The sequence below is a fragment of the Crotalus tigris genome, unplaced genomic scaffold (genome assembly GCF_016545835.1).
Source record: "Crotalus tigris isolate CLP2741 ecotype Arizona unplaced genomic scaffold, ASM1654583v1 scf7180000018200.93956, whole genome shotgun sequence".
Classification (NCBI taxonomy): domain Eukaryota; kingdom Metazoa; phylum Chordata; class Lepidosauria; order Squamata; family Viperidae; genus Crotalus; species Crotalus tigris.
The window spans coordinates 1-70,658 of NW_024096879.1; the positions used below are offsets into that span (position 1 = coordinate 1).

The 70,658-nt window shown below is 46.1% G+C and overlaps 2 protein-coding genes across 4 annotated transcripts; both read right to left on the reverse strand.

The window, feature by feature from the left end:
- Window positions 1-3,758: 3,758 nt before the first annotated feature.
- Window positions 3,759-38,533, reverse strand: LOC120310474 (rano class II histocompatibility antigen, A beta chain-like). Of its 3 annotated transcripts, XM_039348902.1 has the most exons (7): window positions 38,348-38,533; window positions 33,891-34,163; window positions 25,403-25,684; window positions 25,141-25,254; window positions 24,878-24,901; window positions 24,253-24,266; window positions 3,759-4,104 (listed from the first exon to the last, which is right to left on the reverse strand). In XM_039348902.1, the coding sequence occupies exons 1-6, from the start codon at window positions 38,436-38,438 to the stop codon at window positions 24,253-24,255; spliced, it is 798 nt and encodes a 265-aa protein (XP_039204836.1). In that variant the 5' UTR covers window positions 38,439-38,533; the 3' UTR covers window positions 3,759-4,104. The 3 variants fall into 3 exon arrangements, with proteins under 3 accessions (XP_039204836.1, XP_039204835.1, XP_039204837.1); XM_039348901.1 differs by lacking the exon at window positions 3,759-4,104 and having other exon boundaries at window positions 23,886-24,266; XM_039348903.1 differs by lacking the exons at window positions 3,759-4,104; window positions 38,348-38,533 and adding an exon at window positions 36,547-36,734 and having other exon boundaries at window positions 23,886-24,266.
- LOC120310472 (rano class II histocompatibility antigen, A beta chain-like) lies at window positions 4,002-14,417 on the reverse strand. The gene is made up of 6 exons (XM_039348900.1): window positions 14,252-14,417; window positions 11,049-11,321; window positions 5,261-5,542; window positions 4,997-5,110; window positions 4,733-4,756; window positions 4,002-4,126 (listed from the first exon to the last, which is right to left on the reverse strand). Exons 1-6 carry the CDS (start codon window positions 14,343-14,345, stop codon window positions 4,113-4,115), a joined length of 801 nt encoding a protein of 266 aa, XP_039204834.1. The 5' UTR covers window positions 14,346-14,417; the 3' UTR covers window positions 4,002-4,112.
- Window positions 38,534-70,658: the final 32,125 nt, after the last annotated feature.

Sequence of the window (70,658 nt, forward strand, 5' to 3'; positions counted from 1 at the left end):
TCTCAGTAGCTGTGTCATCTGTGTTGGCCAAAACGATCACAGTTGTGCTGGCATTCCTAGCCTCAAAACCAGGCAACAAAGTGAAAAGATGGTTGGGGAAGAGCTTGGCCAACTCCATCATCCTTTCTTGTTCTGCTGTCCAGATTTTCATCTGTGCCATGTGGTTAGGAGCTTCTCCCCCATTTCCTGACTCTGATCTGCACTCCCAGCCTGGAGAGATTATCCTTCAATGCAACGAAGGCTCTGTCATCATGTTTTATGTTGTCCTTGGCTACATGGGCTTCCTTGCTGCAATTTGCTTCACTGTGGCTTTCCTGGCCAGGAACCTTCCTGGAGCTTTCAATGAAGCCAAGCTGATCACCTTCAGCATGCTGGTCTTCTGCAGTGCCTGGGTTTCCTTCCTCCCCACTTACCTGAGCACTAAAGGAAAATACATGGTGGGTGTGCAGGTCTTCTCCATCTTGTCCTCCAGTGCTGGACTGTTGGGCTGCATCTTTTTCCCCAAGTGCTACATTATCATCCTGAGACCAAATCTAAACACTAAGGAACATCTAATGACAAAAGCAGGAGAATGATGGTGAAATTATTTCTTAGGTTTATAACTTTTCATTATGCATTATTATTGGTTTATATGCTTTGGAATTGCTTGTCAAACTTACGTTTATTATAATTGAAGGAAATAAATATGTGTAGTTTGATAGTTAAATACAAATTCAAGATAATCATCAAATACATTAAAGATAGATAGATAGATAGATAGATAGATAGATAGATAGATAGATAGATAGATAGATAGCAGACATTTATTTATATACTGTAACTTCCTGACAGGTTTGGCATATCGGTATTAAAGTGAATTGGACTGAAGAGGATTGAAAATAAAACTCATCCTGATCTGGTTTGGGGATTCAGTAGCTCAACCAAGCTGAGGCAGGTACAAGAAGGCCATGGGTCAACTCCCAGACTGAAATGAAAATCAACTTTACTAAAGGTGTTGAAAGAAAATGCTGTAAGGTTGGAATAGAACAGAACAGAATAGAAAGGGATCTTGTAGGTCTTCTAGTCCAGCCCCCTGCTGGAACAGGAGAACATATACCAGTGATGGCGAACCTTTTAGAGACCAAGTGCCCAAAAACTGGCCCCGCCTCAGCTCCACCTCTGCCCTGCCCTCAACCCGTCCCCCACCTTGCCTGCCCGCAGGGCCACTCACCACCTCCAGGGTCCGCTGCAGCTTGCCCAGGCAGCCCAGCAGCGCTATGGTGGTCATGCCCTTTGCCTGCACCCTGCAGCATCAACTGTGCACGATGGGTGTGAGGGAAGAGTTTTGTCTATGCTGCTTGGCTTCTATATCATTGGCTGTGCTGCTCCATGTGGGCCACACTCAGGGGCGACTCTCCTTCAGGGTGGCTTCTGGAGAGGAAGAGGTCGCAGGGGAGGTGAGGCTGGGGCAATGGCATGTGTGCCCACAGAGAGGCTCTGAGTGCCACTTCTGCCACCCATGCCATAGATTCACCAACACTGACCTATACTTTTTCAGACAAGCAACTGTCCAGTCTCCTCTGAAAAACCTCCAGTGATGGAGTGCCCACAACTTTTGGGAGTAAGCTGTTCCCGTTTATTTGTCCTCAGCGTCAGGAAGTTTCTCTTTAGTTCCAGGTTGCTTCTCTCTTTGGTCAGTTTCTATCCGTTGTTTCTCGCCTGCCCTCTGGTGCTTGGGAGAATAATTTGACCTCACCCCCTCTTCGTTGTGGCAGCCCCCCCAAATACTGGAATGCTGCTATCATGTCACCCCTATTTCTTTAGACTTGCCAGACTCAAGAAAGGAAGAGTGGTTGAGAATCATGCGGGGGGGGGGCAGGGTCCCAAAAGAAGTGCACCTCCCAGAAAAACACCCCCTCCCCCCATCCAGACCCACTGATTCCACCTCTGGGACTGGGAGACTCCACGTCTTTCTCCCCTCTCTTTGGGGGCGCTTGTGGGGCAGCATCCAGGGGCTCTGTTGGGCTCCCCCTGAAGTTGCTGCTGGTTGGAACACTGGCCTGGATCCTTGGAAGCCAAGGGGGGAAGGAGACCCCCGGTAAGGAGGGGGCCGAGAGGGAGAGGAGAGGGGCTGGGGGGAGGATATGGTTGGGAGGAACCCCTGATACTTGTTGGGGGGGAAGAAAGCTGCTGGGTCTCCAGCCGTACTTTGGGAAACTGGTCGAGGGTAAGAGTGGTGGAAGTCTGCAAAAGCCTCCATCTCTGCGTGGTCTCCTCCCCCTTTCTCCCCACATCCCCCCCAGGGGGACGCAGAGGGACCCGCTCTTTCCCAATTTTAGCCAAGGTGGGGAGTCGCAGCTGGGCCCGTCTCTCGCTCCTCTCCCCCCAATATCTGGGTCAGAGTCGGCTGCATCGAAAGAGGAAGGAGGCGGAAAGCGAAAGCGAAAGAGGGAAATTTTCCGACCTGAATCCACACAAAGAAAAAGATGCATTTTAGAAAATGTATTTTTGCTTCTTCGGAAACCACTTTTTCTTCTGAATCTCCAATTTGAGGCTTTGAAGGTCCCGCAAGAGTGGAGCTTCGGTCCCTTCTGGGGGAGACTCTAGATTTGGGGAGGAGACCAAGAACCCCCCCACCTCCATAATCCCCCATTGCTCAGTTGGGACCTGGAGGGGAGGGGGGAACTGAGGGAGGAGGACTTGGGGGCGGGTCTGAATTGGGGGATGCTTTCAGTCTTGGGGGGCTGCAGCTCAAGGGGGTGTTTCAGAGCAGCCCTGCAGGGGAGTTTGGATTTCATTTTGCTCTCCCCCCCCTTGATCCTGCCTAAGTGGCTGCAGGGAGGGAGGCACGCAGCCAGGGGGGACTTGGGGGTCTCTGAAGCGGCTGACTGAGGAGTCCAGCCCCTCCTCACCGAGGTTTCCATTCCCTGCTTTGCTTCCAGAGAAGTGGCCCAGTGCCCCCCTCCAGCAGCAGGGAGAGCCCAGGGACGCCCCCAGCCCCAAAGGTGGAATCAGGGGGGGTCCTCCGAGAAGGGGCGGAGGAGGCGTTTTCCTCGGAATTCAGAACTGGAAATGCCCTGACGGAGAGGAACCAATGGGAAATCTCCCTCCTGCAGCATCATCTGTCTCCGGGCGGAGTCCCCTGTGACTTCACCCACCGGCAGACACAGCGAAGGTGATCCAGGGAGGGACGTCTCCCCCCCCTCCATCCCCAGGGAGGCCGCCCTGTTCTCCGCCCTCCCTCCCCGGCCCTGGCATCTTTTGGGGGGCGAGATGGACGTGGGGGAAAATTGTCTGGAGGGGAGCAACCGAGGGGATCAGGGTCCCGAAGAGGGAGGGAGGCGGGGGGGGGGGCGCTGGGTGCGAATGGGGCAGGAGCCTCCGTGGCTTGTGAGGGGCTCAAACGGGCTCCGATCCTGGAGAAAGAGGCCCGGATGAAGCCAGGAGAACCTCCAGCTCCAGAAGCTTCCCAGCCACGGAAGAGGCTCTCGGGGGAAGCAGGAATAGGGGGTCTCCCAGGGGTCCCCTCCTTCTGGCAGGGCTTGGAGAGATTGAGGAGGGGGTCCTGCCCCTTCCCCTCCCTGGGATCTGCCCACCCTCCTCCCGAACCGGTTCTGGATTTAGGCCTAAACTAGCCTGGATAGTCAATCCAGAGACAGGGGAGGCCTCAATTTGGGGAGGGGGAGGGGAGAAGGGAGGACTCTCTGAGGGGGGTCAGGAAAGAAGAGGAGGAAGAGGAAGGAAGGAGGGAGGAATTCCAGTATTTTTCCTACAATATAAATTTTATTCTTTTATAGCAAAGGGAAGGGAAGGGATTCGTAGGAAGAGTAATGGGGATGAAGCTGCTGTGGGTTCAAAGGGGGGAGAGATTTGGGCTTCTGGACTGGCAGGCAGGCCCAGAGTCCCTGGGGTCAGTCTAGATGGTCTCCACCCCTCCCTCCCAAGAAAAGGAGGCCCTGAAAGAAAGATGAGGGGCCTCTCAGCAGGAAAAGCTCCAGGCTGCCATTCCCTCCTCCCCCCAATCTAAAATCTTGAGCCTCCATTTTTCAGAGGTTGCAAAAGAGACAGAAATTCATCAGCTACTGAAAAAAAAAAACTTCCTTTCCCATCAGGAATCAGGAAGGACGGCAGAATTAATTCACAAGTGCTGAAGAAAAAGAGACGAGGAAGAAAATTAGAATATAAACCATCAGTGTTAATAACGTATTATTCATACAGCCTCTCCCCCCCAGGAAAACCCACACTGCAGGGAGGTGGTTGATAGGCAGGGGCAGAATGAGGGAGAATCCCCCCCCTTTCAGGGATGAAAAGGATGCAAATAACCAGCAATTCATCTTCTGGGGCTGATGGAATTTTCCCCAATTGAATTAATTGGGGGGGGATTAATCAAGAGAGGAGGCCTCCCCCCCAGATGTTTCATATTAACAAAGAAGATGGGGTCAGGATGGGGCCTGGTAGCAAATCCGGGTGTCACTTTGCCAGGAATTGTGTGAAATGTCACAACGAGACTTCCTTTCCCAATGCAATTTCCCAAAACCTGGAAACCTCCTGGGCCAGATTTTAGTGTTTGTGTGTGTGTGTTTGTTTTTCATTGCACTATTTTCAGGTCTCTGAAAGGAAAAGCTGCTCAAAATTTCAAAAATTTGTGTTATCCACAGCTAGGAGGTTTTGTTCAGGCACATTTTTTTTTTTTTAAAAAAAGGAACAATTAATGAATGTTCAAGAAACATCCATAACTTGGGGAGAAACTCACCTGCAGGAGGCTGGATGGGAGTTGCTGGAAGGAGAAAAAGAGCCAATCAGGACCCTTCATGGCCTGGAGGACTCAGGGGGTCCCCCTCCCCATCAATAGCCCATAATAGGTTGCACAATGCTCACTTATACAGTAGACTCTCAGAGAACAGACTTTCCCAAGCAAATTTCCAAGGGGGCCTCCTTGCCATCTGCTAAGCTTGCTGAGAGGCCTCCCCTGGATGGTCCCCTCCCCACAATCTCTCATCCAGCCCCCCAGACTCACCTTTCTTGCTCTTCAGGTGGAGGGAGAGCCCCATGGCAAAGAAGATCACCCCGATCACGGCCGCCACGATCCCTGTCCAGAGTTTGCTCCTGGCAGAATTGGAGGATCTGGGCTCTGGGGAAGGAGAAGGAGCCTCACTGAGTAGGAAGATCAGGGCCAGCTCCCCCCCCCAGGAGGGTCCATCCCAGCTCCCCCCACAGGGAGGGTCTCTCCCCCCTTCTCAGGGCAGGAAAGGGTCTCCAGAGGGGGAGGGGAGGGGCTCACCCCACTGGACGGTGATCGGGGCCTCCAGGCTGGCATGCTCCACCTGGCAGATGTAGACGTCCCCCCGCTGGGGCTGGGTCTCCAGCATCACCTGGAGCTGGTAGGTCCAGTCTCCGTTCTGCAGCTCCTCCCCGAAGGCCACACCCTCCTCCTCCGGCCGCCCGTTCTTCAGCCACCGGACCTTAATCTCCACGGGGTAGAAGCCCCTCACGATGCAGAGGAGGATGGTGTTAGGGGAAGTGGGATCCAGCTTGGTGGGGGAGATGGAGACGGTGGGCTTGGCTGGAGGGGAGGAGGGGGAGGGGGAGGAGAAGGGACATGGGGGGGAGACACAGGAGGGGCCAGAACAGGAGACCAAGTTGGTTAGTTCAGGCCAAGAGCCCTTTTCAGTCCTGAAAATATTATTTGTTTTAAGTCGTTTCCAAAGCAATTTCCAGCAAGAAATTAAATGGGATCCTGAAAGATGGAAAAACATAAATCGTTCCTGGTTGGGATCAGTTTCCATCATATTGCACAAGTCCAACAGAAATAAATACTGGAAACGCCCCAGGATGGAAGGAATTTCCTGCCAGATTTGGGGGAGATGTAAAGAGACCCAGAAGACAGGGAAGATACACAGCATGTTTTGGAGAATTGCAGGGATCCCACTCAAAAGAAAACCACATTTTTTAAAAAATAGGTAGAATACCAGAACATTTATTTATTTATTAAATTTGTTTGCCACCATTTCATGATAAAATGACTCTAGGCAGCTGACAGCAGGGCTTTTCAACTGGTGGTAAGTGTACCACCTGTGGTACATGAACACATGACAGATGGTATGCTGCCCTGCCCAGCCAAGTGTAGTGGGGGAGCGAACGAGCCAGCAAAGGAAGGACTTACTGTGAGTGGAGCTGCAGAGTGGCTGGGGTGAGGCAAAGGCCCCAGGCTCATTTCCGGTTCACCCCCCTCCCCCATGAGAAAGGAGGAAGAGGGCGCAGAGACAGCTGGTGGCTGAGGAGATCAGGCAGATCCCAGGACCACAGAAGAGATCCCTCTTGATCTCCTCCTTCAGCAAATGGCTCAACCCTTGGGTGGATTAATGGGGGGGTGAGTGAGCTCCCCCCCAAGAGGGTCCTTCATAGATCCACTCCAGATCAGAGAACTTTTGCTAACAACGTTTCTCTCCATTGAGGGATTCTCTTATGAACACCTCATTATATAAAGTTTAAGAACATGCAATTTTTAAAGGTTTGGTTATTTGTAATTTAGTCCTGGGATCTGGTCGGGATTTTTTTATGAACAGTTAATTATCCTCCCAGGTTTGCAGGGAAGAATTTAGGAGTAAAAATGAATTCTAGACTGAATATGCGGAGAACAAAATCTGTGTTGGTTCCCATTAAATATTCCATAATTTTTGGAAGGAGAAAATGCCCAGCATCTCCCCATAAAATGCCTTTTTCTCTTGGGATCTGGTGGTTTTTCTCTCATGGAAGAAAGATCTTCTTTAATTCTTTGGTAGCGTATTATTTTGGGAGACCCTGGCAACAACAAATGGCAACAACTGCAGATGAAACTCTGGTTTTGCACTATGAAACCTTATCAGTTGATAGAAATAAATAATAAAAATACAAACAAATAAAATTAGACCAACAAACGTAGGCAATTTGCCAGGAATCTGGAACAGGGAACTAAACAACCTGAGGCTTCAGGGCTGAACGATGCCCAAAATTCAGTTTTAATGTTTGTGGGGGTTTTTTGAATCTTTGCCCCCAAATGAGGAACCTTCCCAGATACGAAGAGAGAAGCGATTCGGCTGCAGGTGAAGCTGAGTCTCTGACCAAAAAGGGGGTTTCAGGGGGGGCTTTTCTCCCAGACCCCCAACATTGGATGAACAAATGACTCTGAATAAAGGATAAAAAGAACTGAAAGAGGGTCAGGGCACAGCAGACGAAAGAGCCTTCCCTGATTCCCTTTTCCTTTGGAAGTTCACTTTTTATCCTAAAATCCCAAAGGCCCCAGAGGTGAAGGGAGCCCCTCCCCCACTCCTGGCCTTCCAGAAAGGGGGGGAAAGGGGGCTCTGGGGCTTTGCTTGGGGAGCAGAGAGGGGGAGGAGACAGCCGTGGGGCCGGTCAGCCTCCTGAAGCCCCCGCAACCTTTTCATAAACTTTTATCACTGGATTTTAATCATTCCTGCCTTTTAAATCTTAAATTATATAGATTATTTTGGTGGTTTTATATTTTATGTGTACACCATGCAAAGTCCCTCTGTGGGAGAGAGACAGATGGTTTTAAAAGTTGATAAGTAAATCAATAAATATTATTTAATAAAAATATTATATTGAAATATTATATAGCATATAGTATAGATTATTGAAAAATTATACTGGGCAAAAGAGAGACCTTGCCGGATTCCTCCCCCCCCCAAAAAAAATATAATATTTGGTATAATTTTCTGGAAAGACGTTTTCTTAGGCACGGGAAACTTTAGACCTTGGGAAGAGAAGGAAGATGATGGGAAGGAGAGGAATCTATTTCTTCCCTTTGGCATGTTTGATTGTCATCGTTGTAGAATTTCAAACTTTTTAAAGGTAATTTAATTTTAACCTTATTTTATATACATTTTCATTTAGGGGTGATGTTAGACCCTACGCCATCCAGATCCCCGCTTTGAGGGAGGGGAAGGGATTAGGAGTATCAATATATAGCAATAAATACCAAAGAATAAATTGCGTAGGTCGGAGGGCACAGAATACGTAAGGGGCAAATCTTTCTCCGGGAGAGTCCTAAGAAATGAAGTGAAAAGGGGGGGCTGCATTCCCCCCCAATGGAACTCCCCCTCCCCCACTCACCTCTCCGGCCAACCACGGGGCTGCCCTGGAGACCCTCGTAGTTGTGCCGGCAGAAGGGATCCACTGAGGCATTCATTTACTGCAGGTGCTGCTTTGCTTGGGGGGCAGCCGTGGGGCTGGTTAGCATCCCGAAGCCCCCCCACCTTTTCATGAATGTTTATCACTGGATTTTAATCATTCCTGCCTCTTAAATCTTAAATTGTATAGACTATTTTGGTGGTTTGATATTTTATGTGTACACCATGCAAAGTCCCTCTGTGGGGGGGATGGAGAGAGAAGGTTTTAAAAGTTGATAAGTAAATCAATAAAGAAATGTTGATTTATTAATATAAAATATTATATTGAAATATTATATAGCATATAGATTATCTTGAAATATCTCTATATACTGTACAAGAGAGAGATCTTGCTGGATTCCAGCCCCCCAAAGAAAAATATAATATTTGGTATAATATTCTGGAAAGAAGTTTTTCTGGGGAGGGGAAACTTTGGACCTTGGGAAAAGAAGGAAGATGATGGGAGGGATGGGAAGGAGAGGAATCTATTTCTTCTCTTGTGTGTGTTTCATGGTCATCGTTGTAGAATTTTAAACTTTTTAAGTGTAATTTAATTTTAAAGCTTATTTGTTATACATTTTTATTTAGGGGTGATGTTATATTGTAGGCCATCCAGATCCCCGCTTTGAGGGGGGTCGGTTTAGGAGTATCAATAAATATCAATAAATACCAATGAGTAAATTTCATAAATCTGAGAGCAGAGAATACATAAGATAAGATGATAAGATAACCTTTATTGTCATTTTTTTTACTGTGGGCACAATGGCTCACATCCAAAATGAAATTTAGTTGCCTGCTCTCAAAGTGAAAGACATACATGACACACCCTAAAAACATACTGTTGCGTCCTTCGCGAAATGGCAATGACACGAGAAGCAGTTGTAGTTCTCAGGAACTTCTTTATTTCTGTTCAGCAGACTGGTTACAAGACACCGACGACGCCCAAATCTCCCAGCCTCTTTTATAGGCCATTACCGGGCCAATCTGCAACATTTGGCACGCCAGCACCCACGCATGCGCGCACGTGCTGGCGACAGCCAGTCTGGTCCCGGGCAGCTTGCACCTGCCCAGGACCGTTGCAATGCCCCGAGCCTGCTTCCACAGGCTCAGGACATAACACCCCTTCCCCCCCGGCTAAGACTATGATCATACAATAATAACATACAACCTAATGCGAGCGTGGTGCCCATACTACCTAGTGTCAGTTATTTCCTCTGTACAGGAATGTTTTCTGTTAACTCTGTTTTGCCAGTAGAGTTACAAAATCTTCCTAAACGTGTGCGTGGAAATGATCGAGAGTGCAGACCCCGTATCCAGTTCCATAGCCAATGGAACCCCTTGTAGCTTCACTTTAAGTGACAGCTTTTTCTTGATGGGCTTGTGTGTGCCTGTCTTGTAAATGCTTCTTTGCGAAGCGCAGAACCCCACCCTGTTTTGGCTGGGAACCCTGGTACCTTTCAGGCGCAATTCTTCCTGAGGTTGTACCTTTGGATGGCCCAGACACACAGCTGCAATATGTCCCTGCTTTCCGCATGCTCTACAGATAGCGGAGCGGAATCTACAGTCGGTCCTCTTGTGGCGACCTCCACAACCGAGGCACCTGGGGAGAGCTGAAGAGCTTCCTTTCTGTTTCCTTTCTTTCGTGGGGTAGAGATGGTCTACTTCATCGTCAGGATCCTTCTCTGGGTTCCTTTGGGCTCCTTCCTGGTGCACGGACGCAGCCTCTGGAGTGCTTCTGATCGGCCTCATGTTCTTGATGGCGCCGCCCGCTGCCTCTTCTGCAGTAACCTCTCTCAAGGCATCTTGGAATGATAAGTCTTCTTTGGCAAAAAGTCTCTGCTGTAATTCTCTATGCCTCAGTCCACATACAAATCTGTCTCTCAGCCGTTCTTCTAGATCCTTGAACTCACAGTGTTTAGCGGCTTTCCTCAGCGCAGCAATGTATTCTTTGGCTGATTCTCTGGGTCGCTGATCCCTCTGTTTGAAGGTGTGGTGCCAAGCGATGACGGACAGCTTGGGCTGGAAGTGTTCCTTGAGTAGTTTTTTGAGATCTGTGTAGTTAACAGATTCTAGAGGTACAGGTGCTGCTATGTTTTCAGCGATTTCGAATGCGTCTTGACCGCAAACGCACAGGAGGGTGGCGGCCTTCAAACTATCTTCTCTCACTTGGTTGACTTTAGGATAGTTTTCCACCCTGGCTACGTAAGACTCCCATCTCTCCGGATGCGAGATGTCGAATTCTGAAAGTCTTCCTACTTTTGCCATTTTTGTAGAAAAGGAAGGGTCTATCAGCCAGCCTACCCCCGATACTCGCTGGATTGGCGGGTAGCTGCCGAGTCAACGCCGTTCCTACCGCTCAGGATTCTCTCGGGTAAGCTTACACCTGTCTTCGGTCGATGTAAGGCAATCCCACCTTCGTCGCCAGTGTTGCATCCTTTGCGAAATGGCAATGACACGAGAAGCAGTTGTAGTTCTCAGGAACTTCTTTATTTCTGTTCAGCATACTGGTTACAAGACGCCGAAGATGCCCAAATCTCCCGGCCTCTTTTATAGGCCATTCCCGGGCCAATCTGCAACATTTGGCGCGCCAGCACCCGCGCATGCGCGCACGTACTGGCAACAGCCAGTCTGGTCCCGGGCAGCTTGCACCTGCCCAGGACCATTGCAATGCCCCAAGCCTGTCTCCACAGGCTCAGGACATAACACATACTATGTGCAAGATATGTGCAGACCCTCAACCCTCCATATACATGACAAATGAATATTAAACACTGTCCCTCTTGAGTATGTAAGGGAAGGAGGAAGCTGGAGAGGGGCAGATCTTTCTCTGGGAGAGTCCTAAGAAATGAAATGAAAAGGGGGTGTCCCTGCATTCCCCCCCCCGGAACTCCCCCCCCTCACCTCTCCGGCCAATCACGGGGCTGCCCTGGAGAGCCTCGTAGTTGTATCGGCAGAAGTAATCCACTTCGGCCTTCCGGTCCTGCAGGAGACGCTTATCCCTGTTGAAAGCCTCCGCATCCCCCTTCCCGAACGCCGTGACGGCCTCGAACTCCCCGCGGGCGCTGTCGAAGCGGACGAACTCCTGCTGGTCGTAGAACAGCCGCTCCAGTAGTCGCACCCGCCGTGTCCCGTTGAAGAAATGGCACTCGGCCTTCCCCTGGTACAGGAAATGGGCTGCGTGGGGGGGTGGAGCAGAAAGAAGAAAGCCCTCAGGAGAGAGTCCAGGGCCCATGGTTCCCAGCAGGGGCAGAGCGACGGGAAGGCGGAGCGACAGGAGACCTGCCGCGAGGGACTGACAGAAGGCGCCCCCTGGAGGAGGGATGGGGAACCGTCGGTCCCAGCGGGATTCCCCCTTGGTGGGGGTCTGGAGGGGGAGGAAAATGAGGGAGGGGGAAAGAGGGACCCCCCTCCATCTCCCCAGGGTGGAAAAAGGCAGGCAGAAGTTCAGCCAGTCCAGTCTCCGTCCGTCTGCAGGGAACGCTGGATTCCCCCCCCCAAAGCGGCAGGAAATATGGGGGAGGGAAGAGACCCCCCCTCTGGGTTGGAGGGGAAATAGTATCCAAGCTTCTCTCTCCCTCTCCCTTTTGGGAGGAGAAGGGAAGGGGGGGTCACAATAAGGATACCCACACCCATGCTCCTGGGCTCTCCCCGCCCTTCAAGCCCCCCCTCCCTTTTCCCCCCTCTGCCCGATCTTCAGCCCCACAAGCTGCTTTTGGGTGCTTTTTAAGGCCTCTTTTCTGGCCCCCTCCCCCCTGCAGCCCCCCAAGACCACCTCAAAGGGAGGGACTCCAGCCCCCTTCACTAAAGGGGGGGTTTGGAGGAGCAACTCAGACCCCCCCCCCAATATCCCTCCCAATAGAAGCGGAGAAGGTGAGGGAGGGGAAGATTTTCAGTCTTGGGGGCTGCAGCTTTAAAGGGGTGTCCAGGGGGGGTTGTGGACTTCCTTTTTTGCCCCCTCCCATGAATCTGAACCACAGTCTCCCTTTCTCTTTCTGCCTGGAGGGGTGGACTAGATGACCCTTTAAGCTCCCTTAAGACCCCCCATGGGGAGTCCAGGCTGGGTCAGTGGAGATTTCAGAAGGGCCGAGGGGAGCTGGGGGGGTCTCTCCAGAGACCCTCCCTCCCACTGGTCTCACTTGGCCCAAAGGGGCTTTTCCGAAAGGCAGCTGGACTTTCCTGGGTTTTCCCTTGAAGACTTTTCGCTTCTCCTCCCAGAAGCTTCTTCAGTTCTGACCGAAGGGTGGAGGGTGGAAGGACGGATATTCCTTGTGGTCATTTGGTCATTTTGAAAGCCGGTCCCTGGTTCTCTGAGGGGCCTTGAGGACCCCCAGGGGTTTATCTCGGCCCTCAGGGTCCCCTGAATTGGGGGGCAAAGGGGTGGGGAGCCTTCCTGGGGCTGCTGAAAGGACCCGTTGCAGGCAGGAGATGGGGGGTCCTTTCCCTCCCCCTACTCTGTTGAGGGGGGGCTGCTCAAATTTGATCTAGATGGCTTGGGGGTCTGGGGATCTTGGGGAGAAGAGAACCCCCAAATTCCCTAGTTAACCCCAAATTTTCTTTCCCATCAACTTCACTCCTACTGGCTGTCTTTGCATGATTTGTGGATTCAGCCCTCTTTTCTGTCACCCTGAAGCCCCCCAAGACCACCTCAAAGAGTCTCTAGCCCCCCTCACCTAAAAAATCGTTTTGAGTAGCCAATTTAGGGGAGCAATTCAGACTCCCCAATATCCTTCTCCCTCAGTTCCCCCCTCCCCTCCAGGTCCTGATTCAGCAATGGGGAATATGGGGTGGGGGATTCTGGGTCTCCTCCCCAAATTGAGAGTCTCCCCCAAAAAGGAATCCAGCTCATCTCTCCCCTCCCCTTAAAAAAATGGAGGTTCAGAAGAAAAACTGAGGTTGCAAAAACACTTTTGCCAAAAAAATCTCTTTTTCTTATACTCTTACAATCCTTTGTGGATTCAGGTCTGAAAATGCCTCAGTTTCCCTCTTTCGCTTTCGCTTTCTGTCTTCTTCCTCTTTCAGTGCAAGAAACTTTGGGGCTCAGGCGCTAATTTGGGGTGCACAAGGTCCCCCTCCCACCCAGCCACGGGGGGGGCGGCCCAGCTGCCTCTTAACCCACCTTGGTTCCCTTCCCGAGACCCCTCTCCGTCCTCCTGAGCGAAGGGGCGGAGACCACGCAGAGATCGAGGTTCCTGCAGGCTCCCGTCTCTCTTGCCCTCCATCCCCTTTCTCCCTACTGGGGTCCCGGCCCCTCTCCTCCCCCCTCTGAGCCCCCTCCTTACCGGGGGTCTCCTTCCCCCCTTCGCTTCCGGGGATCCGGTCCAGCACCCCCACCAGCAGCAGCAGCGTCAGGGGGAGCCCAGCGGAGCCCATGGACGCCGCCCCACAAGCGCCCCCCAAAAGAGGGGAGAGAGACACGGAGGCTCCCCGCCCCAGAGGTGGAATAGATGGGTCTGGAGTGGGGGGAGGGGGCGTTAACCTCGAACCTCGGACCTGGGAGGGCCCAGGAAAGCGGAGGGACCAATGGGAGCCTCAGCGTCTCCCCAAGAAGGAATCCAGCTCAATTCTCCCCTCCCCTTAAAAAAATGGAGATTCAGAAGAAAAACTGAGGGTGCAAAAACACTTTTGCCAAAAAAAATCTCTTTTTCTTATACTTTTGGTGGCCTTTGTGGATTCAGCTCTGAAAATGCCTCAGTTTCCCTCTTTCGCTTTCCCTTTCCGTCTCCTTCCTCTTTCGGTGCAAGAAACTTTGGGGCTCAGGCGCTAATTCGGGGTGCGCAAGGTCCCCCTCCCACCCAGCCACGGGGGGAGGGGCGATAGAGGGGCCCGACTGCCTCTTATCCCACCTCGGCTGCCTTCCCGCGACCCCCACCCCACCTCGGCCACAACAAGGGCAGAGGGGAGGGGGCTCCCTCTCCGTCCTGCGGGGGAAAATGAGGCGAGGGAGGGGCGGAGACCACGCGGAGATCGAGGCTCCCGCAGCCTACTGCCTCTCTTGACCCCTTTCCCCACTTCTGGGGTCCCAGCCCCTTTCTTCCCCCCACCCTCAGGGGCTCTGACGGCCCCTCCCAACCCCTCTCCTCCCCCCCTCTGAGCCCCCTCCTTACCGGGGGTCTCCTTCCCCCCTTCGCTTCCGGCGATCCGGGCCAGCGCCCCCGCCAACAGCAGCAGCAGCATCAGGGGGAGCCCAGCGGAGCCCATGGACGCCGCCCCACAAGCGCCCCCAGAGAGACGAGAGACGGAGACGCGGAGGCTCCCAGCCCCAGAGACGGAATCGGGGGTCTGGACTGGGGGGGGGGGGGAAGGAGGCGTTTCCCTCGAACTTCGTAATTGGGAAGGCCCAGGAAAGCGGAGGGACCAATGGGATTTCTCCCTTGTGCAGCGTCATCGGTCTCCGGGCAGAGCCTCCCTTGACTTCGCCCGATGGAGGAGATAGTTGGGCGCAGAGAGAGAAGCGGAGAAAGTGGGAGGGGGAACAATCCCTTCAGTAGGGGTGGGGGGGCTGCATTTTAGGGGGGCGTTTCATGCCAGCTCCGGAGGGGAGGGCGGACTTCCTTTTGCGCCCCCCCTCGTGATTCTCAACCAGAGCCTCTTTTTCTCTGGGTGTCTGGAGGGGTGGACTAGATGCCCTTTCAGTTCCCAGAGGGAGCCTAGAGCAAAGTGGAGGCAGAGCTTGAACGCTCCTCCTGGGCTCGCCCGCTCAGTTTGGGGGCAGGAAGCCCCCCACAGCATTGGACCATGTGTGTGGAGGGGACTGCGGACACACGTACACACACACGCACACACACACCCTAACTCCGCAGACAATCGATACCCACGTTTAAGGGCCCTGAGACGAAACCTCCAGTGCTGAGTGGGGAGTCCTAGGGCCCCCCCCATCTGGGGTCGCTATGTTGCAGCCGGGAAGATTTCTGTAAGTTGTGAAGTTGTGTCCTTTCCCTGGAGGGAGGGAGGGAGGGGGCTCCGCTGGGGGTCATTCCCGATCCGCAGGGGGTCCTCCTCCTCCTGGGGGTCCAGGCCCCACAGAGAGTTTCCCCCTTGGCCTGTCCCAATTCTGCCCCCTGAAGGGCGGCAGGAGCGGAGCCGTGTCGGGGTTCAGCCCGGAGCCAGGAGCGTCCGGGGCAGCTTCCCCTCCCCTCCCCCCGTCAGATGCAGGAGGGGCTGGGCTGGCGGAAGGCTTGGGGGGGGAAGAAGTGGGGAGAAGGGATGGGGAGACCTCATAGCCTGGAGGGGACCTTGGAGATCTTCTAGTCCATCTCCCTGCTCGAGGCGGGAGTCCTTACACCACAACCTTCTCCTTGAAGACCTCCAGGGATGGAGCCCCCCCCCCCAATTCCAGGTTCCACTGATTGATTGGGTCTCACGGGCAGAAGATCCCTCTCGATCCCTTCCAGGTCAGATCCCCCTCGGAGGCTCCGGACGGTCCCATCTTCCCTCCCAGGCTGAGCGACCTTCTCCGGGCTTCGGCTTCGGTCAGCCGCCGGGCGATCCCTGGCGAGGTTGCCCCCCCTCCGGGACCTGCCCGGGAGATCCCAAAGGGAGCGAGGGGGATCCCGAGGGCGGGAGTGGGTCTCCACCCGGTCTCCTCCTCCGGGAAGGGCCGCGAGTGGATCTCCCCTCCCACCCACGGAAAGCCCGGCCGAGACCCCCGTTCCCCCCTCCCCTCCTCCCCCGGCAGAAGCCCCTGATCCGGGAATCTCCCCCGAGGGATCCGCGGCTCTTCCTCGCTCCGCCCGGCCCGATTCTCCGCCAGGGGAGCTTCAGGCGCGGCTTTTCCTCCCGCGTGGAGATTCCGGGCGGGTTTTTCTCCACGACCCTCTCCGGCTTTTCTACGGGGGTTCCTCGAAACCCTCTTTTGAAGGGAAAGACCGTTTCCAAACACGGGCAGCCTTTCCCGCCCTTCCAAATCTCCGCCTTAATTCGAAGTAAAGACTAACAAAGTCCTGACAGCCCCGAAGACGCGGAGGAAGGAAAAGAGGATTCCGAGATTCAGGTCTGGCCAAAGGATTTCAGCTCCCTCAATCGGAGAAAGAATTCCCAGGATGAGCAGGACAGAATTCCCCATTCCCGCCTTTCGCCCTTTGCCAGGGAATTCAGCATTTTGACTGCCGGGAGGGGGGCAGGAAGGGAACGTTGTGGGGAGAGGAATCCGCCCTGGGACTCGGTCCTCGGGATCCAGACTCTGGGATGGACGCCGCTCTTCTGGATGGGAGGTGAAGGGAACCTTTAAAAAAGAAGAAAAAATATCCATATCCAGGGACACGGACAGGATGGATAAGGAGATCTGAGCAGAATTTCTTCCTTGTAAAAGTTCTCCGTATTTAAGAAGGATGCATGGAGGGACAGTATATTACAACAATCAATGAATGTATAATTTATAACAGGGTGGAATATTAATAGACATTCTGTGGACTCCAGTAACCCTTTGCCTTCAGATATAGAATTCCAGCCTTACCCATTAAAGTCTGAAAACCTTCTCCCCCCCCCCCAAACTCTCCCCAAAAACCAGACATTCTGTTTCTGATGTTTCCTTCCATCCAGAGAAAACCTTTTTTCTCGCCTTCTCCGGAGATTCGTGTTCGGGGGAGTTCCGCAAAGGCGGGTCGGGCAGAGCCTCCATTCCCGGCTCTGCTCCGAAGGGCTTTGGGGGTCCAGAGGGGGCCCGGATCTTCCCGGGGACGGGGGGGCTGGAGGGCTCAGACTCCCCCCTGGCCCAGCACCAGCCCCGCCAGGCCAGAGCCGGGTCCCCCCCCGCAGCCCAAGGAGGGCAGAGTCCGAATCTGCCCCCCAGTTGCGGGTCTGGACACAGCCGGTCGCCCAAAGTCTGTCCCGGATCCAGGCAGCCTCTGGGGGGGTGGGTGGGGCCCCCCTCGCTCGCCTGACCCGGGCAGAACCTCTGGGCGCCTTTCCTGCTTCCCCCCCCCCAAAATATTGTGGTTTTCTCCGAGTTCTCCCTCACACACACACACACACACACACACACACACACAGCAACTCCTTTCCACAACCCCCGAAGAGGCGCCTGAGTCCCGCTTCCTTCCCCCCCGCCCCCGGCCTGAAGCGCTGGGCTCCCCCGAAGCGGAACCGGGGAACTGGCCCTGATCCAGCAGGCAACAAGCCCGGATTCTTCCCCAAACCAAAGTCATATCAGGTCTGTTTCTTTGGAAGACTTTCAATGTGAAAATATTCAATTGAATCGCTGGATCAGGAAAGGGTAGAATGGCCCAGAACACGGCCTGTCAGTTGAGCGAGGGCGGGCTCCCGCGTGAGGCGATCTGTGCTCTGATTGGTGGCTGCGGGTGTAAAGGGGGAGTTTCTCTTTTCCCCGCCTTTTTCTTCTATGGGCTCTGTCGGCCGTTTTGTGATTTACCTCGCGATTTACCTCAGGCTTATAGTGATATGCCTGACTATCTTATCTGCTGCAAATATAGAGGTTAAATATATTTATTGATGTAAAGCTACAAGTTTGAGTCAGTGTCTCCCACTTCATTTGGACAGCTGCCGCTCAATTCCTCAACTTTAAATCTTTTTAGTTGTGTCTTCCAGTCCTGGGTTTCATTCCACTAAGTTTCAGGAATTGCAACAATGACACACCCGCCTTTGGGTTTCAACTTCACCCTGTTTATTCCTTGGTGTAGCCTTGGTGTAGAAGCATCTGAGTCCCTTTTGACAGACCCTGTGTTTGGTTTCCACATCCCCTCTTTTGTGTCCAGGTTCTTTTTTGCCCAAAGTTTCAAAAATCTGCTGTATCCACAGCAAGGAAATCTTTTCTTTTTAAAGGAACAATTAACGAATGTTAAAGGAACATCTATCAGTTGAGGAGAAACTCTCAGGGCAGGAGGGGAGGGAGGGTAGGGGCTCACCCCACTGCACAACAGTTGTGTATACACAGCCAGTCGCACAAAGAGGGTCCCAGATCCAGGCATTCTCTGATCAGAGCTGAACTCCTGTCCTCTTTTCATGTTTCCCCACCAAGATTTTGATTTTCTCTTGAATTCCTCCTGCCGCCCCAGCCCTCCACACCCCCACACACAAACACACAGAGGAACTTTGTTTACTTCTGCAACCCACAACAGCTGAAGGAGTGCTGGAGTTTCGCTTTCCCCCCCCCCCGCCCCCGGCCTGAAGCGCTGGGCTCCCCCGAAGCGGAACCGAGGAACTGGCCCTGATCCATCAGGCAACAAGCCCGGATTCTTCCCCAGGGCAGCTCCGGGACTCTCCCGCTTCTCCCTGTGGCTGAGTCTCCCCCTCGGTCCTTTGTCCTCCCCCCCGGAAGAGATTTAGGGGTCCCTCCCGACCCCCGAGGAGACCCCGGACAGCCCAGGGAACAAAACGAGGGAGGGTTGGAGAAACGTCACCTGGGAGACTCGGCTCTCTGCGGGGGACAAAGGGGGGCTCTGATGCCGGGAAAGGTGGAAGGAGAGAGAGGAAAAGGATGAGAGTCATGGAGGGGAAAGGGCTCAGCTGCCGTGGGGGGAGGGGGATGCTGAGGGAGGACCTGGAGGAGTGGGGGGAGGGGTCTCCCCAGAAAAAATCTGTCCATGGGGGGATTAAACGTTGACACCAACTTGATGGCACAAACGATCTTTAGCCCATCTGCTTAAAGGAGATCTCCCGCCTTTTCCCCACCAATTAAAGCGCTGGGGATGGAGACGACTTCACAGCAGTTCATTTCATGGCTGTTCAAAGTTACAGTGGCACTGAAAAAACTTCACCTCATATTTCTTTTTTTTAATTTTTTTTATTGTTTTTAATGGTTTTTTTTAATAATTTCATGTACTGTATATACCTGTGTTTAGCTTTGTGTATCCAACCCAGTCACTTGTTCTGAGATGGGTGGTTATATAAATTTGATAGCTAGATGATATAGCTAGTAAGGGGAGGGGTAGAGATAAATAGAAAGATGTGTGTGAGAGAGAGAGAGAGAGAGAGAGAAAAGAAAGAGAGAGAGATGATAGACAGACAGATAGATAGAGATGGCTAGATAGATAAGATAGATGAGATAGATATGATATGATATGATACGATACGATATGATATGATAGAGAAATGATAGATAGAGAAGATACAGATAGGGAGACAGATAGATAGATAGATAGATAGATAGATAGATAGATAGATAGATAGATAGATAGATGAGAGAGAGATGAGAGAGAAAGAGAGATAAATAGATATATAGACAGACAGAGATAGATATATAGACAGACAGACAGATAAGATAGAGAGGGAGAGATGTAGATAGACACAAAGAGATGGAGACAGTGGGAGGGAGGGAGGGAGGGAGGGAGGGAGGGAGAGAGAGAGAGAGAAAGAGGGAAAGAGGGAGGAAGAGAAAGAGAGAGAGAGAGAGAGAGAGAGATTCTGGGATTTCCAGACCGTTTCATCCCAGGACTAGCCTGGACTGGCCTTGCAGAGTTTCTGGGATCAGCCCTGCTGAGGGAGGGATTTTCACCTGCTGACAGGGAGCTTTTCCTCTCTAGATCATCCAAAAAGCCCTTGTGGAAGAGAGAAAATAGCGCAGTGATGGCGAACACTCTGTGGGCACACGTGCCTTGCCTCCCCCCACGACCCCCTCCTCTCCAGCAGCCCCCCTGAAGGAGAGTCGCCCCTGAGTGTGGCCCACATGGAGCAGCGCAGACAAGGACATGGCAGCCAGGCAGTGTAGACAAGACTCTGCCCTCACACCCCATCATGCAGTTGATGCTGCAGGGTGCAGGCAGAGGGTGTGGCTGCCATAGTGCTGCTGAGCTGCCTGCGGCGGGGCCCTGGAGGTGGTGATTGGTCCTGTGGGCAGACGGGCAGGGGATGGGGGGCAGAGTGGGGGCGGGGTAAGGGGTGGAGCGGGGGCGGGGCAAGTTTTGGGGCACTCGTCTCTAAAAGGTTTGCCATCACTGAAATAGCCTATCCATAACATGACTCAAAAGGAGCTTCTTCTTCTTTACCCTTCATATAAAGTGTTTGATTTCATCTTCCAAAATATGTTCTCCTTCTGGCACACCGATCAAAACGGGTGAAATAATCAAATTAGTTAATTCCCATTTTAAAAAGCATGCTTTCAAACCAATGCAAACAATGGCAAGAACACTGGATTAAAAAAAAAAAAAACCAATGTAAGGCAGAGTTAGGGGGGTCTTATGGGAAACAGAAGGTGACAATTGTTCCTAGGCAGCAAAAGGAGGGAAAGAAAGGGAGCAAATGGATCAGTCTCTAAGGAAGGATTTGGCCCAAAGGCTTTGAATTAAAGTGGTTGGGAGTCTCCTGGCCTTTCTCCACCTTTGATTTCAGTGCCCAGGGGAGACGCCCAAATGGGAAGCATCCAGAATCTGCTGTGCAAAAATGTAACAGAACAACAGAATAATACAGCTGGAAGGGACCTTGGGGGTCCTCTAGTCCAGCCCCCTGCCCATGCAGGAGAGAAATCCTATACCACCTCAGACAAATGGCTGTCCAGTCTCTTCTTAAAAGCCTCCAGTGATGAAGCACTCAGAACTTCTGGAGGCAAGCAGTTCCACTGATTAATTGTTCTCACTGTTAGGAAATTACTCCTTAAATCCAGATCTTCCATCCATTGTTTCTCGTCCTGCCTTCAGGGGCTTTGGAGAATAGCTTGACTCCCTCTTCTTTGGGGCAGCCCCTCAAATATTGGAAGACTGCTATCCTGTCCCCCCTCGTCCTTCTCTTCATTAAACTAGACTTACCCAATTCCAGCAACCGTTCTTCATATATTTTAGCCGCCAGTCCCCTGATCATCTTTGTTGCTCTTCTCTGCTAACTTTCCAGAGTCTCAACTTGTTTTTTACATCATGGCGACCAAAACTGGTTGTGATATTCCAAGTGTGGCCTTACCGAGGCCTTGTAAAGTGCTATTAAAACTTCAGGTGATCTTGATTCTGTCCCTCTGTTAAGGCAGCCTAGGACTCTTAGGGACATTTGAGTCCAGTGGGGCTGACCCCCTAGTTCCCTTCTCTACTTTATGGGGGAGAAAGTTGTCTGCTAGCTTCATCAGGAGCCTGCTGGATCTCCCACTAGGTGCAAAAAAATGTGTCCCAGTTGATGTCAGGGTGGTCAAAGTCCCCCATTGCTATTTTGCTGTGCTTTCTCCATGCCTTAGCTAATTGATTAAGAAAAAGGTCATCTATTTCCTCTGTTGGGTTGGGGGGCTTTATAGTACACACGAATGGTGATGTCGTTCTGTTTCCCCTTTTTTAACCCAAATGCTTTCGAGGAGACCTTTGTCTTTGTTCTGTAGCATTTCTGTAGTTATTTCTTATATATAGTGCAACTCCACCTTTTATTAAGTCTGTTTCTTTTCAACACTTTAAATGTTAAGATACTAAATTTAGTAGATAGAATAGTAAAGTGGACAATGGGCCAGGACACAGAGCTGTAGTTGATTGGTTGGAGAGTGCTGGCTCCTATATGAGGTTATCTACCCTATGATTGGTTGCTGTGGGTGTAAAGGGGGCGTTTCCCCCCTTTCCCCCACCCTTTTGTTCTTTGTGCTCCGACTGCTGATTGGTTTATCTCATGATGTTCCTTTGTTCCTGATTATCTTTTCTGCTGTGAATATAGATGCTAAATAGATTTATATAACACTACAGGTTTGTGTCATTTGGACAGCTGCTGTGCAATATAGATGTTACACTTATGGATGTAAAACTACAAGTTTGTGTCAGTGTCTCTCTCTTCATTTGAACAGCTCCTGCGCAATTCCTCGACATTAAATATCTTGTGCCTTCCAGTCATGGGTTTCATCTCACTAAGTTTTGGTGATTGCAACGTCATACCTGCCTTTGGGTTTCAAGTTCTTCCTGGTTTATTCCTCGTACTTTGAGCATTGTTGTAGAAGCATCTGAGTCCCTTTTGACTGACCCTGTATTTGGTTTCCACATCCCCTCTTTTGTGTCTGAGTTCTCCTTTTTCCTTTCCATTTGATTGATTGCCCACAGATTTGTGCTTGGAATTAGCTTCTAAAAAATCCATCTCCCTCCTCCTTTGGTTTCAGTTTAAGACCCTTCAGCTAGGACAAGCCAGTTGGCTTCTGAAGACGACATTCTCAGTTCTTGTAAAGTGTAGCTCATCCCCTGCCAGAAGCCCCTCATGTGGGTATTGTAGACCATAGTCCAAGAATAAAAAGTTCTCTCGACAGAACCATCCTCTAAGCCAGGAGTTGACTTCAAAGGCTGTGCATATCCTCATTGGATGCTGATCTTTACTGGGAGTACAGAAGGGGACACCACCTGTGCTCCCATATCTTTGGCTTTAAATCTCTACCTGCTCATAATCTCTTGATATTGTTTCCAGGGACTTTGTGTATCATTCATCCCCACATGAAAGAGGAGAAAGGAATAATAAAATAATCTGTGGATTATTTTTAGTAAGCCTCTCACTCACATCTTCCTGGGAAACAGCTAACCGCTAGTTTGACTGTCCATTCTGCAAACTGCTGGTTCAGTTCCTCTGAGCAATAAATCCTCAATCACCAACACATGACTTTGTTTATTTTAAGGAAGTCTGGTCTCATTATTTTTTCTGCAATTGATACATTTGGTGTTGTCCCTTTTCCAGGTACCCACAGGTCCTCTTCCAAGGGAGGGGGTGTTATTGACAGAAGCCCAAGTCTTCTCTGTGTTTGAGACAGTTCCTCCACCGACCTATTCTTTATGTGCCCCAGATGAGGAATGGAAGGGAAAAAATCAGCCCTTGGAGATCGATGCCAGGGGAATCCTGCAGAACCAGTCTGGATGGCTTCAGGAGGGGGCAAGGCTCAGTGGGAGAGCTATCTAGGGGCATCTAGGGGTGCTGGGGAGAAGGTAGGGGTCTTCGAATCACAGTTAACCCCTTGATCTTTCCTCTCTCCCGCAGAGCTGCTCTCCCTCCCTCCCCCCTGATGGCAAATGTCTCCTACACCAGGAATGGCTTCGGCTGGACTTTCTGCTCTGGCCCCAAGAGGCCCTGGGGAAGACACCCTTCCCAACACCCCCTGCCCAGGAGCCCTCAGACCAGGGAGATGGACATCAGGGCGACCTTCCCAGAGATCAAGGCCATTGGCCACAGGACCACTCAGGGCCTTTTCTGAGGGGGGGTCTCATATGAGCTCCAGTTGGGGGCCAAACGTGAGACTCTCACAGGACTCTCTCTGTTGGGGACCATCGGGTCAGGATGGGGTCCTCCACCCAGGACATGAAGCAAGAGGACCCTCAAACTGTGCAGGAGACACTGCTCTAGGGGTCTCCTCTGCCCAGAGGGAGGGGGCTTCAGACCCAAAGGAAGCAGGGGCTTTGGAGCGGCAGTGGTGATAGGTGGGCAGTCCTGGAAACGGCCTCAGGTGGGGGGAGGGAGGTGTTGGGTGCTAAAATGGGGTAGGACCCTCCAGTTGTGAAGGAGAGAAATGGCACAAATGGCTGGGTGAGTGTAGGGGGAGTCTCGGGTGTCCCCCAATGGCTCCCCACAAGTGCTTGAAGGGGACCATGCCTCCTGGCATCTTGGTCCTCAAAAGTAGGCTTGAGGGGAAGCAGAGAAAGGGGGCCTCCGAGCAGGAGGAGAGTCCTGCCCCTTCCCCTCCCTGGATCTGTCAACCCTCCTCCCAAACCAGTTTTGACTTTGGGCCTGAAGTAGCTGGGATGGTTGATCCAGAGGCAGGGGAGGTATCAATCTGGGGAAGGGGAGGAGGACCCTCCTGCGGGGAAGAGGGAGGAAAGAGGAGGAGGAAGAGAAAGAAAGGAAGAAGGAGTTCCAGGATTTTTCCTACAAAGTTTATTCTTTTACAGCAAAGCAAAGGGAAGGGATTCAGATGAAGAGTAATGAAGATGAAGCTGCTGTGGATTTAAAGCCAAGAGAGATTTGGGTGTCTGGACTGACAAGCAAGTCCAGAGTCCCAGGGGTCAGTCTAGATGCTCTCCACCGCTCCCTCACAAGAAAGAGAGGCCTTCAAAGGAAAGCCAGAGAGGTCTCAGCAGGAAAAGCTCCAGGCTGCCATTCTCCTCCTCCCCCCAATCTAAAATCTTGACCCTCCATTTTTCAGAGGTTGCAAAAAGAGACAGAAATTCATCAGCTAATGGAAAAAATCCCCTTCCTTTCCCACCAGGAAGCAGGAAGAACGGCAGAATTAATTCATGAGTGCTGTAAAAAAAGAGAGATGGGGAGAAAATTAGAAAATAAAGTGAAGCCTGTGTAAATAGCTTATTATTCCTCTCTTTCAGCCACCACCCCCAGAAAGGCCCACATTGCAGGGGGGTGGTTGATAGATAGGAACAAAATGAAAGAGTGCTCCCCCTTTTTTTTTCAAAGTGGAAAAGGATGCAAAGGACCAGCAATTCATCTCCAGAGGCTTATTAATTTTTTCACAATTGACTTAACTGGGGAGTTAATCAAGAAAGGAGGTCTCCCCCCCCCAGACATTTCATATTAGCAAAAAAGATGGGGCCTGGATGGGGAGTGGTAGCAAAGCTGGGTATCGCTTTGCCAGAAATTGTATGAAATGTCACAAGGAGACTTCCCTTCTCTTTTGCAATTTCCCAAAACCTAGAAATCTCCTGGGACAGATTTTAGTGTTTATGTGTGTGTGTTTGTTTTTCATTGCACTGTTTTCAGGTCTCTGTAATGAAATGCTGCCCAAAATTTCAAAAATTTGTGTTATCCACAGCTAGGAGGTTTTGTTCGGGCACATTTTTCTTTTAAAGGATCAATTAATGAATATTAAAGAAACATCTATAACTTGACGAGAAACTCACCTGCAGGAGGCTGGATGGGAATTGCTGGAATGAGAAAAAGACCCAATCAGGACCCTTCGTGGGATGGAGGACTCAGGGGGGGGGCTCCCTATCGATAGCCCATAATAGGTTGCAGGATGCTCACTTATACAGTAGACCCTCAAAGAACAGAATTTCCCAAGCAAATCTCCAAGGGGGCCTCCTTGCCATCTGCTAAGCTTGCTGAGAGGCCTCCCCTGGATGGTCCCCTCCCCCAAAATCTCTTATCCAGCCCCCAGACTCACCTTTCTTGCTCTTCAGGTAGAGGGAGAGCCCCATGGCAAAGAAGATCACCCCGATCACGGCTGCCACAATCCCCGTCCATAATTTGCTCTTGGCCGAGTTGGAGGAACGGGGCTCTGGGGAAGGAGAAGGAGCTTCACTGAGTAGGAACATCAGGGCCAGCTTCCCCCCCAGGAGGGTCCATCCCAGCTCCCCCCACAGGGAGGGTCTCTGCCCCTTCTCAGGATAGGAGGGGGTCCCCACAGGGGGAGGGGAGGGGCTCACCCCACTGGATGGTGATGGGGGCCTCCAGGCTGGCATGTTCCACCTGGCAGGTGTAGACATCCCCCCGCTGGGGCTGGGTCTCCAGCATCACGTGGAGCTGGTAGGTCCAGTCTCCGTTCTGGAGCTCCTCCCCGAAGGCCACGCCCTCCTTCTCTGGCTGCCCATTCTTCAGCCACCGAACCTCAATCTCCACAGGGTAGAAGCCCCTCACGATGCAGAGGAGGATGGTGTTAGGGGAAGTGGGGTCCAGCTTGGTGGGGGAGATGGAGACAGTGGGCTTGGCTGGAGGGGAGGAGGGGGAGAAGGGATATGGGGGGGGGAGACAGAGGAGGGGCCAGAACAGGAGACCAAGTTGGTTAGTTCAGGCCAAGAGCCCTTTTCAGTTTTGAAAATAGTATTTGTTTTAAGTCATTTCCAAAGCAAATTGCAGCAAGAAATTAAATGGGATCCTGAAAGATGGAAAAACATAAATCGTTCCTGGTTGGGATCAGTCTCCATCATCAAATTGCACAAGTCCAACACAAATAAATACTGGAAATGCCCCAAAACGGAAGGAATTTCCTGCCAGATGTGTGGGAGACGGAAAGAGACCCAGAAGATGGGGAAGACACACAGCATGTTTTGGAGAATTGCAGGGATCCCATTCAAAAGAAAACCACATTTTTTAAAAAATAGGTAGAATACCGGAACATTTATTTATTTATTAAATTTGTTTGCCACCATCTCATGATAAAATGACTCTAGGCAGCTTACAGCAGGGCTTTTCAACTGGTGGTATGTGTACCACCTGTGGTACATGAGCACATGACAGAGGGTATGCTGCCCTGCCCAGCCAAGTGTAGTGGGGGAATGAACAAGCCAGCACAGGCAATGACTTACTGTGAGAGAGTCCTCTGGAGCTGCAGAGTGGCTGGGGCGAGGCAAAGGCCCCAGGCTCACTTCCAGCTCACCCCCTCTCCCATGAGAAAGGAGGAGGAGGGTGCGGAGACAGGAGAGGCTATAAAAGGAGGCAGTTTGGGTCGGGAGAAGGAGAGAGAGAAAAAGAAGCAGCCTTGGGAGGAGGTGGAGTCAGCTCTAGCTGCACAGAATGGAAAGAAGGAGGAGGGTGGGGGGAGAGGAGAGGAGATCAAGCAGGGCGGCCACAAGTGGATCTACAACTTCTGTGGCAGCCACCTGTGCTGGCAGCAACCAAGAGGCAAGGAACGTAGGGAGGAGGAGTTGCTCTCCATGAGGAATGAAGAAAGGCAGCAATGAAGAAAGGCAGCAATGAAGAAAGGCAGCAATGAAGAAAGGCAGCACTAGCTGGAGGTGAGACAAGGAGGGAGATGGAGAGTGGAAGGATCCTTTTGTGCTTTTGTGACTTTGAAGTTCTGGGATTTGTGCATTGGGGATTTTGTGTTCTTAAGGAGTGTTTGGCAATTTCTATTTGGCTGATGGCTGATGTCTCATGTTAGCTTCTACTGCTCTGCTATTCTTAGGTGTAAGATTTGCTGCAAGGGATTTTGAAGTATTTTTCTCCTGAATGGATTTTGCCTGTACTTACAAATGGAGACCTTTGGGGAGGCTGCCTTAGCCAGCAGCCATACTTACTACATGTTTTTTCTTCCTTAAGTACCAACTGCACTCCTTAACTTTCCTTTTTAGCCAGTAGCTAAGTCTTAAAGGGGAATGCGCCTTTTTAAGCTAGTTGTCTTTTCTGTCTCTGGCGGCTTTTCCTTGTTCAATGAATATATGGAAGAAGGGAAATTGGGGGGGTCAAATTCGTCCTTCAGAAGGAGATGGGAATGAGAAAGAGGGAGGGAGGGAAGGAAGTCCCACCTTAGCACTTGACCACCAGCAGCCCTGCCAATGACTTTGCTTGTCAAAAGGTTGCAGAAGGGGATCACATGACCCTGGGACACTGTGACCATCGTAAATATGAATCCGTTGCCAAGCATCCAAATATAAATCACATGACCCTGGGCATGCTGCAATGGTCATAAGTATGAAAAATGGTCAGAAATCATTTCAGTGCAATTGCAACTTTGAACACGGGTTTTTTGGTCATCAGGTTTTTGACACCTTGCTAGGTGGTACTCGAATCTTGCCATATATCCTAAAAGTGGTACAATCAGTCATCAATAGGTTGAAAAGCCCTGACCTACAGCATTAAAACATTAAAATCCTAACAGATAAATATTTCTATAGCAATCAAAATGGAATTCAAGATAAAATTATAGTTAAAAGATGGGGAGGAGCAGGAGGTGTGAGGGGGGAGGGGGGATTGCCTCTGAATTCAACAACTACCTCCAGTGTGAGGCTCCCCATGAGGACCCCCTGATTTTGAGCCAGATTTCGCCTAATCTGTACTTGAACCTTTGGTTTTTTCTGCCGGTTCCCCCCCCCAACCTCTCCCTGCAGCCGTCCGGCCTCCCTCCCAGCCCCATTTCCCCTGGGGAAGGAGGTGGGGAGGGGTCCGATCCGCCTGCCTGGGATGGGGGGCAGGGAGGGGTCTAGGACAACTCAGCCAACTCAACGCTGCACAAAAGTTACATAATGTGGAAGAAATGGAGAAAGAGAACCAGGAAAGGAAGGAGACCGAGGGAGGAGGAAAATGAAATGTGAAGGACAACAATTTAAAAAACATTTTTAAAATTATTTTAAATAATTAAATAAAATTGTTGAATTGTCCTGCAGTGAATTGCCCCATTCCAGACAGGGAGGGGGGAAAGGATCTGGGGGGGATCTTGGGGAAAGGGAAGGTGGGGCAGTTGGTGGCTGAGGAGATCAGGCAGATCCCAGGATCACAGAAGAGCCTTGGAATGGATCCCTCTTGATCTTCACCAAATGGCACAACTCTTGGGTGGATTAATGGGGGGGCTGAGTGAGCCCCCCCAAGAGGGTCCTTCTTAGATCCACTCCAGATCAGAGAACTTTTGCTAGCAACGTTTCTCTCCGTTCAGGGATTCTCTGATGAACAGCTCATTATATAAAGTTTAAGAACCTGCAATTTTTAAAGGTTTGGTTATTTGTAATTGAATCCTGGGATCCGGTCAGGATTTTTTTATGAACAATTAATTATCCTCCTAGGTTTGCAGGGAAGAATTTAGGAGAAAAAATGAATTCCAGACTGAATATGCGGAGAACAAAATCTGTGTCGGTTCCCCTTAAATATTCCATAATTTCTGGAAGGAGCAGATGCCCAGCATCTCCCCGTAAAATGCCTTTTTCTCTTGGGATCTTTTGGTTTTTCTCTCGTGGAAGAAAGATCTTATTTAATTCTTTGGTAGAGTGTTATTTTGGGAGACCCTGGCAACAACAAATGGCAACAACTGCAGATGAAATATTTGTTTTGCATCATGAAACCTTATCAGTTGATAGAAATAAATAATAATAATATAAACAAATAAAACTAGAACAACAAATGTAGGCAATTTGCCAGGAATCTGAAACAGGGAACTAAACAATCTGAGGCTTCAGGGCTGAATGAATTCAGTTTTAATGTTTGTGGGTGTTTTTTGAATCCTTGCCCCCAAATGAGGAACCTTCCCAGATACGAAGAGGGAAGCGATTCGGCTGCAGGTGAAGCCGAGTCTCTGACCAAAAAGGGGGTTTCAAGGGGGGCTTTTCTCCCAGACCCCCAACATTGGATGAACAAATGACTCTGAATAAAGGATAAAAAGAACTAAAAGAGGGACAGGGCCCAGCAGACAAAAGAGCCTTCCCTGATTCCCTTTTCCAGACCTTTGGAAGTTCACTTTTTATCCTAAAATCCCAAAGGCCCCAGAGGTGAAGGGAGCCCCTCCCCCACTCCCGGCCTTCCGGAAAGGGGGCTCTGGGGCTTTTTGGGGGGCAGAGAGGAGGAGGAGGCAGCCGTGGGGCTGGTCAGCCTTCTGAAGCCCCCCCCCCTTTTAAGGAATTTTTATCACTGGATTTTAATCATTCCTGCCTTTTAAATCTTAAATTCTATAGATTATTTTGGTGGTTTTATATTTTATGTGTATACCAAGAAAAGTCCCTCTGTGTGAGAGAGAGATGGTTTTAAAAGTTGATAAGTAAATCAATAAAGAAATATTATTGATTTATTAATATAAAATAGTATATTAAAATATTATATAGCATATCGATTATATTGAAATATAGCTATATAGTGGGCAAGACATTGCTGGATTCCTCCCCCCCCTAAAAATATAATATTTGGTATAATTTTCTGGAAAGAAGTTTTTCTGGGCAGGGGAAACTTTGGACCTTGGGAAGAGAAGGGAGATGATAGGAAGGAGAGGCATCTATTTCTTCCCTTTGGCATGTTTCATTGTCATCCTTGTAGAATTTCATACTTTTTAAAGGTAATTTAATTTTTAACCTTATTTTTTATACATTTTTATTTAGGGTGATGTTATATCCTACTATGCCATAAAGATCCCCGCTTTGAGGGAGGGAGCTGAAGGGATTAGAAGTATCTAATCTCTTGGGGGAAAAGGGGGTGTAGTCATCTATGTTAAGCAAAATTTATCAGTTTGTTTAGTAGACTCTGATCCTCAAGGGAGATATGTAATGATTGAAGTGGGATTGTATGGGAAGAAAATACTTATAGTAGGTTTGTATGCCCCAAATCAACAACAAGAACAATTTTACAGGTTGTTACATCAAAAACTGACTCTATTGGATTATAGATCTGTTATATTAATGGGAGATTGGAATGGAGTTATAGAGATAAAAAAAGGATTTTCTACTTCTTTTAAACAGGCTAAATTACCTAAGGCCTTTTTTGATTTGAAAGAGGACTGGGAGTTGCGAGATTATTGGCGAGAACATAATATGGAAGAGAGAGACTTTACCTTTTTTTCAGATAGACATCAATCTTTTTCAAGAATTGACTTTTTTTTTATTACAACAGACTTATATTTTAGGGTAAAGAATGCAAAGATATTTCCAAGGACATTGACAGATCACAGCCCAGTGTGGATGGAATTGGCTACTGAAAAAGAGGAGAGGAGATTTTGGAGGTTGAATGAAAATTTATTTAGACAAGAAATGAATGTTCAGAAACTTAAAGAGTCTTTAAAGGAATATTTTGTTTTAAATATGCATAAGGGAACTTCAATGGCAATGGTATGGGATGCAAGTAAAGCTTATATGCGCGGGGTTCTGATACAAATGAATAAGGCTTATAGACAGAAACAGGTGCAAAAACGTAAGGAGTTGGAAGATGAGATTAAATTAAAAGAAAAAGCTCTAATTTTGAATCCTACAGATGAGAAGGTTAAAGAATCTATAAATTTGCTTAAAACGCAATTTAATATGTTAATGGCGGATCAGACTGCAGCCGATTTACTTTATATGAAACATAATACATTTCATGACGCTAATAAGCCAGGGAGATGGCTGGCTTATCAATTGCGAAAGAAACAGAAGTTGAGAATTATAGATAAAATAAATCATAATGGTAAATTGGTATATCAGAAGGAATTGATTAAGAAATCTTTTCTAGATTATTATACAAAATTATATATGGGTAGGAAAGTACAGGCTTTAGATATAGATAATTATTTACAAGATGCTCATTTTCCTAAGTTAACAGAAGATCAGAAACAAGAAATTAATGGATTGGTTACTATAGAGGAAATTGTTACAGCAATTAAACAATTAAAAGTAGGTAAAGCACCAGGTACTGATGGACTGACATCAATTTATTATAAGACTTTGATAGAAGAGATGATAGAACCTTTAAGGGAACTTTTTAATAATATATTACAGGGATCAGAGACCCCCCTGTCTTGGGGTAGAGCTTTTATATCCTTGATCCCAAAAGAGGACCAAGATCTTACTCTACCAAAAAATTATAGACCTATATCTCTTTCGAATGTAGATTACAAGATTTTTTCGAAAATTCTAGCTAACAGACTTATGACTGTGTTGAATCAACTAATACATATGGATCAAACTGGTTTCATAACTGGAAGATATATGAAGAACAATGTTAGACAAATTATTAATTTAATAGAATATTTGGATAAGAACAACCAGATTTCTGCAGGATTGATATTTCTAGATGCTGAAAAAGCTTTTGATCAGTTAAATTGGCAATTTATGTTAAGATTGGTTGAGGAAATGAATTTTGGAGATAAAATTTTACAGGCTCTTTGAGCCATTTATCAAAAACAAACGGCACAACTTATAGTCAATGGAGGTTTATCAGAGGTATTCCCAATTGAAAAGGGGACCAGACAGGGTTGTCCATTGTCGCCTTTGCTGTTTGTTTTAACCTTGGAAATTTTACTGATCAAAATTCGTGAATCACCTAAAATAAAAGGAATAGAAATTAACAAAAATGATTATAAATTAAGGGCTTTTGCAGATGATCTGGTTGTTACTTTGTCTCAACCAACTTATTCTGTAATGGAGTTGCTACAATTGATAAATCAGTTTGGACAAGTTTCAGGTTTCAAGATTAATAACAATAAGACTAAAATATTGTCAAGAAACATGACCAACTTGCATAAGGAGACCTTAGTTAGACTGACAGGTTTCGAGGTTGTTAATAAGGTAAAATATTTGGGGGTTATTTTATCTGCTTCCAATGCAAAACTGTACAAAAATAATTATGAAAGGCTGTGGTTTAAAATACAAAAGGACTTGGATAATTGGAAAAAGCTGCAATTGTCCCTATTGGGGAGAATAGCAGCGATTAAAATGAATGTCTTGCCAAAGTTTCTTTTTTTTATTTCAAATGATACCTATTTTGAAGAAAGAAGCAAATCTAGATGAATGGCAGAAAGGTATCAATAAATTTTATCTGGGCAGGGAAAAAACCAAGAGTAAAACTTAAAATTATACAAGATATACGAGAGAGAGGTGGACTCAAGGTACCGAATTTGAAATTGTATTATGATGCTGTGGTTTTAACATTAATCAGTGATTGGGTTAATTTAACAAATGTAGATATACTCCTTTTGGAGGGGTGGGATTTATTATATGGATGGCATGCCTATTTAATTTATAATAAAAAGGTTGACAGGGTTTTTAAGTCTCATATTTTAAGAACTTCTTTACTTCGGGTTTGGAAGAAATATTATAGAATTGACTCAAGAGTTCCATTATGGGCTATTCCATGGCATGCAATAGAAGGAATAAGGAAAGGAGTAAAGATGGATAGTATTTCTTATATACAATTACTTAAGTGGGATGGTAAAAATTGGCAATTAAAATCCATAGATGAATTAGCACAAGAACATATTAATTATTCATGGTTTCAGTAGAGACAATTATTGGAAAGGTGGAAGATAGATTATAAAGTGGGTTTATTTAGAGAGGATGAGAACTTGCTAAAACAAATTAGAGATCAAAGTCGAACCCATATAAAAAGAATTTATGGGGTATTAGTGGAATTGGATTCAGAAGCAGAACTAGATAAAGATTGTACGGTTAAATGGGCTCAAAATTTTGATAAACCGATTTCATTAGATACATGGGAGATTATTTGGGTGAGGAATGTTAAATTTACACAAGCGCAAAATTTACGGGAAAATTTCTATAAAATGTTTTATAGATGGCACCTTGATCCACAAAAAATGTCTCGTATGTATTCAAATTTGCAGCCTAAATGTTGGAGATGCGGTTGCTCGGATGCAACGTATTATCATATCTGGTGGTCATGTAAAAATATAAAAGCTTTTTGGATTAAGATATGGTGGAATACTCAAAGAATTTTTAAAAAGAAGGATAAAATTTACTCCACAACTGTTTTTGTTGGGTATTGTTTCCGATTGTGATGACAAAGAAATTATTTTAATGTTAAACTTAATTACAGCGGCAAGGTTGTTAATAGGACAATATCGGAAGAAGGAATTTTTGCCTACTTTGCAGGAATGGTTTTTTAAAGTTTCTTACTTATCTGAAATGGCAAAAATTTCGGCTTTTTTGAAAGATCAATCGCAAGAGAAGTATCTTTTGGTGTGGAAAAGATGGATAAATTTTATACAATATAGGTATGATATTAGAAAATATTATTTAGCCTTTGAATAATTTATATTTAAAGTTTAAGATATTATTTAGAAGTGTAGAATAGTGTTTTTTTTCATTATTTTTCTTATTTTCTTTTTTTTCTTCTTTTTCTCTTTCTGTTTTTTATATATAATGGAGTTAAAGTATTTAACAATTCGTTTATTGAATGTAATCATATTTGTTTGAGGTTTATTGAGTTTAAAAGTTTTTTTCTTTTAAGTTCTGGTTAACCCTGCATTCAGCTCTGGGAAGAATGGGGGAGGGTTTGGGGGAGGGATTGGGAAAGGGGTTTTTATTGTAAAATTGTAAAAATTTACAATAAATAAATAAATACCAATAAATACCAATAAATACCAATAAATACCAAGGAATAAATTCGATTGATCGGAGCGCACAGAATAAAAAAGGGGCAAATCTTTCTCCGGGAGAGTCCTAAGAAATGAAAGGAAAAGGGGGGGGGTCCCTGCATTTCCCCCCCCCATGGAACTCCCCCTCCCCCCCTCACCTCTCCGGCCAATCACGGGGCCGCCCTGAAGAGCCTCGTAGTTGTATCGGCAGAAGCGATCCACTTGGGCCTTCTTGTACTCCATGATGGCCTTATCGCTGTTCAGGTAGTCTACATAGGGCTGCCCCAACGGAGTGACGGCCACGTATTTCCCGAGGTCGCTGTCGTAGTAGTCGATCTCCTGCCGGTCGTAGAAGTCCCGATCCAGGAACCGCACCCGCTGCGTCCCGTTGAAGAAATGGCACTCGGACTTCCACTGGTGCAGGAAATGGGCTGTGTGGGGGGGGGGGGAGGATGGAGCAGAAAGAAGAAAGCCCTGAGGAGGGACTCCAGGGCCCATCGTTCCCAGCGGCTCCTAGAGGAGGGGCGGAGCGACGGGAAGGCGGAGGGGCGGGAGACCTGCCGCGAGGGACTGCCAGAAGGCGCCCCCTGGAGGAGGGATGGGGAACCGTCGGTCCCAGCCGGATTCCCCCTTGGTGGGGGTCTGGAGGGGGGAGGAAAATGAGGGAGGGGGAAGGAGGGACCCCCGCTCCATCTCCCGAGGGTGGAAAAAGGCAGGCAGAAGTTCAGCCGGTCCAGCCCTCCGTCCGTCTGCAGGGAACGCTGGATTCCCCCCCCCAAAGTGGCAGGAAATATGGGGGGAGGGAAGAGACCCCCCCTTATGGGCTGGAGGGGAAATAATATCCAAGCTTCTCTCTCCCTCTCCCTTTCGGGAGCAGAAGGGAAGGGGGGGTCACCATAAGGATACCCACACCCATGCTCCTGGGCTCTCCCTGCCCTTCAAGCCCCCCCTTCCCTTTCCCTCCCTCCCCCCATCTTCAGCCCCACAAGCTGCCTTTGGGTGCTTTTCAAAGCCTCGTTCCTGTGCCCCTTCCAAAATAGACCCCCCTGCAGCCCCCCAAGACCACCTCAGAGGGAGGGGCTCCAGCCCCCTTCACGAAAGGGGGAGTTTGGAGGAGCAACTCAGACCCCCCCCCATATCCCTCCCAATAGAGGCAGAGAAGGTGAGGGAGGGGAAGATTTCCAGTCTTGGGGGCTGCAGCTTTAGAGGGGTGTCCAGGGGGGGTTGTGGACTTCCTTTTTCGCCCCCTCCCATGAATGTGGACCACCTGAACTTCTGCCTGCCTTTTTCCTCCCTGGGGAGATGGGGGGGTCCCTCTTTCCCCCTCCCTCATTTTCCTCTCCCCTCCAGACCCCCACCAAGGGGGAATCCCGCTGGGACCGACGGTTCCCCATCCCTCCTCCAGGGGGTGCCTTCCGGCAGTCCCCCTTTCTCTATGTTCCTGCAGGGGTGGACTAGATGCCCCTTTAAGCTCCCTTAAGACCCCCCATGAGGAGTCCAGGCTGGGTCAGTGGAGACTTCGAAAGGGCTGAGGGGAGCCGGGGGGGTCTCTCCTGAGACCCTCCCTCCCCCCCCCGGTCTCCCTTGGCCCAAAGGGGCTTCTCCAAAAGGCAGCTGGACTTTCCTGGTTCTTCCCTTGAAGACGTTTCGCTTCTCATCCCAGAAGCTTCTTCAATTCTCACCGAATGGTGGAGGGTGGAAGGACGGATATTCCTTGTGGTCATTTGGTCATTTTGAAAGTCGGTCCCTGGTTCTCTGAGGGGCCTTGAGGACCCCCAGGGGTTTATCTGGGCCCTCAGGGTCCCCTGAATTGGGGGGCCAAAGGGGTGGGGAGCCTTCCTGGGGCTGCTGAAAGGACCCCGTTGTAGGCAGGAGATGGGGGGTCCTTTCCCTCCCCCCACTCTGTTGAGGGAGGGCTGCTCAATTTTGATCTAGATGGCTTGGGGATCTGGGGATCTTGGGGAGAAGAGAACCCCCAGATTCCCTAGTTAACCCCAAATTTTCTTTCCCACCAACTTAACTGCCATTGCGTGATTTGGGGATTCAGCCCTCTTTTCTGTCACCCTGAAGCCCCCCAAGAACATCTCAAAGGGAGCATCTCCAGCCCCCCTCAACAAAGAAATCGTTTGGGGGAGCCAATTTAGGGGAGCAATTCAGACCCCCCCATATCCTTCTCCCTCAGTTCCCCCCTCCCCTCCAGGTCGGGATTCAGCAATGGGGGAATTGGGGTGGGGGGTTCTGGGTCTCCTCCCCAAATTGAGAGTCTCCCACAAGAAGGAATCCAGCTCAACTCTTCCCTCCCCTTAAAAAAATGGAGATTCAGAAGAAAAACTGAGGTTGCAAAAACACTTTTGCCAAAAAAAAACCCCTCTTTTTCTTATACTCTTTGCTGGCCTTTGTGGATTCAGCTCTGAAAATGCCTCAGTTTCCCTCTTTCGCTTTCGCTTTCTGTCTTCTTCCTCTTTCAGTGCAAGACACTTTGGGGCTCAGGCGCTAATTTGGGGTGCACAAGGTCCCCCTCCCACAAAGCCACGGGGGGCGGAGAGGGGGCCCAGCTGCCTCTTATCCCATCTCGGCTGCCTTCTCACGACCCTCGCCCACCTCGGCCATAATTAGGGAACGGGGGCTCCCTCTTCGCCCCGCGGGGGGAAATGCGGCGAGGGAGGGAGACCACGCGGAGATCGAGGCACTTGCAGTCTCCCGCCTCTCTTGCCTTCGACCTCTTTCCCTACTTCAGGGGTCCCAGCCCCTTTCTCCCCCCCCCTCAGGAGCCCTGACGGCCCCTCCCAGCCCCTCTCCGAGCCCCCTCCTTACCGGGCGTCTCCTTCCCCCCTTCGCTTCCGGGGATCCGGGCCAGCGCCCCCGCCAGCAGCAGAAGAGGGACCCCAACGGAGCCCATGGACGCCGCCCCACCAGCGCCCCCAGAGAGCGGGGAGAGAGACGCGGAGGCTCCAAGCCCCAGAGGCGGAATCGGGGGTCTGGCTTGGGGGGAGGAAGCGGTTTCCTAGAACTTCGGAATTGGGAGGGCCCAGAAAAGCGGAAGGACCAATGGGAATTCTCCCTTCTGCATCGTCATCGGTCTCCGGGCAGAGCCTCCCTTGAGTTCATCCACAAGAGGAGATAGTGCGAAGCCGAGAGAGAAGCGGAGAAAGTTGGAGGGGGGAAATCCCTTCGGTCTGGGGGGGGGGGTGCATTTTAGGGAGGTGTTTATACCGGCTCCGGAGAGGAGAGGTACAGGAAATGGGCTGCGGGGAGGAGGAGGAGGAGGAGGAGGGGCCGTCAGGAGGGACTCCAGGGCACATGGTTCCCAGCCTCTCCTATAGGAGGGACACAGGCTTGTCAGAGGAGGGGAGGGAAACCTGCCGCAAGAGGCTACCGGAAGGCGCCCCCTGGAGGAGGGATGGGGAACCGTCGGTCCCTGCGGGATTCCCCCTTAGTGGGGGGTCGGGAGGGGAAATGAGGGAGGGGAGGAGCTTAGTGAGGGACCCCCCATCTTCCCAGGGTGGAAAAAGGCAGGCAGAAGTTCAGCTGATCCAGCACTTGGTCTAAGTGTCTGCAAGGAATGTTAGATCCCGGTGGGGCCTCTTTCCCCCCCAAACTGGCAGGAAATATGGGGGGAGGAAGAGACCCCCCTGCGCTGGAAGGAAAGGAATATCCAAGCTTCTCTCTCGCTCTTCCTTTTGGGAGCAGAAGGGAAGGGGGGCTCACAATCAGGATACCTACACCCATGCTCCTGGGCTATCCCCGCCCTTCAAGCCCCACCTTCCCTTTTCCCCCCTCGCCCCCATCTTCAGCCCCACTAGCAGCTTTTGGATGATTTTCGACGCCTCTTTCCACTCCCCCGTCCAAATAGACCCCTCTGCAGCCCCCCGAGACTGTCTCAAAGAGAGGGGCTCCAGCCCCCTTCACTAAAGGGACAGTTTTGGGGAGCAATTCAGACCCCCCCCAAATATCCTTCTCCCTCAGTTCTCCCCTCCCCTCCAAGTCCGGATTCAGCAATAGGGTGGGGGGTTCTGAGTCTCCTCCCCAAATTCAGAGTCTCCCCCAAGAAGGAATCCAGCTCAACTCTTCCCTCCCCTTAAAAAAATGGAGATTCAGAAGAAAAACTGAGGTTGCAAAAACACTTTTGCCAAAAAAAAACCCTTTTTCGTATACCTTTGCTGGCCTTTGTGGATTCAGCTCTGAAAATGCCTCAGTTTCCCTCTTTCGCTTTCGCTTTCCGTCTCCTTCCTCTTTCGGTGCAAGAAACTTTGGGGCTCAGGCGCTAATTTGGGATCCGCACGGTCCCCCTCCCACCCAGCCACGGGGGGGGGACGAGAGAGGAGCCCGGCTGCTTCTTATCCCACCTGGGCTGCCTTCTCGCGACCCCCGCCCCACCTCGGCCACAACAAGGGAAGAGGGGAGGGGGCTCCATCTCCATCCTGCGGGGAAAATGAGGCGAGGCAGGGGCGGAGACCACGCGGAGATCGAGGCTCCTGCAGCCTACTGCCTCTCTTGCCCTCGACCCCTTTCCCCCCACTTCTGGGATCCCAGCCCCTTTCTCCCCCCCCCCACCCCCAGGGGCTCTGACGGCCCCTCCCAGCCCCTCTCCTCCCTCGACGAGCCCCCTCCTTACCGGGGGTCTCCTTCCCCCCTTCGCTTCCGGGGATCCGGGCCAGCGCCCCCGCCAGCAGCAGCAGCACCAGGAGGAGCCCAGCGGAGCCCATGGACGCCGCCCCACAAGCGCCCCAGAGAGACCAGAGACGGAGACGCGGAGGCTCCCAGCCCCAGAGGCGGAATCGGGGGGTCTGGATTGGGGGGGGGGAGGAGGCGTTTCCCTCGAACTTCGGAACTGGGAGGGCCCAGAAAAGTGGAGAGACCAATGGGATTTCTCCCTTCCGCAGCGTCATCGATCTCCGGGCAGAGCCTCCCTTGACTTCGCCCGATAGAGGAGATAGTTCGGCGCAGAGAGAGAAGCGGAGAAAGTGGGAGGGGGGAACAATCCCTTCAGTCGGGGGGGGAGCTGCATTTTAGGGGGGCGTTTCATGCGGACTTCCTTTTGCGCACCCCCCCCGTGATTCTCAACCAGATCCTCCTTTTCTCTGTGTGTCTGTAGGGGTGGACTAGATGCCCTTTCAGTTCCCAGAGGGAGCCTAGAGCAAAGTGGAGCCAGAGCTTGAGGGCTCCTCCTGGGCTCACCCGGCTCAGTTTGGGGGCAGGAAGCCCCCCCCCAGGTCTGAACCATGTGGGGGGGGGACTGCGGACACACACACACACACACACACACACACAAAAAGACTCCCAAACTCCTCAGGCAACCGATACCAGATGTTATATCAGAACCCCATCCTCCACAAATCCTGGAGCACCCGGGAAGAACCGAGGATTGGAAAAGGGCTGATGTGGTTCCCATCTTCAAGAAAGGGAAAAAAAAAACAAAAAACAGACCCAGGAAACTGCAGACCAATCAGTTTAACCTCCATATCTGGGAAGATCCTAGAAAAGATAATCAAAAAGCAGATCTGTGAACAACTAGGAGCAAACAAAGTTATAACCGGGAGCCAGCACGGGTGTGTGGAGAACAGATCATGCCAGGCCAATCTCATCTCATTCTTGGATCAAGGGACTGAATCAGTAGACCAGTGAAACGCAGTGGACGTCGCATGCCTAGATTTCAGTAAGGCTTTTGACAAAGTAGACCACAACCTGCTCCTTGCTAAACTAGGAAAAGGTGGGATAAACAACATCACCACCAGATGGATCTGTATGTGGCTGACAAGCCTACTCAAGGAGTAGCCCCCAATGGCGCCACATCCACATGGAGAGAAGTAAGCAGTGGGGCACCACAAGCTCCGTCTCTTCTCTTCTCTTCTCTTCTCTTCTCTTCTCTTCTCTTCTCTTCTCTTCTCTTCTCTTCTCTTCTCTTCTCTTCTCTTCTCCTCTCTTCTCACTTTAAATGTATTGGCTATAGCTTGCAATGTATCATTCTTCCGCTGCAAATGTATCCGCCCAAAGAGAAAGTTCTGGGCTGCTTGCCAGCAGTTGTGTATTCGAAGCGTAGCCTGTGACAAGCTGTAACTGAGCTAACCTGACAGATAAAGAAAACAAGTATTCAAACGAAAAAAAGGAATCTTTTAGCCTGTTAGCCTGAGAAAGTGCCTTAGCTATAAAAGTGAAAAAAAAAAAAAGATAATGTGTGTGCCTTTTCTCCTCTGTCTCGCTGTGCGTGTGACAAGAGATTGAGACATCGGGCTCTTCTTTGATCAAACCATAAAGCTTTATTCTTTTCCGTAGCCTCGTATTCAGAGTCTCTGGGAGATTTGTGTGGATTCTGAGCTGAAAAGCCTCAGGGAATAAAGGGCTGTGACCAGGGCGATTGGGGCTTTCATTGTTCTTCATGCCTTTTATGATTAATTTGATCAGGAGCATTTTAGCCTAAAAATAGTCAATGTGTTGGCTAAAGCGTTTGAATTTTTTAATAAAGTGGTAGCAGACCAGCGAAATGCTGTGGATGTGGTAGACTTAGACTTTAGTAAGACCTTTGACAAGGTAGACCACAAAACCATTCCATTCCATGTTCTGTTCTGTTCCGTTCCATTCCATTTTCTATTCCATTCTGTCTGTTCCGTTCCGTTCCATTCCATTTTCTCTTCTCTTCTATTCTGTTCTGTTCCATTCCATTTTCTATTCCATTTTTTATTCTATTCTGTTCTGTTCTGTTCCGTTCCATATTTTATTTTGTTCTGTTCTGTTCCATTTCATTCCATTCCCTATTCTGTCTGTTCCGTTCCATTTCGGTCCATTCCCTATAAACTGACCCCAGGGACTCTGGGCCTGCCTGTCAGTCCAGAAGCCCAAATCTCTTCCGGCTTTGAACTCACAGCAGCTTCATCTCCACTACTCTCCCTCGGAATCCCTTCCCTTCACTGTAAAAGAATAAAATTTAAATTGTAGAAAAACCTGGTGTTCCTCCTCCCTCCCTCCCTCCCTCCCTCCCTTCCTCTTCCACCTTTTTCTTACCTCTGCAAGAGGACCCTCCCTCCTCCCCTCCCCCTCCCCGGATTGAGGCCTCCCCTGCCCCCGTATTGATGAACCAGGCTAGTTTAGATCCGAAGCCAGAACCCGTTCGGGAGGAGGGTGGCAGATCCCAGGGAGGGGAAGGGGCACGACCCCCCTCCTCAATCTCTCCAGGTCCTGCCAGAGGGAGGGGACCCCTGGGAGACCCCCTATTCCTGCTTCCCCCAGAGAGCCTCTTCCGTGGCTGGGAAGCTGCTGGAGCTGGAGGTTCTCCTGGCTTCATCCGGGCCTCTTTCTCCAGGATCGGAGCCCGTTTGAGCCCCTCAGAAGCCAGAGAGGCTCCTGCCCCATTCGCACCCAGCGCCCCCCTCCTTGGGGTCCTGATCCCCTCGCCTTCCTGCCCTCCAGAGGAACTCCCTCCCCCCGTCCATCTCCGCCTCCCCCCCCAAAAAAAGGGTGCCAGGGCCGGGGAGGGCGGAGAGCAGGGCGGCCTCCCTGGGGATGGAGGGGAGGGGTCCCTCCTGGCAGCCCAGGATCGTCCTCGCTTTGTCTGCCGGTGGGTGAAGTCACAAAGGACTCTGCCCGGAGACCGATGACGTTGCAGAAGGGGGAATTCCCATTGGTTCCGCCCCCTCTTCAGGGCACTTCCAGTTCTGGTCCGAGGAAAACGCCTCCCCCGCCCACCCTCCAGATCCCCCCCCCTCCGATTCCGCCTCTGGGGCTGGGGGCGTCCCTGGGCTCTGCTGGGGTCTCCCTGCTGCTGCTGGGGGGAGGACGCTGGGCGAGATCCCTGGAAGCGAAGGGGGAAGAAGGGGCTGGGCGGGCGGGGGCAAGGGCTGGGAGGGACCCCCAGTGCTCCTTTGGGGAGGGGGAGAGAAAGGGGCTGGGCGGGAGGAGGTGAGGGCTCAGAGGGACTCTCAGTTCTCCTGGGGTGGGGAGGGGGAGGGAAGAAAGGGGCTGGGACCCCAGACGTGACTTTGGGAAAGGGGTCGAGGGCAAGAGAGACTGCGGGAGCCTCCCTCCCTCCCCACATCCCCCCCAGGAAGACGGAGAGAGAGAGAGAGAGACCCCTCCCTTTGATGGTTGTGGCCGAGGTGGGGAGGGGCCGCAGAAAGGCAGAAACAGCGCCGTTTGGAGGTTAGGCAGGAATCGGGGGCTGGTCCAGTTCATCTATGCGGGGGGGGGCAGTTTTATTTTATTTCTTTTTTATGTCATAGTTTATACCTCTTCAATTCCCACGGAGTTCAATAAAGTGGAAGGAAGGAAGGAAGGAAGGAAGGAAGGAAGGAAGGAAGGAGATGGGAATGAGGAAGGAAGGAAAGGATATGGAAATCAGAGGAAGGAAGAAAGAAGGTAAGGAAGGAAGGAAGGAAGGAAGGAAGGAAGGAAGGAAGGAAAGAAGGAAGGAAGGAAGGAAGGAAGGAAGAAAGGAAGGAAGGAAGGAAGGAGCGATTCTTGAACCAAAACCGACCTATTTGCGGTGGGTCAGAAAACCCCACAGCGCTGGGGGCAAAACCTCCCCTCCAGCAGCCCCTTTGCCAGGAAGGGCCCAAAAGGCAGAAGCTTCCCAGGACCCTGCATGATTGTGTGTGTGTGTGTGTGTGTGTGAAGGCGCCCAAGGACTCCCCCGTCAGCTGCCTAAGAGACCCCCCTCCAAGTCCTCGCTGGCTGTGGGGCTGCTCCTCCCCTTTTTTCATCCACTGTAGCCCCCCCCAACAGGATCCGGGGGGAGGGCAAAGGGAAGTCCACCCTCCCTCCGGGGCTGTCGTGAAATACCCTCTTGAGCTGCGCCCCCTCCCCCAAGACTGAAGGGATTCCCCCCACACACACACTTTCTCCGCTTCTCTCTCTGCGCCGAACAATCTCCTCCATCGGGTGACATCAAAGGAGACTCTGCCCGGAGACCGATGACGCTCAAGAAGGGAGAAATCCCATTGGTCCTTCCGCTCTTATGGACACTCCCAATTATAAAGTTCGAGGAAAACGTTTCCTCCTCCCCCCCCCATCCAGACTCCCCCCGATTCCGCCTCTGGGACTGGGAGCACCTCCGTCTTCCTCCCCCCTCTTTGGGGGGCTTGTGGGGCGGCATTCATAGGCTCCGCTGGGCTCCCCCTGATGCTGCTGCTGGTGGGGGCGTTGGCCCGGATCCCCGGAAGCGAAGGGGGGAAAGAGACCCCCGGTAAGGAGGGGGATCGTCGAGGGAGGAGAGAGGCTGGGAGGGGCCGCCAGGGCTTCTGAGGGAAGAGGGGGAGAGAAGGGCTGGGACTCCAGTAGTGGGGAAAGGGGTGGAGGACAAGATAGGCGGGAGCCTGCAGGAGCCTGGATCTCCGCCTGTTCTCCGCTCCCTCCCTCGCCTCATTTCCCACCGCAGGACGAAGAGGGAGCCCCCCCCCTTCCCTGGTTGTGGCTGTAAGAGGCAGCCGGGGCTCTCTCTCGCCCCCCTCCCCGTGGCTGGGTGGGGGGGGGACCTTGCAGACCCCGAATTAGCGCCTGAGTTCAAAACGTTTCTTGTGCTGAAAGAGAAAGGAGTCGGAAAATGAAAGCGGAAACAGGAAAACTGAGGCGTTTTCAGACCTGAATCCAGAAATGCCACCAAAAGTATAAGAAAACGATGCTTTTGCAACTTCAGTTTTTCTTCTGAATCTTCTGAAGTTCTTTTTTTAAGGTGAGGGAAGAGTTGAGCTTGGATTCCTTCTTGGGGGAAGGAGTGGGAAGGGGCTGGAAGCCCCCAAGAGAGACTTTGGGAAAGGGGAACCCCCCACCCAGAATCCCCAAATGCTCAATCAACACCTGAGTTGCTCCTCCAAATTCTCCGTTTAGTGGGGGGGGGTGGAGCCCCTCCCTTTGAGATGGTCTTGGGGGGCTGCAGAGGGCCTATTTGGGAGGGGCAAATCACCCAGGAGCAGCAGAGGGAGGGGCTAATCCGGAGGGAGGGCCTCATGGGGGAGGGGAGGGGAAGGTCAGCCCCACCGCCCGGGCATCCCCAGAGGCAGGGAGGCAGCAACCCCACAGTCGGGGAGAAGCTGGGTGGAAAGAGGCCTCAAAAATTGCCCAAAGGGAGCAAGTAGGGCTGAAAATGGGGGAATAGAACAGTTTGGGGTACTCAGGAAAGGTGGGTGTTGAAGGACTGAGAGACCTCAGGAGTATTGGTGTGGATACCCTTATTGTGACCCCTCCCCATATCTCCCCCAAAGGAGGAGGGAGAGAGAAGTATGGATATAAGCTTTCCTCCAGCCCAGATAGTTCCTGGGGGTCCCTTCCCTTGTCCCCATACTTCCTGTCCTTTCCTGCAAGGTTCACTGCGGAGAGCTAGGTAGGTTGCTAGACCAGTTGAACTTCTGCTTGCCTTTTACCACCCTGGGAAGATGGAGGAGGTCCCTCAGGAAGCTCCTTCCCAACTTCCGGTCTGACACCATAATGAGATGGGTGGAAGAAACGGGGGCTCCGGCTTCTTAGCCCGATTTCGTTCAGTCCAGTGACCCCCAAGGGGTCAGAAAGTTGCCCTAGAGGGGCAATGAAGAAGGAGGGAAGCTTCGGGAGTCTGCACCAGATGGCGGTTGGTCCAGACGGACTGAAGAAAGCTTTCTGAAGGACGGAAGAAAGGCTGCCTGGGAAGCACAGGCAGCCCAAGTCATCGTCAGCCGGAAAAAAAAGCGAGGAGCTGCTGTGCTCCAACAAACAGCTGATTGTCAACAGCGTGCTGAAACTGGGCGAGCCTCTTTTTTATTCCTTTTCCTTAAGGACTCAGAAATACTGATCCCCTGATTGGGAAAAATCTACGAAGTAAAGACCCCAGAAGGACTGGAGAAGAGAGGTAAAAGTGGCTAGCAATTACAAGAGGGGGAAGGAATTTAAGGAATATAAAAGAATACTTAAAAATGGAATTTTGATTGACTTAAAGAAAAACTGCTTAACCTACAGGACGTGGAAAATACTTTTAGATTAAATTTCTAGCGTAAATAAATTCCAAAGAACTTTAAAAGAAAATTTTTTAACAATCTTTTAAAAACGGATATAGACAATACAGTGTATGAGGACATCTAGTGGTAAAAGCAGATACTACAGCAATACCAAATGATAAAAGAATTTGAAAAGTGTTTTACCTTGAAACAACATCTGGTGTAAACAAAGTGCCTTTATATGACTATGCATGAGGAAAAACTCTCTACAACTACATCTGTTGACTCTAGATATAACTAAAACAGGAATTATTTGGAGACAGCAGGCGTTTTATATTTGTGATTTGACTGGAGGATTTGGATTTAGCCTAAAGTAGTTGGCTCAATTTTATCGTTGGATTTTAGCCTAAGACAGTTGGCTTTTTCTTCTTTTTTTCTCTTTTTTTCTCTTGTTTTTTCTCCTTGAGAATTTGGATCTAGCCTAAAGTAATTGGCTCTTTTCACGGTTTGGATTTTAGCCTAAGATAGTTGGCTTGAAAAATGAGTGCATCAAATCTCACTAGACTTATGGAAAAAAACTTCCTCTGCACCTTTTGTCAGAACATTTCTAGCCCAACAAGCCAGTGATCTATTGAAACAATGTTGCAGCATGAGAAAATAAGCACTGCTCAAACTGAGATGCAAACCACATTAAAATTAATTTAAGAATCAATACAGAGAAACCATGAAGAGACAAAAAGTAATTTTGATAAATTAAACAAACAAATGTTGGATATAAAGACACAATTTAAAGCCCATCAGCAAATGATTGTTAAAAATGAACAAAGAATTTAGAAAATAGAAAATAAATCAGATGATATTAATTAAAATGGAAGTACTAATGTAAGAAATTGAAAAATTAGAACAAGCAAATCAAAATTTAGAAAAAACAGTGCCAGTTTTAGAAATGGAGAAAGCGGAACACTATTTAAGATTTCAAAATGTTCCTGAAGATAGAGAAGAAGATATAGCAGTTGTGATTATTACAACCAATTATAACCAATTATAACCAATAATAATGGCTAACTAGATGTTACCAGCCTAAGAAACAATTTCACAATTATTCCCGTACTTTTGTCATTACATGTTCCTTAGTGTTCAGATCTGGTCTCAGGATGATAATGTAGCACTTGGGAAAGAAGATGCAGCTCAATAGTCCAGCACCAGAGGCCAAGATGGAGAAGACCTGCACGGCCACCATATATTTGCCTTTAGTGCTCAGGTAGGTGGGGAGGAAGGAAACCCAGACACTGCAGAAGACCAGCATGCTAAAGGTGATCAGCTTGGCTTCATTGAAAGCTCCAGGCAGGTTCCTGGCCAGGAAAGCCACAGTGAAGCAAATTGCAGCAAGGAAGCCCATGTAGCCAAGAACAACATAAAACATGGCAACAGAGCCTTCATTACATTGAAGGATAATCTCTTCAGGCTGGGAGTGCAGATCAGAGTCAGAAAATGGGGGAGAAACTCCCAACCACATGGCACAAATGAAAATTTGGGCAGCAGAACAAGAAAGGATGATGGAGTTGGCCAAGCTCTTCCCCAACCATCTTTTCACTTTATTGCCTGGTTTTGAGGCTAGGAATGCCAGCACTACTGTGATCGTTTTGGCCAACACAGAAGACACGGCTACTGAGAAGACAATGCTGAACACCATTTGTCGGAGAAGGCAGGTGGCTTTCCTTGGTCGGCCAATGAAAAACAAGGAGGATAAGAAGCAAAGCAGAAGGGAGACCAGGAGGATGAAGGAGAGGTCCCGGTTATTGGCTTTGACAATAGGAGTTTCAAGGTATTTAATGAATATGACTAAAACAAAGCCTGTGATTAGGAACAAGAGTAGAGCAAAGGAGATGAGGATGATGCTGAGATGTTCTTCATAAGACAGGAAGTTTATTCTTTTGGGGATACACTGGACTCGGTTCTCAGTTGGATATTGATCATCTGGGCACTTGGTGCATTTTGTGGTATCTGAGAAAAGAAAGTAATATTTCTTTTATAGTCTTTCAAATTTCAAGAAAAAGTTTGGATAAGATGTGATACAGAGAGACAGAAAAGTCTCAGTAAATGGAATATACTTACACTACAACAACAAAAAATCCCCAATACACACAACTATAAAAAGAACAACAACAGCATAAAATTAAAAGAAGAGCTATATGGTGCTGAAAACTCCCTTCTCTGAGGTAATCCACCAGATTCTTATCCTGCACTGACCTTACCTTATCCTAAATGGTTGGCAGAAGTAGCAATTCTCCAGAAGTTTAAGAGGATGGGGGCCTATTCAATTTCAAGGGGGAGTAAGTCCAATAGGGCAGGAACTGCAGCAGAAAAGGCAGGCTTCTAATGATCCATAAAGTGGGAATCTTTTAGGGAATATTTGCATGCCAATCTGCTCTGGTGGGACAAGGAGTTATCCTTAAGGAGAGGAAACCCTGCAGATATCCTGGTTCTGTCTCATGGAGGGTTTGAAAGGTAAATTTAATTGCACCTGGAAAGAAACTGGGATTCTGTAGAGCCTGTCCTATGGAAGAACACATGGAAACTCAACACTGTGCATGCCTTTGCATTCTGGACCATTTTATAAATTCCAGCTGGTTTTCAAGAGCAACCCTATGAGTATGGGATAAAAAGATAGAAACAGAAAACTGATGGCAAAAAAAGACCTAGTGCTGCATAGAGTCTGCCCTTTGAGTTTTTTGTTTTCTTATTTAATATTTTATTTCATTTTTTTCAAAACAAATTCAGATGATGGACATGTGTTTATCCCAAAAATATTGAAATTCAATTATTGATGATTGACCCACCAACCATGCTCTCAATATACTGCTCCAAAAATACTGGACAGAAGATAAAAGTTGTCTAAGATGGTTGGGTCCATGGTGAACCACTTGAGAATGGTTGCAACACTGACTATTTCTGGACAGGTTGTACAGCCCCTTCACAAAACAAAAACCATTGACTATCCTGAAATTGAGAGAGTCTCCTAACTATTAGGACTTCTAGAAATTCCTTGAAATGTGATTCTTTCAACGGTCCTGGGGATCTCCTGGTAACAGGGCCCCGTGTGCTGGTTGCATGGTTGGTAGCATCTTGATGTACTTTCTCTTGCTTTCTTAGCATTCATACCTCAATGTTTTAATTTTTATTATTGCTTTAATTGTATCCCACCAAGAGTCACTTTGTGTGAAATAGCCATATAAACTTGACAAACAAATTTGAAAAAAACATCTTAACGAAGATTAATTCATAAATGAATTCAACAACAGGAACTGAGTGTGTTATCTGTAAAGTTTTTTTACCCTGTAAAAATGAGAAGATAAGCAATATCTTTCCATATACTCTCGATTTGGCAACAATTTTAAAGAGAATGAATTCAACGTTGGAATCAAAGAATATTGATATTTTATTAGTTCTCTGTTTCCCCCTTCTTTTCTGCTCATTTTAATCCCAACACTGCATGTTTTTTTCCTTTTAGAACCACAACTATATTCCTTTTTTTTTTTTTTTGGTGTTATATCTCATATTATTTAACAAGAAAAAAATGGAAAGATCAGAAAAGGTAGAAAGGAAATATCTACTTGATGACTTTATGCTGACTCCTGTCTTTGGGTTTCATTGTTCCTTTAATCCAACATCTCTCCCTCTATTGTTCCTCCCAATTAGATATTTCATCTTATAAGGATATATGATCTTACTAAAGATTAACTGATCAAATGAACGATTGATCGATGCATCTATCAGCCTGTAATGTAAATGTAAAGTTGGTTTAGGTAAACAAAACCCATTGATCTAAACAATCAAACTTACATGTCTCTTTAACGTGCATATTGATTAAAGTTTCCCTGTGGTGTCACCCACCTTCCTGAGTGGAGATGGTCCCCTCTGGACAAGGAATGCAGTCATAGCAGCAAAATGGCTCTCCTTCTCGAGCCTGCTTGACAAATCCAGGATGGCATTTTCCCACACATTTAGATTGAGGCAGAGACTAAACAGAAAAAGAAGAAATGCCAAAGAAAATATGTCAGGACTCACCATTCATGTAAAATGGAGGTAGACATGAACATCAGCCAAGTCATCTCTGGGCTTCACCTAGGCAAATATGAAATCTCTGACCAGTTCCAAATGGTTGCAGGAGATAAAATTGCAGGCAGATGCTTCATTCAGTTCCTCCCTTTTTCTTCTGATTTATCAGATTACAATAAAGTAGCTTTCTACTTAAAAAAGTCTGGAGGGATGAAATTGAGAAAACATTTAAGCATTAAGTGGCAACCAGTGGGTCCCTCCTCATAGTAGATTTAACATGCATTCCTCCATTTTTCATACATGCTTTATTTTAAAATATCCACAAACGCACACCCATATTTATTATTAATACACACCCATATTTATTATTAATTTGATTTGTAGCCTCTCAATGTGTCCTAAGGCAGCTAACAATAAAGATAAACAGTTGCATTCAAGGGATTTGCAGATGAAGTGCATTCTTACAAGCCAGTGCCCAAATCTAAGTAATATTTCCTTCAAAAGTGCCTTTTTTAACTTTTGATATTAAGGGTTTTTTTGCACCAAAGTGATGCTTCAGTACTTCAGTTTTCAAGCCATTATCATGGTGAGATGGGCAGCAAATAAATTTAATCAATCAATCCATAAATGAGCTCACATCAGACCAGTCATTGTTATTTCATGTGAACTGAAAGCCTTGGACCTCCTTCCTAAACTCCACTATCCCACTGGGGTTAGGGAGAGGCAGCTATAAGCATGTTCTCAGCTGATTAAAGACATCCCAGACTTTGGGCCTGCAATTTTGGGAGACCCCTGACTGCAATCAAGGCAAGATGAAGCTTATTTAACAATTGGACCAACAGGACCTCCATCCACTCTTGATTCCACTTCATTGGATTCAGTCCAAATCTGAACTCAGGGACTGGTCAACAGAATTGCCTTCACCTTTGATATTTGAAGACAAAAAACTAGTGAACCTGAAGCTATTAACACCAAAATCTCCAACATAGGAGGCTTTGTCTCACCAGTTTTATGGTTATACTCAGGGCTTTTTTTCTCATAGAACGCCCAGAACGGAGTTCCGGCACCTTTTTTGGATAGAACCTTGTAGGGTAGGCAAGGCGGGTTGTATGACGTGTGTGATCTCTGGCACCCTTTTTTTTTTTTTTCCAAAAAAAGCACTGGTTATTCTAAACTACCAAAGGGAGTAAATGTCAATGATTTGTGTCCTAAATAATAATCACCCCATATATCTTTTGGATCAGCTTACAACAGGATTCAGCATGACAGCTGTCAACGCTGCTAATATTGAATATTCTTGCTTTGATAATATATGCAGAATTGTCTGGTATTTTTAGAGTTAAATCAGGTGACAGCGAAAGGGGAGGAGAATATAAGGAAAGCGGGGGGGGGGGGAGAAACAGAAGTGAATCTTTGCCCTCCAAGTTAATTGGAAGATGTGAATCATGACCCCAAAATAGGGGAGAGGAAATGCCTGGAATGTTATGTGCAAAGGAAGGGAAATTCAGATCTTAGCATTCCACCATGCCGTGCTGACATCTCTGCAACACTAATAAAGGCTTTTTAGGTTAAAAAAATGTCTGAAAGTTCTTTGAAGTGTTTCGTTAATCAGACACATGACAACAGCATCAGAAGAAAGCCTTGGTCAATAGAACTGAAGCATGCTTATCTGCCTAAGAAAATTATAGACGTTTTACTCCACACATTCAATTCTATGTGAAGATTACCTGCTTTTTTGACTGGGTTTAGCCCATTTGAAACAGCTTTGGAAAAAAGAGAAAAGACATCAATATTTTCCCCACCTTGTTGAGCAACTTTAACTGTGACAAAACATCTTGGTTGATTGTAAGTCTCTGTCTTTCAAAAGTCCCCATTCGCTTGTTGATGGGATCCTCCTTGGGGAGAACCACCCTACTAATAATCTTCAGATCTGCTGCTACATCTCCATTCTGATCCAAGTATACTTCCAGCAGGGAAAGATTGTACAACTCGCTCTTCTTTAGAAATGGATGGAACTAGAATGGAAACATCCAGGAATTTAAAAAGCAAAAATCTGAGTTTTTTTTTTTAATTTCATATGGTCTTTTTACATTTGAATCTTTCTTGTACTGTTGCTTAACCTTCCAGGATTGGGAATTGGGAGAACAAGTATTGCCAGTATCTTCAAAACTCAAGAACAAAGTTTCAGTAATACTTCTCAACCATATAGTATATTGTCAAAAACCGTAGTGAGGATATATAATTGACAGAAACATTTTAGGAAAGTCACAAATCAATTGAAGAAAAACCCCAAATAACTAGAGTATTCATAAACTCCTTGCAAACAATAGTGTGATTACCAGAAAGCAAGGATTTGTTAAGAAGAAAATTACAAGGCTAATCTTCATTCATGTAGAAGAGATAGGAAAAATGACCAGATGAACTAATTCTATTTTATTGTAAGGCTACATTAACAGAATCTTGAAAGTGTGAAAGTACAAATTTTTCACCATCTAAAAATTGGGGAGGACCTTTTCTGAGTTTTTTCTCTGGTTCTCTTTCTCTGGTTCTTCAAATTCATTCCCACATATCATTACACTTCTTAAGAGACTGTGTGAATGCTGGTAATATAATTGGTTTTTAGCAAATAATTAACAAAATGCTTCATGATGTGATGAATGGGGATCTAGTTAATTGAGTACTGGATGGTATGAGATAATTAAATGGAGAAAACTGTCTCAAAAATTGTACTCAAATAATTTTCAGCCTTACTGATAAAATTGGGGAGTTATGAAAAATACAAGTATATTCATTGTAAGGGATTTGGAAGATTTAAGTCAATATTTGTCAATTTGGAAAGTAAGTTTGTAGCAGCTGTTGCATTTCAATGTGCCAACCTTACAGAGGATGGCTATATTTTTCCTTGGTTTGAAAATCTTGGATTGTTTGTGTTTGTAAAAAGACAGGGAGACCACAGTTCCTAATATAATTAGTCAGTTATACACTTCAAGAACTTTTTAATTGAAATTGGTTTTTTTCTAACAGAGTTAGCATTAATTTTATATTAAAAATACATGCCCTAATTTTATAAATTGTATAAATTCTCAGTTCAGCTCTCACAGCAGCAGCTGAAGTCCATTTATCCATCCTCAAGATACTTCTCAGATGATGTGATGGGATTTGTTCTAGAAGGGGTATAAATTAAATCTCAAATTCATAATTTAGGCTAAGGAAGCTGGATAGCTATGATTTTTTTAACATTCTTTTAACAGTGCATTCACTTCTGCCTTTGGTCTCAATGAGCTCCTTTGAGGTTGAGGGAGCCCAGATCCACTCACAGAGAAAGTTCCCCCAGGTAAGGAAAGGTGTGAACTTGCTCTGTTGCCTCCTCATCTATTCGCCCTATATGGCAATGATTTCATTTTCCAAAGATCATCACTTTTATCTTTGACTTATCCATAATCAGATAATTATTATAAGAATAGGAGCCAAGTCCTCTTAACAGCAAATGCAATCCAAATTTCCTATCAGCAGCAACTTTTACTTGCCACATGTTAAGAATTAGTCTTATTTGTCATGGTTCCAATGAGCCCAAAACACACTCTCAAACAAGAACATCAAGTAATTGGTTTGGAAGGGACCATGAAGGTCTTCTAGTCCATCCCTGCCCATAACAAGTGATCCTATACCATTCCCAACAAAATGCATTTCCAGTCTCTTTTTGAAAACCTCAAATAATGAAGCACCCACAACTTCATGAGGCAAGCAGTTCCACTGATTAATTGTTCTCACTGTCGGTGCTTGAAGAAAGGGCTTTGAGCAGGGTCAACATCCTGAGCTCCATTTTAAGGGCAATCAATTTCTTCCATAATATTTCTTTATTTAGTGTGTCAAATGCTATAGAGGCAGCAAACCAGTATTTCCTCTGACTGATATTTTTTATAGTTAGATGGTTCAGGACAATAGAATTGTCAAATCTGCTTAAAGACTGCTCGTGCTTCTACACACACTACTGCTTTGGCTAATATCATGACACAATTGTGAGCTTTCCATCGGTGCTACATCTACTCATTGTGCAGAAGACTCATTGATTCAGCACAGAGCCTCTCCTCGCCTTCATAAGTGTGTGGATGGAGTCCTCAAAGCATTCAGGATGGTGTCATGGTGTCATGTTTCTGTTTTGAACCTTGCTCCTCCCTCCCCCCCACTGTTACCTCAGTCCCCAGTCATGAAACCTACAAAGGCCACAGTGAAAAGGAGTTATTGGATCCCATAGAGAAAAAAATGGTTTTGATCGATCACTCGCACATCAATTTACCAGATAGAGGAAAAGCAAACACATACCTGGGTGACTTTGTAGGGACCTCCTAATGTTGACATCTGGATGGAGATGTCTTCAAGAGCTCCATCAAAAAGAGCCAAAAGGTTATCCTTCCTTCCACAGCTGTAGTTGGGAACATTGGCTTCTCCAGAAGAGAGCATGTCAAGCAAGGCATCTGAAGTGCCAAGTGTGTTCAAATAGTTGTCATAGATGTTGTAGCCAAGTGTGCGATTGTGCAGGAGCTGGTGATTTTTATTAACCACTTCAATATTGAAAATCATACGTAGTATTCTTTTCTTTTCATTAGGTAAACTAGTGTAAAACCATGCTCATGTTAATATTAACATCAACAGCGAAAACTAAATAACTTTTCTCTACTTTTAATCCTCTTTTTCCCACAAGCTAACTGATACTTAATCTAATATTGATCCAAAATCAGAGCCAAATGATAGTCACCCATCACCATTTAATAGTGTAAATGTTGAGAAGAAAGGATGGAGATAGTTCTCCAAAAGGATTAAAATTAGAAATGTTCTATTAGTAACAGTATTAATTTTCATCAGCCCAGTAAACAGGTTGCAGAATATTTCAGTCATTAAAGTAGCACAATCATAAAAGGAATTGATAATTGATCCAGAAAAGTGATTCTAAAAACAAGTCATTCTCTATTCCTATAAAAATCAGGCATGGAATATCAATCAGTGGGTATAAAAATATGGAAATAACCTGGGCAGTGGAAATTTAAACAATCACCACTTTCAACAAAATTTAATATTAAAGTCATGAATTTAGGATTGAACAGGGAGAGGAAAATAATGTGGACTTTTTTCAGGTTTTAATTGCTGTGTGTTTGGATTGGAGCCTCTCGCACAAAACAAGACAAAAGAGGGAAGCCCTGGAAATCAAAAGGAAGGATTCAAAAAAATAGTTAGGTCCTGCAATATAGGAGTAAGTGAAATAAAAAAGGAAAAAAAGAAGAGTGTTCGAACTGCAAATGGAGGGAATGAAACTCCATCACATGACTTACAGCTGAATCTGACTAGAAGGAGCCATGTTGAAAGGTAACGTTGCAGGTGCTATTTTTGATGCAGAGATGACTATACCAATGAGAAGATCTCCTGGCCTATAATAGCTCCATGGCTTTTCTCCATCCTGGTGGTCCAAATTCAGTGGGCATTTCATTCTCAGCTTCCCAGAGAGTGGCTGGAACAGCAGCAGCATCAGAAGCAGAAACAGGAGGTCCATAATTCATGGGGCGGAATCAATCTCCTTCCTCTTTCTAAAAAAGAATTAGAAAAATTCAAAGCACTCTGACAGGGTGGAATATCCTGTAGCTTTCCAGCGATAAACCAAAAGAAAGAAAGTACATTCAAGATCCTACCTGTCCAATATCTTGAGCCAAAAAAAGCATAACCTGTGATATTTATCCTTTTCTGATGCAAGATCCCTTCCATGTTGCTCCAGTCTGATATTTACATCAAAGGCAGTCACTGGAGACCTAGGAGAAGAGGTCTCAGAGACAGGGATGGTGATGATTGCAGTGAGAAGGAGCTTCTGCTCTTGGGACCCTGAACTTCTTCCATGTAAGGAGGGATAGCTGGAGAAAAGCACATTAGAGAAAACTCACATACACCTCTTGGGGCAGTATTCAATAATGGTCTTAGTCCTTCCTGTTAGGACATGTCCAGAAAGTCATGCTGGATGGAGATAGTTCAACAGCCAGGAAAGTGACTTGTGCTGTCCTTCAATGGGGTCTCTTGCCTCCAGAGGCTGCTAGGGAAGGTCACCCAGAGTTATGGAGTTTGGTGCCACTCTAGGTTGGTGACACTTAACTCTAATGCTGTCTGTGCTTTATCTCCATGGAAGCCCTCAGTATCCTTGAACCAGCCTAATATTAAGAGTAGGGCCTGTCTGGGGTTTTCTAATAGAATAGAATAGAATAGAATAGAATAGAATAGAATAGAATAGAATAGAATAGAATAGAATAGAATAGAGCTGGAAGGGACCTTGGAGGTCTTCTAGTCCAGCCCCCCGCTCAAGCATGAGAACCTATACCATCTCAGACAAGTGACTGTCTAGTCCAGCGTTTCTCAATGTTTGTGTGACGGCGACCCCCGTCACACGGACGTGATGCACATGCGCGCCGCCACCCCATGCGCAGCGCGCATGCGCGGCGGCGCCCCCATGTGCCGCCCCCATGCTCTCTCTCTCCCTCAATCCTCCCATCTATATTTTCACCCCAATCATCTGCTAGCATCACATTTTTGCCCAGCAATCACTGCTGTCATGTGTCTTATGTTGTGTTCTGGCTAATGAAACATTCCAAAGAACTTCCAGGCATTTATTTTCCTAAAAGTCTTTTATTGTTACAAAATGTCGGCACAGGCACAACGGAGGGATGCTAGGATCTAAATTCTCTTCCTCTGAGCAGTTAAATTATCAGCATGTTCCCTCCCTAAATTATCCGTCATATCTCACATTATCCAATTAGTGTGAAGGTCAAATGTTTTCTTCCTCTTTCTTTCCTGGGCTTTAACCCCCAACCCCCCTTCTGCTCTGTATTAACCCAATAATTACCAGACAATTCTACATATTGTCAAAAGCAAGAATATACAATATTTGCAGTGTTGACATCTGATTAACGAAACACTTCAAAAAACTTTCAGGCATTTTTTTAACCCAAAAAGCCTTTATTAGTGTTGCCGCCCCCTGAGGGGGGAAAATGGCGGATCGCATTGTTTGGCGACCCCCGTAAAATGGTCGTTCGACCCCAAATGGGGTCGCGACCCATAGGTTGAGAACCGCTGGTCTAGTCTCTTCTTTAAAATATCCAGTGATGGAGCGTCCATGATTTCTGGAGGCAAGTTGTTCCATAGGTTAATTGTCCTCACTGTCAGGAAGTTTCTCCTTAATTCCAGGTTGCTTCTCTCTTTGATCACTTTCTTGTCTTGCCCTCTGGTGCTTTGGAGAATAACGTGACCCCTCATTTTTAATGAGATCTCCATACATTAATCTTAAATTGGAGCTGATTTTATAATTCCTTATAACTGAAGTGAAATTTTATTTGCCATCAATAATAGGGAAAGGGTGAGAGGTGTATGCCAAACTGGATAGGAAAGAAAGCTGGAGGTCCATTCCATGGTCTCCCCTCCCTTCTTTAAAAAAAAAACTAAGGAGAAGGGAGAAAGGAGGACGATCCCTCTTTTTGACACTTTTAGTCATAGCTGGAGCTGTATTTGGAATAAAGTTTTCTGTCCTTTCAGATGTTTTATGCAAGACATCTCTTTGTGTTGATTTTCCATCTGGGGTTTTCATCAGTTCCAAAATCAATTAAAAATGCCTTGAGATTTTTGATAAGGTGACCAAATGAACCAGAGAGGCTTCACTAGTTCCCAGAGTGGTGGATTCAACTGAAAAAGGATCTGTTGCCTGAAATTTGTATTTTTTTAATTGTAGGCCAGTATTTCTGCCCAGACCAAGGATGAGAAAAACAAGTTGTTGGAGGAATGGGAATGTGTTAGCCAATTAGAAACCTAGAAACAAGGTGTGCTATTGGGATCTTGAAGTTCTCACTTCTCAGTTCAGTATATTTTATAAAAACTGTTATGGCAATGCAACTGATGTGTGTTTACTTAAGACAATAACACATTCTTAAAGATAGAGTAGATGGGTGGATATTCATTAATTATGAATATTCATGCTTACATCATCTATTATCTAGATGATGTTTCCTCCTCCAATTTTTCCTTACCACAAGACCCCTGAGAGGCAGGTGGATTCGGGTGACTGACTGATTTGGAGTGTCCATGGCCAGAGGAAGCAATCCACATAGGACAAAACCAGTGATGGGATTCAGCCAGTTCGCACTAGTTCAGCAGAACTGGTAGCTAATTTTTTGTTGCCCAGGTCCAGAATGGACTTCTGGAAATGGCATCCACACAGAGAATTGGTTGTTCACATATTTGAATCCCACCACTGGACAAAACCCACATTAATGAATGGATAATGAGAAAGCTTCACTGATCAGAGACAACTTATTCCTCATAGAAGGTCCACATGAAGGAGAAACCGCCAATACCTGGTGTGTGGAAAGAGCTTTAGGCTGAGCTGTTCCCTGGGTTCTAACAAAATTAACCCAGGAGAGAAACCCTATAAATGCACAAAGTGTGGAAAGAATTTCAAGATGAGTTGCTTCTAAAATACGTTCTGTGGGGCAATGTTCCTTTTAACCATATGAAATGTGGAAACTTTGGATTCCAGTTCTAAGGCAGTTGTCAACACTGCTAATATTGAATATTCTTGCTTTGACAATATATGCAGAACTGTCTGGTATTTTTAGAGTTAAATCAGGTGACAGCGAAAGGGGAGGAGACTATAAGGAAAGCCTGGGGAAAAGAAACGGAAGTGAATCTTTGCCCTCCAAGTTAATTGGAAGATGTGAATCATGACCCCAAAATAGGGGAGGGGAAATGCCTGGAATGTTATGTGCAAAGGAAGGGAAATTCAGATCTTAGCATTCCACCATGCCGGGCTGACATCTCTGCAACACTAATAAAGGCTTTTTGGGTTAAAAAAATGCCTGAAAGTTTTTTGAAGTGTTTCGTTAATCAGATGTCAACACTGCAAATATTGTATATTCTTGCTTTTGACAATATGTAGAATTGTCTGGTAATTATGGGGTTAATACAGAGCAGAAGGGGGGTTGGGGGTAAAACCCGGGAAAGAAAGAGGAAGAAAACATTTGACCTTCACACTAATTGGATAATGTGAGATATGACGGATAATTTAAGGAGGGAACATGTTGATAATTTAACTGCTCAGAGGAAGAGAATTTAGATCCTAGCATCCCTCCATTGTACCTGTGCCAACATTTTGTAACAATAAAAAACTTTTAGGAAAATAAATGCCTGGAAGTTCTTCGGAATGTTTCATTAGCCGGAACCACAACATCAGACACATAACAGCAGTGATTGCTGGGCAAAAATGTGATGCTAGCAGATGATTGAGGTGAAAATATAGATGGGAGGATTGAGGGAAAGAGAGAGAGAAGAAAGGGAAGGTGAGGGATATGGGAGAAGGCAAGGAGTGGGGTAGGAAGGAAAAACTGATCCTTTAAAGATCAAGCCAGCCTTATGGCTCCATAAGAGTCAACTTACCAGAAAGCCAATAGAAAACAAGGTGGAAAGACTTTGGGGATCTTTTGAGAGACTTTGGAATCCTAAATGAAGGGATGAAGCTGGGAAATATGGAAAGTGAGTTATTTTGCTTTGTCTAGAATTGTCTTAGGATTTAGGGGTTTTTAAAATTCTTTTTATCCACGTGTTCTCTTTATGACCTTATTTTTTTTAACAGCTTTAGTAAAGTTCATATTTGTTTAATCTGGGAGTTGACCCATGACCTTCTTGTACCTGCCTTAGCTTGGTTGAACTACTGACTCCCCAAACCAGACCAGGATACATTTTGTCTTCAATTTATATCTGAATAAATAAATCTGTTTATTTATTTATTTATTATTATTTTACTTGATAATTAACTTCACATATTTATTTCCTTCAGTTTTAATAAATATAAGTTGTCAAGGAAATCCAAAGGAAGAATATATAACCAATAATAATGGATAATTAGAAGTTACCAGCCTAAGAAACAATTTCACAATCATTCCCCTGCTTTGGCCATTAGATGTTCCTTAGTGTTTAGATCTGGTCTCAGGATGATAATGTAGCACTTGGGGAAGAAGATGCAGCTCAATAGTCCAGCACCAGAGGCCAAGATGGAGAAGACCTGCACAGCCACCATGTATTTTCCTTTAGTGCCCAGGTAGGTGGGGAGGAAGGAGACCCAGACACTGCAGAAGACCAGCATGCTGAAGGTGATCAGCTTGGCTTCATTGAAAGCTCCAGGCAGGTTCCTGGCCAGGAAAGCCACAGTGAAGCAAATTGCAGCAAGGAAGCCCATGTAGCCAAGAACAACATAAAACATGATGACAGAGCCTTCGTTGCATTGAAGGATAATCTCTTGAGGCTGGGAGTGCAAATCAGAGTCAGGAAATGGGGGAGAAACTCCCAACCACATGGCACAGATGAGAACTTGGACAGCAGAACAAGAAAGGATGATGGAGTTGGCCAAGCTCTTCCCCAAACATCTTCTCACTTTATTACCTGGCTTTGAGGCTAGGAATGCCAGCACTACTGTGATTGTTTTGGCCAACACAGAAGACACGGCTACTGAGAAGACAATGCTGAACACTATTTGTCGGAGAAGGCAGGTGGCTTTCCTTGGTCGGCCAATGAAGAACAAGGAGGATAAGAAGCAAAGCAGAAGGGAGACCAGGAGGATGAAGGAGAGGTCCCGGTTGTTGGCTTTGACAATAGGAGTTTCAAGGTATGTAATGAATATGATTAAGACAAAGCCTGTGGTTAGGAACAAGAGTAGAGCAAAGGAGATGAGGATGATGCTGAGATGTTCTTCATAGGAAAGAAAGGTTATTCTTTTGGGGATACACTGGACTCGGTTCTTAGTTGGATATTGGTCATCTGGGCACTTGGTACATTTTGTGGTATCTGAGAAAAGAAAGTAATATTTTTATAGTCTTTCAAATTTCAATAAAAACTGTGGATAAGTTGTGATACAGAAAGACAGAAACGTCTCAGTAAATGAAATATACTTACACCACAATAGCCAAAATAATCCCCAATACATACAACTATTAAAAGAACAACAACAACATACATTTAAAAGAAAATCTGTCTGGTTCTGCAACTTCCCTTCTCTGCACTGAGCTTACCTTATCCCAAATGATTCTCCAGAGGTTTAAGAGGATGGGGGCCTATTCAATTTCAAAGGGGAGTGGGTCCAATAAGGCAGGAACTGCACCAAAAAAGGCAGGCTTCTGATAATCCATAAAGTGGGAATCCTTTAAGGGAACAGATGATTTGCATGCCCAATATTATATGCTCTTGTGGGAGAAGCAGATATCCTCAAGCAGAGGAAGCCCTGCAGATACCCTGGTTTTGTCTAATGGAGGGTTTGAAAGTTGAATTTAATTGCACCTGGAAAGAAACTGGGATTCTGTGGGGCCTGCACAGAAGGGGTGCAGAAGGAAGAACACATGGAAATTCAACACTGTGCATGCCTTTGCATTCTGGACTATTTGTAAATTCCAGGTGAATCTTGATTCCTCTTTTTGATTTTCATTGTTCCTTTAACCCAACATTTCTCCCTCTATTTTTCCTCCCAATTAGATACTACAGCTTATAAGGATATATGATCTTACTAAAGATTAACTGATTAAATGAATGATTGATTGATGTATCTATCAGCCTGTAATGTAAAGTTGGTCTACTCTAGGTAAACAAAACCCATTGATTGAAAATCATTCATCAAGTTACAAAGAATACAGATATTTCTAAGAAAGATAAATATGGATGGAAACATCCAAACTGGGAAATGAAAAAGATTTCCCATGCAATCCACAACATCTTTCTTTCTACCTCATCCTTCAAGATATTTGTTTCATTCTTCCCATTATGGAAGAAATTGGACACTATGAAAATGAAAAACTAAACAATCAAACTTACATGTCTCTTTAACATGCATAGTGATCAAAGTTTCCCTGTGGTGTCACCCACCTTCCTGAGTGGAGATGGTCCCCTCTGGACAAGGAATGCAGTCGTAGCAGCAAAATGGCTCTCTTTCTCGAGCCTGCTTGACAAATCCAGGAAGGCATTTCTCTACACATTTTGACTGAGGCAGAGACTAAACAGAAAAAGAAGAAATGCCAAAGAAAATATGTCAGGACACACTATCCATGTAAGACATGAACAGGTAGACATGAACATCAGCCAAGTCGTCTTTGGGCTTCATGTAGGCAAATGTGAAATCTCTGACCCATTCCAAATGGTAGCAGGAGAAACAATTGCAGGCAGATGCTTCATTCAGTTCCTCCCTTTTTCTTCTGACTTATCAGATTACAATAAAGTACCTTTCTACTTAACAAAGTCTGGAGGGATGAAATTGAGAAAAGATTTTAGCATTAATTGATAACCAGTGTTTCCATCCTCATAGTGGAATTAACACGCATTCATTCATTCTTCATACATGCTTTATTTAAAATATAATATCTAAAATACTAAATTTTAGAGTAAACTTTACTATAAAAGATTTATTAAATTTTCATTTCATTGGATTTATTGAAATAGAATAAAACTGTGATGAAGAAAGAAACGTTTGACTAGTAGGATCTGGAAAGGTTTCTTCTGGAGTACATAAAACATTGCAAGGCTACTTCCCTTTGAAAGCAGTTCAAAATTATAGATAAAAAAGAAGATTTCATTACAAATAACGGGTCTCAACCTTAAATATGTTCTTTATTTGTATATATATTTGTTCAGTTTATACGGTAAGATGGAGGTGAGGTCATGAGAATGTCTTCCACAATAAGTTTGAGTCAAGCATTTTTTGATGCACCACACGGGTCATGAGTATGAGCCCTGTGTGGGAAATGGATACTCAACACAACATATCCAACACAATGTCCTTTCTATTGAGAGAATATAATTAGGTGACACAATCTGATATGGAAATACACACTCATATTTATTATTATTTGATTTGTAGCCTGTCTGTGTGTCATAAGGCAGCTAACAATCAAGATAATAATATACCATCAAACATCCACATCTGCCTATCCCAGGTCCTGGGTAAGGACTCGATAGGTAGACAAAATGCCAAATCAAGTCTGAACATCTGGCTGACTGTGCGATGATTGAATAAATAATTATTATTAATAATAATAATCCCCCAGTGAGGCACTACCTTGATGTGGTTGTGGGGCTTGTGTACTCTGAGGAAGATGAGAGCTATGCCAGAGGTTCAACCATACTGGACAGGTCTCATCAGAGGAGTCAGACAAAGAGTGTCTCTCCCATAAAAAATATGGTGAGATGTAAATTGCAGAATGCCATACTGGCTTGGACGTCGGCCGGGTTAATAAGGTCCGCGCTAGATATTGGAGTTCCTGGATATCTGGTGAAAAATAGGTTACAGGACTCAGGACTGTTGGCTGAGCAACCAGGGCCAGCAGCTGCAGAACTACTGGAAGAAAAGGTGTTTACCCGTCGCAGATACACAGTGATGGAAAACAAAGAAATAATGATCTGTTACTACAGATCAAGTCCAACAAGACGAGGATATCTAAAACGAATGCACCAATTCTGGAAAGAACAACATCCAGAATCAGAAATAACAGAACAGAGACTAGCAGATCAACGCCGATTTATAACACGAAATAAAGTATTTACAGAAACAGAATTGGACGAACTGCAAAGGTTTACCCAGGGCAAAGAAATCAAAGCCTTACCAGAAGTAATTCAGAATGTAGAGGCAAACCAGGGAGAGTTGGCAATGAAGGAATCCAGCAGAGATATACAACTGTTCTCATTTGGAAACCAGGCACCTCTACCTCAGGAAGAACAAAACCCTCTAACTAAAGAAATAAAAGAATTGAAACAAAGAATAACTGAGCATCTAGAACAACACAAAAACAACAGAATAAGGTTACCTGCATTGAAGCTTGTTCCAAAGAAACAGCTAGCACAAGCATTAAAAGATGCAAATACTGCAATATCAAGTATAAGCACCAATTCACTGCAAGAAACAAACCAACTAATGTACAGCACAGCAGCAGTTATAACAGAATACCTGGGATGCAAAATCAACAAAGAAGAAAAACAAACAAACAGTGCACCAGAAAAATGGAAGGTTAGACTAGAAAATAAGATCAGCAAGTTAAGATCACATGCAAGCAAGCTAGAACAGATGAAAGAAAAGAAGCTGAAGAACAAGAAGACCAAAGAATACCTAATCAAGAAATACCACTTAGAAACAAGGAAGATCAAGGAAGCACTGGAAATAATAAAGCAACAAATAACAACTATAGCCAGGAAAATCAGTAGGTATGAAGCTCGAATTGCAAATAGGCAGAACCTCCAATTTCAATCCAATCAGAAACGTTTCTACCAATCCATCAATGGAGAAACTGCAAGGAATCAGTCAGTACCTGACAAGGAAGAAACAGTGCAGTTCTGGAAACTGGTGGGATCATGAAATAGAGAAAGTCATAGAAAATGGTAAAATTAAACTGCTCTGGGACTTCAGAATTCAAACAGACAAGCACCTGCAACATAACACCCCAGACTTAACAATTGTCGATAAGAAAGACAAAAAAGTCTGGATAGTGGACGTGGCAGTGCCTGGAGACAGCAGAATAGAAGAGAAAGAACTGGAGAAGATAACAAAATACAAAGACCTACAAATAGAAATAGAAAGACTGTGGCAAAAGCAAGCAAGGGTAGTACCAATAGTCATAGGCTCCTTGGGTGCAATCCCAAAACAACTGGAGCACCACTTGAACACAATTGGCATTGACAAATTTGCTATTAGTCAATTGCAAAAGGCGGCCTTATTAGGAACTGCTTCCATCCTGCGACGATATCTGTAATACCATCAAACATCCACATCTGCCTATCCCAGGTCCTGGGTAAGGACTCAATAGGTAGACAAAATGCCAAATCCAGTCTGAACATCTGGCTGACTGTGATGATCCATAATAATAATAATAATAATAATAATAATAATAATAATAATAATAATAATAATAAAGTTGGAAGGGACCTTGGAGGTCATCTAGTCCAACCCCTGCTCAGGCAGGAAGCCCTATACCATTTCCGACAAATGGCTGTCCAGTTTCTTCTTAAAAACTTCCAGTGTTGGTGCATTCACCGTTTCTGGAGGCAGGTTGTTCCACTGGTTAATTGTTCTAACAGTCAGGAAGTTTCTCCTTAGTTCTAGGTTGCTTCTCTCTTTGGTTAGTTTCCATCCGTTGCTCCTTGCCCTGCCTTCAGGCACTTTGGAAAATAGCTTGACTCCCTCTTCTTTGTGGCAGCGCCTGAGATATTGGAACACTGCTATCATGTCCCCCCTCATCCTTCTCTTTGTTAAACTAAACATACCCAATTATAGCAACCATTCCTTATATGTTTTAGCCTCCAGTCCCCTAATCATCTTTGTTGCTCTTCTCTGTACTCTTTCTAGAGTCTCAACATCTTTTTTACATTGTGATGACCCAAACTGGATGCAGTGTTCCAAGTGTGGCCTTACAAGGCATTGTAAAGTGGTATTAATACTTCACGTGATCTTGATTCTATCCCTCTGTTCATGCAGCCTAGCACTGTGTTGGTTTGCATTCAAGGGATTTTTACAAGCCAATGCCCAAATCAAATAATATTTCCTTCAAAACTGCTCTTTTTTACTTCTGATATAAGGATTTGATTTTCACCACGTCAGTTCAGTTTTCAAGCCACTATCATGGTGAGATGGGCAGCAAAGAGAAAAGACACCAATATTTTCCCCACCTTGTTGAGCAACTTTAACTGTGACAAAACATCTTGGTTGATTGTAAGTCTCTGTCTTTCAAAATTCCCCAATATCTTGTTGATGGGATCTTCCTTGGGGAAAACTACCATACCAATGATATATAGATCTGCTGCTACGTCTCCATTCTGATCCAAGTATACTTTCAGCAGGGAAAGATTGTACAATTCCCTCTTCTTTAGATATGGATGGAACTAGAATGGAAACATCCAGGCATGTAAAAGCAGAAATCTTGGTTTTTTAATCTCTTTTCACTTTTTACATTTGAATTTTTCTTCTATGGTTGTTTAACTTGCAAATATTGTGAGCTGGGAGAACAAGTGTTCCCATTATCTTTAAAACTGAAGTACAAAGATTCAGCAATATTTTAAAATCATGTAGTATACTGTATATTATATATTGACAAAATGTAATTGACAAAAATGGTCAATCATATATAACAATCTAGCAAAGGTCACCAATCAAGTAAACAAAATACATAAATAACTAGAGTATTCATAAACTCCTTGCAAACAATAGGGTGATAACCAGAAAGCAAGGATTTGTTAAGAAGAAAGTTGCATGGCTAATCTTCATTCAGGCAGAGGAGATAGGAAAAATGACCAGATGAAGAAATTCTACTTTATTGTAAGGCAATATTAACAAAATCTTGCAGTGTGAAAGTACAAATTTTTCACCATCTCTTTGGACAGTCAAAAAACATTAGGGAGGACTTTTTCTGAGTTTCTTTCTCTGCCTGTTATGGAGCTGTGGGTTGCCCTCCCCCCAGACCAGGGGTAGGCAACCTGGGCTCTTTTATGACTCGTGGACTTCAACTCCCAGAATTCTGGCTCAGGAGTTCTGGGAGTTGAAGTCCACGAGTCATAAAAGAGCCGAGGTTGCCTACCCCTGTCCCAGACCATCTTATCTGATCCTTCCCTGCATCTCTTTCTCTGGTGCTCCAAAAACATTCACACATATTGTTAAACTTCCTTAGCAGATTGTGTGAATGCTGGTGGTATAACTTGTTTTTAGCAAAGAAGTAACAAAATGCTTCATGATGTGATGAATGGGGATCTAGTTAATTGAGTGCTGGATGATATGAGATAATTAAGTGGATACAACTGTCTCAAAAAATTGCACTCAAATAAATATTAATATTACTGATAAAACTGGGGAGTTACGAAAAACAATTAGACCTTGGTCATTGTTTCTTCTATATTTTCAGTAATAAAGGAATTAGATAAATGAAGATTTTGTGATGGAAAAATTATAATAACACCTGGACAAAGTTATTTTGGTCTCCTTTAAAACTTCCCAGCTTCTCTCAGGTCCCTATAGATCCCTGTCAGGATGCTGCCATCCTGATGGGAGGGGGAACCTTTGGAGCTCTCCTGTGATGTGTTTAGCTTTGCTTTGTTGACTCGGTTCCGCTGCCTGAGGTCATCTGCCTCACCTCACCAAGGAAGCGATGCCTGGGAACATTTTACCTCAGTTCCTATCTGGAGTTCTCACAACCTCTTTGCACCTCTGGATTGGCTCCTATGGACTGGGCATAGGAGAGGTTGGGAGGGGTTTTGAATGATGGGGTTTAGCCTAACAATTTCACCCAGGAACTTCAGATTCTGCCACCTCCTCTTGCTGTCACTGACTCTCAATAAAAGTTCCTTTTGAAACGATGCCAGTTTCAAGAGTTCTGCTTTCCTGAGAGATTCAGCTGAGGCAGAATCTTCCAGCTTCCAGAAAATAAAAATATCATTTTGTGTTAGAGAGAAGTGCATGAGTAAAATTCAATAGGAAAGTAAGTAATTCTTAGCATCCAGGACTTGATACACGATTGTATGTATGTAATGAATGGCAGCTACAATCTGTATTAATATTTCATTTGTAGTTTTTCTCACATTATTCTATGTGTAGAATGGTTACTGATTATAATAAAATAGTAGTAATATATTAATATGATAATAACCATATTATTAATTTGTCGATAATGTCATTAATGATCCAGTGGAATGATACCGGGTCCTGTTGCAGGCACCACACTTGGAGAAGACACTGCACAATATTTTCATCAGATTTAGTCAAGGACAAAGAAGGGGAGGAAGAGATCAAAGGAGTTGCTTTAAGCCTTGAGGAAAGATATCAAGCAGAAGAGCCACATTGGAATAGAACAGAATAGAACAGGACAGGACAGGACAGGACAGGACAGAATAGAATATAGCTGGAAGACATCTTGGAGGTCTTGTAGTCCAGCCCCCACTCAAGCAGGAGAACCTATACTATCTCAGATAAGTGACTGTCTAGTCTGTTCTTAAAAATATCCAGTAACGAAGCGCCCACGATTTCTAAAGGCAGGCTGTTCCACTGGTTAATTTTCCTCACTGTTGGGAAGTTTTTTCTTAATTCCAGGTTGCTTCTCTCTTTGATCAGTTTCCAATCATTGATTCTTATCCTAGTTTACAGGAGCTTAAAATCAGAAAAATTCTGGGAACTTTTTTTCGAATATTTAAAAGGTCTTGGTTGTTGAAGGGAGGATGCAGCACTCTTCCAATAAGTAGGAGATGTGGTACAGAAGCTTACGATCTTAAACCACCAAGCCCAGAGAGCACAAAAGACCCTGAAAAGGAGTTTAGTTTGATGGATCCTTGTAGGGACCCCATACCTTCCATGTCTGCAGCCTTGGAGCCCCCAACCTCTCTTCTCCCTTCTTCCTTCTCCTCTGGGATTTGGATGCAGCACTTAAGGCATGGGCCAGAATCTTAATGATGCTATAAGTATCACTGTCATTTTCGACCTGCATCCTATTCTTTTTCTCTTGGGTCTCCACTGGTGCTTTCTGGGTGCATCTTCTCCGGCCTTTGACAGAAAACGTGCGTTTTGAAACAGAACAGTGAAAATACTCAGCTTGAAATTCAGGTTCCACAAAGAAATCTATTTGAAAGGCATTATCGCTTTCCCAACTCTCTTTCCACTGAAAGGGAAAGCTCCAAATACTATGGATGTGCTTGAGACGCCAATCTTTTTTAATTGAAAATACTCCAGCCATTGTCATGATGCAGACTTTCCCTTCAATGGGTCCTGACAAACCTTCAAGTGCTGAATGGAAGGGAAGAATTCTGTCCCAAAGGGAATCAAATTCCAGGAAGTGAACAAAGACGTTGACTTGTCTCCACTCAGAGAGGGCATCCCTGAGGAATGCAGTACATTCAGTTGTTGAGAATCGTTGTGTTATAACAACACAAATTCTATTCTTGACAAGCACAGGAGTAAAAGTCCTCATGAAATTCTCTCCTTTCTCCGTGTCTGGAGCAAAGAGACCAATCAAGGTCCATCTGAAATGGAGGAGAATTTGGACAATTGATGGGTACTGGATTCCTTCTTTGGGGAACAATGGATGGAAAAAAGGGAATTGACTTTTATCACTCAGAGTATCTGAAGCAATTCTCTCACTGACCTGAAAAAAGCAATTCTGGGTTATATTTGGGGTGCTACCAACTCCCATTTTTTAATAAATCCAATATTTTTCTCATGCACATATTAGAACATTTCCTGTTGATTAGGCAAGATACAGAATATAAAACACAGAATATTAACAAGATTGCATATAAAAAGAGAATTATAAAAATAAGTACAATAGAATAATCATAAAGAATGAAAATAGTATTTTATTATAACCCCAGAATTTACTACTATCAGACCATAATTTCATTCTGAAAAGGGCTTTATTATATATAATTGTTGAATCCTGAGCACAGAGGAAATACATTTTTTTAAAATATTAGCATCTCAATAGATTGTTTCTCTAGAATGCAATTGATCTCCCTCTTTCTTAAATAATTGTCATTCAAAATAATAGATGTATTACATCTTCTATTTCTGGAGCTCCACAAATACAAGTATATTCATTGTAAGGAGTTTGGAAGCTTTAACTCAATACTTGGAAGGTATATTTGTAGCAGCTGATGCCTTTCAGTGTGCCAACCTTACTGAAGATGGCCCTACTATTCTCTATTTTGACCATCTTGGATTCTTTGTGCAGCATTTTTTTTCCAGGTTCTTGAGTGGCAAAAAAGACAGGGAGATGACAGTTCCTAATATAAAATCAAGAATATTTTAAATGAAATTTGTTTGTTCTAATAGCGTTTGGGGACTCTTATCAGTTTCCCTACCAATACTATTATTAAATTATATGCCCCAATTTTATAAATTGTATAAATTTCCAATTCTGCTCTGAGAACAGCAGCTAAAATCCTTTTATCCTCCCCCAAGATATCTCTCAGATGATGATAGGATTTCTTATAGTAGTGATATAAATTAAACACAAAATTCAGCTCAATATAAGTGAATAGTGGTAAAGTTGGTATTTTGTATTTAATAATTCAGTCTAAGGAAACCACATACCCATGATTTTTTTAAAAGAAATTAACAGTGCATTCATTTGTGCTTTCTAAATGAGCTCCTTTGATGTTGAGGGAGCCCAGATCCAGTCCCAGAGAAAATTCCCCCAGGTAAGGAAAGGTGTGAACTTGCTCTGTTGCCTCCTCATCGATTAGTCCTATAGGGCAATGCTCTCATTTTCCAAAAACCATAACTTTTGATTTTGACTCATCTATAATCAGATAATTATTATGAGAATAGGAGCCAAGTCCTCCTAACAGCACATATGGAACCCAAATGTCATATTGGCAACACCTTTGTCTTACCTTTTGGTACATATCAATCCTCATGGCTCCGTTGAGCCCCAAACACACTCTCAAAGAAATGAACAAAAATGGGATGGAAGGGACCATGGAGGTTTTCTTGTCCAACCCCCTGCCCATAGCAAGAGATCCAGACCAAATGAATGTCCAGCCTCTTTTTGAAAATCTCCATTAATGGAGCACCCACAACTTCATGAGGCAAGCTGTTCCACTCATTAATTGTTCTCACTGTCAGGGCTTGTAGAAAGGGCTTTGAGCAGGGTCAACATCCTGAGCTCCATTTTAAGGGCAATCAATTTCTTCCATATTATTACTTTGTTTACTCTTTCAAACGCTATAAAGGCAGCAAACCATTATTTCCTCTGACTGATATTTTTTATAGTTAGATGGTTGAAGACAAAAGAATTGTCAATAGTGGATCACATTTGCTCAAAGACTGCTGGTTCTTCTACAAAGAATTCACTTTTCATCTACCTACTATCAATTCTTTTCAACTGGAAGTTTGCATATATTTTAGTCACAATATTTGTTAGAGAAATGGGTCTGGATTTGCTAGAGTCCTTTTTAGTCTCTTTTTTATATATAGGAATAACAATTGCCATCTTTGACCCAAATGGGCATGGTGGATATTATTTATATGTGTAAATGTATCTGTCAATGGGGGGTCCCACCAACTGGGCTATTTCTTGAATTGTTCAGCTACTAGAAATTTCTCTCCAGAGGCCATATTGTTTTTCAAACCTTTTATGATGAATTTAATCATGAGAATTTTAGAGCAAAAATTAGTTGATATGTTGCCTAACATATCTGTAGATTTTTAATAAAAAGGTTAGTTAATGTTAGTGGCCCCTAAGGATTCATAATACATATACATTTTATCATCTGTAGGAAAGGTAATCCCATAGGACTTTATTTAAAAATTTCATATTTGGTCATGACTGCGGATATCATTATTTTCTCTAAGACCATGTAAAAAAATGTGAGTTTTCCATCAGTACTGCACATTCTTATTGTACAGAAGATCCTTTGATTGGACACAGAGCCTCTCCTTGCCTTCACAAGTGTGCAGCAGAAGCCTCTAAGCAATTGGGATGATGTCATGAAAAGACAGGTCTCTTTTGATCCTTGCTTCCTGCCGACTGCATATCCCAATCCTTATTTAGAACACTTACAAATGCCATGGGAAAACTATTATTTGAAGCAGAACCAGTTCTTAAACAGCCTGATCCTGACGAACCTTTCATCATCCAAGCTGATGCTAGTGATGTTGCGGTGGGCACAGTCCTCCTACAAAAACACCTTAGGGGGGATCTGCAGCCCTGTGCCTACAATTCACGAAAGCTTTTGGAAACAGAGAGGAGATGGGCTGTTTGGGAGAAAGAGACTTTTGCGGTAAGTTGGGCATTATTAACTTGGTGCCATTTCTTGGAAGGGAGTAAAGTGCCTTTCAAAGTATAGACTCATCATTATTATTATTCAAAATAATCTTGAATTAGCTAGAGAAGTCACAGTTGGATCTATCACATACACACTAACAATCCACTCACTTTACAGAAAGGGAAG

Bases quoted from the DNA above. Each gene is read 5' to 3' on its own strand.
- LOC120310472 (XM_039348900.1), bottom strand. From the start codon at position 14,345: ATGGGCTCCGCTGGGCTCCCCCTGATGCTGCTGCTGCTGTTGGCGGGG. The intron at 5,111-5,260 runs GTGAGCCCCTCC...CTCCTTCCCCAG, and splicing joins CCCGATCACCGTCCAGTGGG to AGCCCAGATCCTCCAATTCT. The intron at 4,757-4,996 runs GTGAGTCTGGGG...TTCTCCTTCCAG, and splicing joins CCACCTGAAGAGCAAGAAAG to CAACTCCCATCCAGCCTCCT.
- LOC120310474 (XM_039348902.1), bottom strand. From the start codon at position 38,438: ATGGGCTCCGCTGGGCTCCTCCTGGTGCTGCTGCTGCTGGCGGGGGCG. The intron at 25,685-33,890 runs GTGAGGGGGGGA...CCTCCCCTCCAG, and splicing joins CCCCGTGATTGGCCGGAGAG to CCAAGCCCACTGTCTCCATC. The intron at 24,902-25,140 runs GTGAGTCTGGGG...TTCTCATTCCAG, and splicing joins CTACCTGAAGAGCAAGAAAG to CAATTCCCATCCAGCCTCCT.